Source organism: Mauremys reevesii, unplaced genomic scaffold (genome assembly GCF_016161935.1).
Source record: "Mauremys reevesii isolate NIE-2019 unplaced genomic scaffold, ASM1616193v1 Contig16, whole genome shotgun sequence".
In the NCBI taxonomy this organism is placed as follows: Eukaryota; Metazoa; Chordata; order Testudines; family Geoemydidae; genus Mauremys; species Mauremys reevesii.
The window spans coordinates 632,072-704,160 of record NW_024100782.1 but is presented as its reverse complement, the minus strand read 5'-3'; the positions used below and the strand labels follow the sequence as shown (position 1 = coordinate 704,160).

The 72,089-nt window shown below is 48.0% G+C and overlaps 1 protein-coding gene across 1 annotated transcript; it reads right to left on the bottom strand.

The window, feature by feature from the left end:
- Positions 1-23,905: 23,905 nt before the first annotated feature.
- On the bottom strand, positions 23,906-59,991 carry LOC120393183 (very long-chain acyl-CoA synthetase-like). The gene is made up of 10 exons (XM_039517757.1): positions 59,514-59,991; positions 50,801-51,010; positions 48,061-48,219; positions 44,495-44,619; positions 41,681-41,875; positions 36,030-36,120; positions 29,137-29,335; positions 27,761-27,858; positions 25,588-25,718; positions 23,906-24,776 (listed from the first exon to the last, which is right to left on the bottom strand). Exons 1-10 carry the CDS (start codon positions 59,989-59,991, stop codon positions 24,600-24,602), a joined length of 1,863 nt encoding a protein of 620 aa, XP_039373691.1. The 3' UTR covers positions 23,906-24,599.
- Between the last annotated feature and the right edge of the window lie 12,098 nt (positions 59,992-72,089).

Sequence of the window (72,089 nt, the reverse complement as noted above, 5' to 3'; positions counted from 1 at the left end):
ACAGAACTGGTCAGACTCATGTGTAGGGGATGGGTGAGGGGTATAGCATAAATTCAAAGAATACTGGTTGTTTTATATACAAATGTGACCCTGTGCATGAGTCTTCCAATCTATGACATTTCATGCACTTTAGGAGTGCTCAGGTTATTTTAGACCCGGTTCCTGTTTGTACCATGCTCTGTTGATGTGCCACAAGTACAGAACATATTTGGTTAGTTCCCTCCTTGTATTTTGTTAGTTTCCTCCCTGTCTTCTAAGTCTCCTTCCACACGATCTTAGCCATAGCTGCTGAACCAATTATTGCTTGAACTTGTTTTTACACAGCTTATCTCTTGCCTTGTCCTTTACTGCTGGGCCCACTCAGAGCAAGTGAGGCCTACATGGGCCAGGTCTAAAAGACACACAGACACACAGCTCTCAGATACACTAACACACAACCATGCACAAAAGCAGAAAAGCAAATATGCATGCTTACACATTAAACACCATGAACCACACAGTGACCCAGAAACATGCACTTGCCGAGTGGCTAAATGCAAAAACAAGCTCCGTTTGGATTCTGTTCCTAGAGCTGTGTAATTGGGGTGCTACCACAAGGCTGAAAATAAGACCAGGTATTAGAACTCCTGGTTCTATCCCAGCTCTGGGAGGGAAGTGGGATCTAGTGGTTAGAATGACAGGGCCTGAGGGCCATGACTTCTGGGTTATATACCTATTTCTAGATGGGATGTGGGGTCTTGTGTGTTAGCAGAGAGGGGTTTGGGAGCCAGGGATTGCATTGTATCAGTGGTTGTGGGAGGGCAGTAGGCTCTACTTTTTAGATGGAGGGGGGTTAGGAGCCAGGGCTCCTGAGTTTTATTCTTGGCTCTGGGTGAGGAGTGGTGTTTAATGGGTTAGAGTAAAAGGGCTGTGAGTTAGGAATCCTCGGCTCTGTTTCAGGTTCTGGGAGGAGTGTGTGGTATAGAGAATTCTACTTGAATCATGACTCCAAGGTTATAATTCAAGTTATGCCACTGATTCTTTGGGTGACCTTGGGCAAGTTACTTTCCTTCTCTGGGCGACAGTTTTCCATCTGGAAAATAGAGGGCTAATAATGTGCACAGAGCAACCTCATAAATAATTAATAGGTTAGATTTCAGCAAAGTTTTATAATTGGTAATATTTCTGTGGGGTTAGTGGGGTGAGATGTTCAGAGGAATATTTTAAAATATTGTTAGTATTTTTAACACATACGAACATGCTCACCACCACCACCACCCCACACACAGTTTTATTGCTGAACTTGTATTTAAAATCCACAAGGATTTGCAATTTATGTTTATATCATAAATAAACAACCTCTTATAAATATGGGATCTGTCATGTGGGATGTTGTCTGTATATCTTTTAAAGTAAAAATACTGTCATTTATCATTTTTTAGAAAAAGAAGTCAGTGAAACTGCTGGTTATTTGGCATTTGGATAGCACCTTCATGCATACATATTCAAAAGTATTTCTACATGAAACCTCCCATACATAGGAAAGACTTTGGCTCATAATTTTGCTGTTCGGGTGGGTTGGTCCCTGTGGCATCACATTTTGGAATCTTAACATCTTTTACCCAGCCCAGTCTCTAAATTGCATCCAATTCTAACATGAATTTGAGTCCATCCCCCAGTGACTGAAGGAGCTAGCTGAGAGGGAGTTAACACCCCATTGAAGTGGATTATTCATCAGTTCAGTTTCACACTCCTTTGATCTGGCTGGAGAGAGATTGTTCCCCTGCAGGCACTGAAGAGGATTTGGCAACTGCCTCTGGTGATTAAAGACCCCAGGGGAGCTGACACAGAGAAGGATAGACTACTCACAGATTTTATACCAGTACAGACATTAAGCTGATGTCAGGCTGCCATCCTCACCCCAAAGGTCCCCAGAAACTATATCTAAACAACCACACACAACTGTGCACTCATACATAAATATGCAGTCACACACAGAATCATGCACTCCTACATGTAGAAACACAGAGTAACACAAACACGCTTATATCATCAATCAAAGAAACACATAGCCCACAAACACAGGCTCACACAGTTAATGTCCAAAGAGTACAAAGGCTCTCATATACAAACACACAATACACAGAGAGGCAATGACACACTCAATATCCAAAACAGCATCCAAACACTCAGATACAAACACACAAACATGTACTGTTGAGTGGCTGAATAAGAAAAGTCTGCCCTGTTTGCATACTGTTCCTGGAGCAAATTTCACCCTGTGAAACTAGAATTATAGAACTATAGGATTGGAGGGGACTTCAAGATATCATCTAGTCCAGTTCCCTCCACTCAAGGGGGGACTAAGGCTATGGCTACACTTGCACTTCAAAGTGCTGCCGCGGCAGCGCTTTGAAGCGCTAAGTGTAGTCAAAGCGCCAGCGTTGGGAGAGAGCTCTCCCAGTGCTGTCCATACTCCACCTCCCTGTGGGGAATAACGTACAGCGCTGGAAGCCGCGCTCCCAGCGCTGGGGCTTTGACCACACTGGCGCTTTGCAGCGCTGCAATTTGCAGCGCTGGAGAGGGTGTGTTTTCACACCCTGCTGCAGCGCTGCAAATTTGCAAGTGTAGCCATAGCCTCAGTATTATCTAGACCAGTGGGTCTCAAACTTTTGTACAGTGTGACCCCTTTCACACAACAAGCCTCTGTGTGTGACACCCCCTTTTTATATTTAACACTTATAAATGCTGGAGGTGATGCAGGGTTTGGGGTTGAGGCTGACAGCTCATGACCTCATGTAATAACCTCATGAACCCCCTGAGGGGTCACGATTCCTAATTTGAGAAACCCTGATCTAGACCATCCCTGACAAGCGTTTGTTTAACCTGAGTTTAAAAATCTCCAATGACGGAGATTCCACAACCTCCCTAGGCAATTTATTCCAGTGCTTCAAAACCCTGACAGTTAGGAAGTTTTTCCTAATGTCCAATCTAAACCTAAACAGAGCACATATGGTTAGTTCCCTCCTTGTAATTTGTTAGTTTTCTCCCTGTCTTCTAAGTCTTGTTCCACATGATCTTTGCCATAGCTGCTGAACCAATTATTTCTTCAACTTGTTTTTACATAGCTTCTCTCTTGCCTTGTCCTTTACTGCTGGGCCCACTCAGTTCAAGTGAGGCCTACATGGGATAGGTCTAAAAGACACACACACAGCACTCAGATAAACTAACACAAACCATGCATAAAAGCAGAAAAGCAAATAAACGTGCTCACACACTAAACACCATGAACCACACACCGACCCAGAAACCGGCACTCACTGTGGCTAAAGAAGAAAACACAGCTTGGTTTGGATTCTGTTCCTAGATCTGTGTATTTGGGGTGATACCAGGAGACTGAAAATAGGAGCTGGCATTATGACTCCTAGGTTCTATCCCAGCTTTGGAAGGGAAGTGGGGTCTAGTGGTTAGATTGAGGTATCCGGGAACCAAGACTTCTCGGTTCTATGCCTATCTCTGGGTGGGGTCCTGTGGGTTAGAGCAGAGAAGTCTGGGCACCTGGACTTGCATTGTATCACTGGCTTTGGGAGGGGGTTAGGCTCTACTAGTTAGATGGAAGAGGGCTGAGAATGAGGGCTCCAAAGTTCTATCACCAGCTTTGCGGTGGAGTGATGTTTAATGGGTTAGACTGAAATGGCTGGGAGTTAAGAATCCTGTGTTCTATTCCTGGTTCTGGGAGGAACATGCAGTGTAATGGATAGGACTTTGGATCACAACTCCATGGTTATAATTCAAGCTATGCCACTGGCTCTTTGTGTGAGCTTGGGCTCACACAAAGGAGGGTTTCTACCTGAAACCTTCCCTAGACAGGAAAGTATTTGGCTTCAGAATTCTGTTATACAGGTGTATTTGCATTTGTGGAATCACATTTTGAAGTCTAACCCCTCATCTGCATACCAGTCTCTAAATTGCATCTAGTTCTAACATGGATTTGATTCCATCCCCCAGTGATTGAAGAAGCTGACTGAGTGGGAGTTAACACCCCATTGAAGTGGATTAATCAGCAGTTCAGTTTCATAGTCCTTTCATGAGGCTGGATAAGGAGAGAGCTATTGTTCCCCTGCAAGCAAAAAAGAGCATTTGGCAACTCCCTCAGGTGATTAAAGACCCAAGGGAGCTGGAACACAGACACTCATTAGGCCTGGTTTGCTCACAGATTTTGTGCCAGTACAGGTAGGAAGCTGATGTTCAGCTGCCATCCTCACCCCAGAGATCCCCAGGAACTGTATACAAACAACAACACACAGTCATGCATTCATACACAAATACACAGTGAAACAAACATAGAATCATGCAGTCCCACTTGTAGAAACACATAGAAACACACAATACACAGAGATGCACTCACACACACTATATCCAACCAACAGCATCCAAGCACTCAGATACAAACACACAATCATGCATTCTTGAGTGTCTAAATAAGAAAGTATCAGAGGGGTAGCCGTGTTAGTCTGGATCTGTAAAAGCAACAAAGAATCCTGTGGCACCTTATAGACTAACAGACGTTTTGCAGCATGAGCTTTCGTGGGTGAATACCCACTTCTTCGGATGCAAGAGTGCATCCGAAGAAGTGGGTATTCACCCACGAAAGCTCATGCTGCAAAACGTCTGCTAGTCTATAAGGTGCCACAGGATTCTTTGTTGCTTAAATAAGAAAGGGCTGCCCTGTTTTGATATTGTTCCTTGAGCAAAATTCACCCCATGAAACTAGAATCACAGGACTGGAAGGGATATCACAAGGTCATCTAGTTCAGTCCCCTACACTCATGGCATGATTAAGTATTATCTAGACCATCCATGACAGGTGCTTGTTCTTAAAAATCTTCAATGATGGAGATTCCACAACCTCCATAAGCAATTTATTCCAGTTCTTAATGACCCTGAAAGTTAGGAAGTTTTTCCTAATGTCCAATCTAAATCTAAACAGAGAATATTTGATTAGTTCCCTCCTGTATTTTGTAAGTTTCCTCCCTGTCTGCTAAATCTCCTTCCACATGATCTTAGCCATAGCTTGTGACCCAATTATTGCTTGAACTTGTTTTTACACCGGTTATCTCTTCCCTTGTTCTTGGCTGCTGGGCCCATTCAGACCAAGTGAGGCCTACATGGGCCAAGTCTAAATGATACACACAGAGAATTCACATACACTAACACAGAACCATGCAGAAAAGCAGAAAAGCAAATAAACTTGCTCACACACTACACACCATGAACCACACACTGACACAGAAACAGGCACTCGCTGAGTGGCTAACCAAGAAAACAAAGCTCGGTTTGGATTCTGTTTCTGGAGATGTTTAACTGGGATGGTACCAGGAGACTGGAAATAAGAGCAGGTATTAGGACTCCTGGGTTCTATCCAAGCTCTGGGAAGGAAGTGGGGTCTAGTGCTCAGATTGAGGTGTCTGGGAGTTAGGACTCTTGGGCTCTATTCTGTATCTGTTGGTGGAGTGTGGGTTGTAGGAGAGGGGACTCTATGGCATGGGCTTAGGTTCTATCACTGGTTCTGGGAGGGAAATAGGCCCTACTGGTTAGATAGAGGCAGCTGGGAGCTAGAGCTTCTGGGTTTAGAGTGGTTTTTAGTTGGTTAGAAGGGGAGTTAGGAATCCTGTGTTCTATTCTGGTTCCAGTAGAAATTTGGGGTGTACAGGATAGGAATTGGGTCACAGCTCCAAGTTATAACTCAAGCTATATCACTGGCTTTTTGTGAGACTTTGGGCAAGTTACTTTTCTTCTCTGAGGCACAGTTTTCTACATGGAAAATAGGGAGTTAATATGTACAGAGCAACCTGATCTGAGAATTAATTGGTCATATTTCTGCAAGGTTTAATAATACATTGATATTTCTATAGGGATAGTAGTGAGATGTTAAGAGGAAGCTTTTCAAACTTTGATGTTACTTTTGAAACTCACACACCTATATTTTGATTGTTTCATTTTTTAACTTGTATCTTAAATCATAACGATTTTGAAGTTACCTTTATATCATAAATAATCAAACTGTCTATAAATACAAGATCTGTCATATAGCATGTTGAGTTTGTTTCTTTTTAAGTAAAAAATAGTGTCAGTTATTTTTTAGTAAAGTAAGTCAGTGAAAACAGTTGGGTTTTTTGGAAGTTGGCTTTCATCTTGAGAAACAAATATAAAGGAGCGTTTCTACCTGAAAGTTTCAATAGACAACAAAGTCTTTGCTTAAAAATTGTGTTATTAAGATGGGTTTGTATTTGTGGCATCACATTTTGGAGTCTTAACCCCTCTTCCCCATTCCAGTCTCTAAATTGCATCAAATTTTAACAAGGATTTGAGTCCAACCCCCAGTGATTGAAGAAGCTGAAGGAGAGGGAGTTAACACCCATTGAGGTGGATTAATCAGCAGTTCAGTTTCACACTCCTTTGACACGTCTGGATAGAGCTATTATTACTGTCCATGCTAAGAGCATTTGGCAACTGCCTGTGGTGATTAGAGACCCCTGGGGCATTAGAAAAGACACACTCTTTAGGCTTGGTATACTCACACACAACCATATGATCCAAATAACTACAACCAACCATATGCTCCTACACAAATACACAGTCAAACACACTCAGAGACGTATGTACTCCCACATGTAGAAACACAGGCCTGCTTCCTAAGTAAGGAAATTGACTGGCAGAACATAAAATGTTGTTATAAGGAGGAGGGAGAAAAATTGTTCTTAACCTCTTAGGATAGTACAAGAAGCAATGGGCTTAAATTGCAGCAAGGATAGTTTAGGTTGGACATTAGGAAACACTTCCTAACAATCAGGGTTGTAAAGCAAAGGAATACATTGCCTAGGGTAGTTGTGGAATCTGCATCACTGGAGATTTTTAATTGCAGGTTGGACAAACACCTGTCAGGGATGCTCTAGATAATACTTAGTGCTGCCATGAGGCAGGGGACTGGACTAGATGACCTCTCAAGGTCCCTTCCAGTCCTATGATTCTATAACTATAGTGGTAATATAACATGGTTATGGCTCAATGGGACCAGGTCCAGAATTACTCACTATATAGCTATGATGTCATAACAGCCCAAGTGGACCCTCTATTCTGGAACAAAAGTGAAGCAGAGTAATTATTTCAGAATGAAGTCCTCTTATACAGGAATAGTGTGTCCATGTGAGGAGTTACACTAGCATAATAATTATTCTGCTTTAGTTCTGCTGGTCAATTTTCCTTTTTAGACAGGCCCTTAGACTCCTTAGGCCTGGTCTACACTGCAGAATTAGGTCAATACAAGGCAGCTTATGTTGACCTAACTATGGAAGTGTCTACACTTAAATTTTGCTCCTGCTGATGTAACTGCATGGCTACACCAACTTAATAACCCTTCCTCCACAAGAGGTGTAGAGTCATGCTTGATCCAGTTAGGTTGACTCAGTGTCAGTGCAGACACTGAATTACTTATGTTGACTGTTACTGGCTTTCAGGAGCCTTCCCACAATGTCCCACACTGACAGTACAATTGATGCAAGAGTTTTGGTCCCCCCACTAGAGAAGGGATATGGACAAATTGGAGAGAGTCCAGTGGAGGGAAGCAAAAATTATTAGGGGGCTCGGGCACATGACTTACGAGGAGAGGCTGAGGGAACTGGGGTTATTTAGTCTGCAGAAGAGAAGAGTGAGGGGGGATTTGATAGCATCCTTCAACTACCTGAAGGGGGGTTACAAAGAGGATGGAGCTCGGCTGTTCTCAGTGGTGGCAGATGACAGAACAAGGAGTAATGGTATCAAGTTGCAGTGGGGGAGGTCTATGTTAGATATTAGGAAAAACTATTTCACTAGGAGGGTGGTGAAGCACTGGAATGGGTTACCTAGAAGGTGGTGGAATCTCCATCCTTCGAGGTTTTTAAGGCCCAGCTTGACAAAGCCCTGGCTGGAATGATTTAGTTGGTGTTGGTCCTCCTTCAAGCAGGGGGTAGGACTAGATGACCTCCTGAGGTCTCTTCCAACCCTAATATTCTATGATTCTAAGAGCCTCTGGTGAGGACGCACATCGCTGACATAAGAAGCAAAGTGTGGACCTACACAAATGATGTAATTACTGTGGCGAATGTATGCTGATGTAAGTTAGGTCAACTTAATTTTGTGGTGTAGACATGGCCTCGGTCCCTTTGGAGTGTTTGAAAAGAGCTCTTCTCCCAACCAGGTGTTTATCCCTTTGATGTATTTACAGAGAAGAATCAGATCCCCTCTTAGCTTTCTGCAAAGATTATAAAACATTATTATTTTAACACACTTATACATGCATGATTTCATTGCTCAACTCTAATTTGAAATCCACCATTTAGATAATATTAAAGTTATGTTTCTGTCATGAATAAACATGTCTATAAATACAGGATCTGTCATTTTTCTATTTGTCTGTATTTCTTTTTAAGTAACATCTTTTATTATAAATTTTGTAGAAAACTAGGTCAATGAAAACTGCAAGTTTCTTTGGCATTTGTCTTCACACATCAATATAAAATCTACATATACAGGAAAGACTGGCTCTACAGTGTGCTATTGAGATGGGCTTTTCCTTATGCCATCACATTTTGGACTCTTCCCCATCTCAGGATCTAAATTGAATTTGCATCTAGTTCTAACATGGATTGGAGTCTAATCTCCAGTGATTGAATGAGTTGTCTGAGGGGGGGGGGGGGGAGCTTGAGGGAGTTAGCACCTCATTGAAGTTTAAGCAGAAGTTGAGTTTCATGCCTCTTTGACCTGGCTGGCTATGCCAGTCAATGAAGTGCATGTGGCTACTTCCTTTGCTGAATAAAGACCTAAAGGGAGAGATACTGACCAGGACTGGTCAGCACACAAATTTTGTACAGTTGCAGATCAGAAGATATCAGTCTGCTGTTGCAAACCCAGAGATTCCTAGGAACTATACACAAACACACACAAGCAAATTTATATAATCATTCACACAAACTCCACAAACACACACTCACAGACCCTAACAAGCCCTGTCTGACTAATACAGGTGTGACTCTCTGTACTTCAGAGTAACACCCTGGCATTCCCATATTCACCACTATGATATGATGATGATGTTTTACACAATGCAAGCCTTGTGAGGTATTATTTGAAGCCTTGATCTGTTGAACAATAATAACCTGATGGATTGTATGTGCTAACACTGTATGTAAAGTTATGAAGTATTACTATACATGTTACTGAAATATGTGGTGAGGTTGGGAACGCCCACAGCCAGTTTCAGTTACAACAAATCAGTAGCCATCAATATCCAGACAGGCATTAATGGCTCATCAACACACACACACAATCCACTATCCCAGATACATCTTGGTGGAGGCACATAAGCCATGGGGACAGACTAACCCATGTCACAGGAAGGATCTTTCCAGTGATCTGGAAGAAAGTACAAAACAGAGACAGTGGCATCATCACTTGGCCTCTTGTCTCCTTCCTTCCCCCTCATCTCAACACCTGGAAGAACATCTGAAGGAAAAAGACTTTGAGCCAGGGAAGGGTGGTCCCAGCCTGGAAGGCAGGCCCAGCCTATGTATTGAGGAACTGTAATCTGCTTGACCCATCTGCCAAGGCAAAATATTGGGGAAGGATAGCTCAGTGGTTTGAGTAACCTGCTAAAGCCAGGGTTGTGAGTTCAATCCTCGAGAGGGCCACTTAGAGATCTAGGCCCAAATCTGTACTTGGTCCTGCTAGTGAAGGCAGGGGGCTGGACTTCATAACCCTTCAGGGTCCCTTCCAGTTCTACATGATAGGTAGATCTCCATATATTACTGGTATTACTTCCTTAGACTAAAAGTTTAGGCTTTAAAATGCATGTTTAGTTTTCATTTTCTTAAGGTGACTATCTCTGACCATTCTGCCTCCCACTTATATCATTTAAAATCTTTCTGGAGTTAATCAATCTGTTTTCTATTTTACCTAAAACAGTGTGTTTTGGTTGACGTGCCCGGGAAATCTCAGCTCAGGTTAACAAGGGCTGTTGCAGGTCCACTACCCTTTTGTCGGAGTGGCCACTAGGTAATGAGCTTATACATGTGGAAGTCTGTGGAAGTGCAGTGCCTGTCAGAGGCTTGTAGCTTGACATCAACATCACAGTGGCAACCCAGGTTGGGACCCCTGTGAGGGGGGATGTGAATTAGTCACTTCAGTAACTGGTCTAAACTGGGCCAGCTGAATAACTGTGATGCCAGTACAAGCTGTGTCAACATTAGGAGTATTTGCCTGTTTAGCTGTACCAGCAAAATTTCCTAGTGCAGACAAGTCCTCGATCTGCATCCTTTTCGAGTGTGGGGTTCAGTCGAAACCAGCAGTGATGGAATGGGGGAGCTGGTGGGGACTTGACACCCTAGTGAAATATTTGGGGTGTTAGAGGGGTCAGTGCTTTTATTGCTGCTGTTTTGTGGAGGAGAATGTTATTGCAGATGCAGAGCAGAGCGGCCCTGTGTTGAAGGCTGGTGGATCTGTAAACATACAGCAATCTATACACAGAGCGCAGAACAGGACCCCAAATTCCTAACCACATGGCTTCTCTCTCTGCTGACTTTGCAGCCAAGCTGCTAGCCCTGTATCAGCAATATCCCAGCGGATGAGGCTAATGTCATATAGGCTTAAATCAAATGTAACTCAGTTGCTCTTGCACCATCATAAATTGGTGCAACATGGCCTATAGATGCACAGAATGTGACACGCTCACACACAGACATGAACACATTCGCACATAAACACACATGCCCAAACAGACAAACAGAGGGAACCAGAAAACTACCCCAGTCCAGCAGGCAGATAGAGTCACCAAAAAATGTGCTCAGGTACGCATGATGCTCTAGTGCAAAAATATATACACTCACACATGGAATCAAAGACACACTTGCACGAATAGACACTAAAATACCACACAGCGATGTGTACGGCCTTACACCATCAAATTTTTGGACTCTCAACCCCCTTCCCCAGTTCAGCAGCTAACCTATAATAAGTTCTAGCATTGATATGAGTCTACAACCTCATGGTCACGCTGGAGGAGTGGGAGGCTAAAAACCCAATGAGCTGGAATAGCCCTGTTGGGGTCTGTTTATGTCATAAAGTCCAGAAGTGTGTGCCAGAACTGGACCCCCAAATTCCTATCCACGTGCCTTCTCTTTCTGCTGCCTCTGGAAACCATTTGCCAGCCCCATCCCATAAGGTTCCCTGTGGTGAGGCTTGTGTCCATGCAAAGTGAGGGTTTTCTTGGACGTTTGCAACATCAGCTGATTTAATCACCAGCTCAGCCTGATGCTCCTTTGATGTGCCTGGCTATTGTTCCCTGCAAGTCCATGAATACCACATGGCCACTCCTTCTGATGATTAAAGGGCGGGGAGGGACTTGGGAGGGAGACACTGGCCCCAGCATATAAAAGAGGCTGGAAAGGCTGCAGGGCCAGGACACCACAAGCCCTGGGAGAGACCGTGCTGCCTCTGAGGCCCAGCTGTGCCAGAGCCCCTGACAAAATGATGCTTTGCATGGAGACATCTCAGCCAGCCTGGACCTGGGGAGAATGAGACTCACACACTGATGGGTAAGTTCTGCTCTGCTTTGCAGACCTGACACTTGATTATTTGAACCTTAGCAGCATAGTTTGGGTAAAAACACTGATGCTTCTCCTGGGAAAAGGAGATATCTAGTTATCTGATGTTGGCCACTGTAAGCAGGAAATTAGACTAGAGGGATCATAGATTTGTTTGTGTCTGGTAATTTCTATTTGTTTGTTCCCCATCTTTTTTCTCAGCATCTCTCTCCTTACATCTCACTCATCTTTCTTTGACTTTTGCTTTCTCTCCATTCAGCCTTCTGCCTGTCCACCTTTCCCTCTTTCTCTATTTGTGTCTCTGATTGTTTTGCTCCATGTGTTTAGCAATAGTTTTTAAATGGAAGGTGCTGCTTAGTTTGGATCTCGTTGACAGAGACAAACTTCAAAGCACATTACTTGGTTTTCCTGGTAAGATTTAGTGGCTTCTACTGAAAATTATTCTGGCAAATAGCTTTTCTACATTTGATAGAAAAGCCAGTACAGGAGGACATCTTTTCCCAAAGAAGTATGTTTAAGCCAGACTGAAAGTACATTAGTTCTATACTTGTGTCTGTGGGTAGAATATTTTCTTGTGTTTCATTTGAAAATCAGACATTTTCATTCTCTCTCCCTCACTCTTCCTCCTTCTCCAGGCCCCAGGAAGTGCTCTGGTTTCAGAGAACTTTTCCTTCTCCTGAGAAGTCAAATACAAAGCATCAAAATGGTTCATCACTGACCTGCCACCTCAACAGGAACACTTGCTGGAATATTGAGAAAGGTAAGTGCTCCTCTGTTGAGGCATCGGTCAGGTGAAAAACTACAGCCACCATTTCCCCCCAAAATTCCCAAGAACAATCTCCAAACAGAGCTGGCACTCTCTGAAGAACTGAATAAGAAAGTGCTGCTCTGTCTGGGCATTGTTTCTTCAGTGGAGTCCACAAAGGATCCTCTCTGTCGGATGCTTCAAACCTCCAAGAGATTTCTGAAAACATTTCCCAATGATAAGACGCAGAACCCACAGAATCACAATGGAGCCTCACTGACTTTGCACCCCAGTGGGAGCACTTGCTGGAATATTATTGACAAGGGTAAGTGCTCTCTTATTGAGGCGTAGGTTAAGTGAAAAAAAATACAGCATTTTCTCTGCACAGCATAAAACAGAAACTCTCATGTTTCCTCTCTTGAATGTTTTTTCTCTCACTGTTCCCTTTTCCATTGACTGTATGTTTACATTCAGTGACCATTGCGAATGGCAGGTAGTCTTAAACAAAGAAAAGTTGAAGAACTGTACCTGAACTCTAGCTTAGAATGATCAGCAACGTGCACTGGGGAAATTCCCACCAATAATATCTAAACCACTGCACTCTCTAGTTTTTCTGTAGGATAGTGCTGCCTGGTTTAGATCTGGTTTCTTGAGAGAACAAGCACATTGCTGGGTTTCAGGGCAGAACTCCTATTTGTTGGTTTCTGGTTTTATACACAGACTAATGCTCTTTTTCTCCAGAGGATAATTTCCCAGGCAGAGGCTGGCTGGCTGCCAGCATTTCCCCAGACATTCCCTGAACCAATAGCCAAACACAGCTGGATTTTCCTGAATAATCAAATAAGAAAGTGCCAGTGTGTTTGGATGTTGTTTCTGGAGTTGATTCCTTCAGGACTCCACCACTCACTTCCTCCAACCTCCAGGAGAGTCTCTGGTCTCTGAGACCTTTTCCTGTTGTTGAGAAGTTAAATCCAAACCATCCAAATGGACCATCACTGACCTACCGCCCCAAAGGGAGCGCTTGCTGGAATATTGGGAAAGGTAAGTGCTCCCCTTTGGAGGGATCGGTCACATGAAAAACTGCTGCATTGTCTCCACATCACAAACCCACAAGTCTTATTCATATATTTTCAGGTTCTGTCTCACTCTCGGTTTCATCTTCTCTAACCACTGATCGTTCCAATACAGGCTGCCGGGTTTGGATCTGGTTTCTTTTGAAACACAAGCACATTCCTGGGTGTCCCTGGATAACTCCTTTTGTTTTGCAAAGGCTAATACTTTTCCGAACAGATACACATTTCTCCCCAAAATTCCCAGGAACAATTTCCAAACACAGCTGACACTCTCTGATGCTCATTCATATGTTTCCTTTCTCTAGTGTTTTCTCTCTATTTTCCCTTTTCAATCCACTGTTTAAATTCAGTGATCATTGTGAACTGCAGGTAGTCTTAGTCAAAAACAGGATAAAGAACTGCACCTGTACTCCAGCGTAGAACATATCTAAACCTCTTCAATTGCTGGTTGTTCTGTAGCATAGTGCCACCTGGTTACAATCTGGATTCTTGAAAGAAGTAAATTTCTGGGTGTCCATGGTGAACCTCACCTTTGGTTTGTATTGGTTAATGCTTACTTTATCTACAAGAACATTGACTTGTAGCCTGGCTTTCTCGAAGCCACCATTTCTGCCCAAAATTCCCAGGACCAATCTCCAAACAGAGCTGGCACTCTCTGAAGAACTGAATAAGAAAATGCTGCTCTGTCTGGGCATTGTTTCTTCAGTGGAGTCCACAAAGGATCCTCTCTGTCGGATGCTTCAAACTTCCAAGAGAGTCCCTGATTTCTGAAAACATTTTCCAATGATCAGAAGCAGAACCCACAGAATCACAATGGAGCTTCGCTGACTTTGCACCCCAATGGGAGCACTTGCTGGAATATTATTGACAAGGGTAAGTGCTCTCCTATTGAGGCGTAGGTTAAGTGAAAAAAATACAGCATTTTCTCTGCACAGCATAAAACAGAAACTCTCATGTTTCCTCTCTTGAATGTTTTTTCTCTCACTGTTCCCTTTTCCATTGACTGTATGTTTAAATTCAGTGACCATTGTGAATTGCAGTTAGTCTTATCCAAAGACAAGTTGAAGAACTGCACCTGAACTAGAATGATCAGCAACCTGCACTGGGGAAATTCCCACCAATCATATCTAAACCACTGCACTCTCTGGTTTTTCCTGTAGGATAGCGCTGCCTGGTTTGGGTCTGGTTTCTTGAGAACAAGCACATTGCAGAACTCTGATTTATTGGTTTCTGTTTTTATGCACAGACTAATGCTTTTTTTCTCCAGAGAAAGATTCCCAGGCAGAGGCTGGCTGGCTGTCACCATTTCCCCAGACATTCCCTGGACCAATAGCCAAACAGCTGGATTTTCCTGAATAACTAAATAAGAAAGTGCCAGTGTGTTTGGATGTTGTTTCTGGAGTTGACTCCTTCAAGACTCCACCACTCACTTCCTCCAACCTCCAGGAGAATCTCTGGTCCCTGAGAACTTTTCCTGTTGGTGAGAAGTTAAATCCAAACCATTCAAATGGACCATCACTGACCTATCACTCCAAAGGGAGCACTTGCTGGAATATTGGGAAAGGTAAGTGCTCCCCTTTGGAGGGATCGGTCACATGAAAAACTGCAGCATTGTCTCCACAGCACAAACCTACAAGTCTTATTCATATGTTTTCAGCTCTGTCTCGCTCTCAGTTTCATCTTCTCTAATCACTGATCGTTCAAATACAGGCTGCCTGGTTTGGATCTGGTTTCTTTTGAAACACAAGCACATTGCTGAGTGTCCCTGGATAACTCCTTTCGTTTTGCAAAGGCTAATACTTTTCCAAACAAACAGATACACATTTCTCCCCAAAATTCCCAGGAACAATTTCCAAACACAGCTGACACTCTCTGATGCTCATTCATATGTTTCCTTTCTCTAGTGTTTTCTCTCTATTTTCCATTTTCAATCCAATCAGTGATCAATGTGAACTGCAGGTAGTCTTAGTCAAAAACAGAATAAAGAACTGCACCTGTACTCCAGCGTAGAATGATTAGCAACCTCCACTGGGGAAATTCCAATCAATCATATCTAAACCTCTTCAATTGCTGGTTGTTCCGTAGGATAGTGCTGCCTGGTTTCAGTCTGGATCCTTGAAAGAAGTAAATTTCTGGGGGTCCATGGTGAACCTCACCTTTGGTTTGTATTGGTTAATGCTTACTTTATCTTCAAGAACATTGACTTGTAGTCTGGCTTCCTGGAAGCCACCATTTCTGCCCAAAATTCCCAGGACCAATCTCCAAACACAGCTGGCACTCTCTGAAGAGGTAAAGCAGAAAGTGCTGCTCTGTCTGGGCATTGTTTCTTCAGTGGAGTCCACAAAGGATCGTCTCTGTCGGATGCTTCAAACTTCCAAGAGTCCCTGATTTCTGAAAACATTTCCTAATGATCAGAAGCAGAACCCACAGAATCATAATGCAGCTTCACTGACTTTGCTCCCCAACAGTACCACTTGCAGAAGTATTGACAAGGGTAAGTGCTTCCCTGTTGAGGCATAGGTTAAGTGTAAAAAAATACAGTGTTTTTTCCAGACAGCACAAAACAGTGACTCTTTCTCTGAAGTGTTTTCTCGCTGTTTTCCCTTTTCCATTGATTCTATTGTGACATTCAGTGATCATTGTGAACTGCAGGTAGTCTTACCCTAAGACAGGATAAAGAAGAGCACCTGTATTCCAGTGCTGAAGGATTAGCAAACGCCACTGTTGAAATTCCAACCAATTATATCTAAACCATTGCACTCTCTGGTCCTTCTGCAGGACAGTGCAGCCTGGTTTGGGTCTGATTTCTTGAGAAAACAAGCACATTGCTGGGTTTCAGTGCAGCACTCCAATTTGTTGTTTATTGGGGGTCTTTTTGCACAGACTAATGCTATTTTTCCCTAGAGGAATTTTTCCCAGGCAAAGGCTGGCTGGCTGCCACTATTTCCCGAGACATTCCCAGGAACAGTATCCAATTCCAAAGATAGCTGGCCTTCTCTAAGAAAGTGCTGCTCTGTTTGGGCATCTCTCAGATGCTTCAAACATCCAAGAGAATCTCTGATTTCTGAGAACATTTCCCCATGATCAGCAGAGCAACTCACAGACTCACAATGGAGATTCGCTGACCTTGCACCCCAACAGGAGCACTTGCTGAAATACTGACAAAGGTAAGTGCTCCCCTGTTGAGGCATAGGTGAAGTGAAAAAATTACTGAGTTTTCTTTGCACAGCACAGAACAGTGACTCTTGTTCATATGTTTCCTCAGTGTTTTCTCTCTGTTTTCCCTGTCCATTGACTGTTTACATTAAATGGTCATTGTGAACTGCAAGTAGTCTTAACCTAAGACAGGGTAAAGAACTGCACCTGTACTCCAGCGTTGAATGATTAGCAACCTCCACTGGGGAATTTCCAACCGATCGCATCTAAAACACTGCACTCTGTGGTTTTTCCTGTAGGATAGTACAGCCTGGTCTGGATCTGGTCTCTTGAGATAACAAGCACATTGCTGGGTTTCAAGGCACCACTTTAGTTCCTCAAACCAGAGCTGATGCCTAACTGGGGGAGGGGAGGGGAGGGGAGGGGAGGGGGCACATTTCGCCACACTTCTGAAGCCAGCTGCCATCACTCAGCACCGCACTATAGGCAGGCCTGGGTTGTCTATGTCAAACCTGCTGAACTTTGAGAACTTTTCCTATTGGTGAAAAGGCAAATCCAAGCCACCGAAATTGACCGTCACTGACCTACCGCCCCAACAGGAGCACTTGCAGGAAAATTGAGAAAGGTAAGTGCTCCCCTGTTGAGGCATTGGTCTAGTGAAAAAAATCCATCACTGTCTACACACAACCCAAATCTACAACAATTATTTGTATGTTTTCAAGCTCTGTCTTATTAAGAGTTCCTGATTACTGAGAGCATTTCCCAGTGGTCAGAAGAGGAATCCACAGAATCACAATAAGAGCTTCAATGACTTTGCATCCCAAGAGAAGCACATACTGGTATATTGAGAATGGTAAGTCCTCTTCAGGTACTGGCCAAGTGAAAAAATACAGCATTTTCTCCAGATAGCACAAAATGTCATATGTTTCCTCTCTCGCTAGTAATCTCGCTGTTTTCCCTTTTCCATCGACTGTTTTAAATTCAATGATTGTTGTGAACTGCAGGTAGTTTTACCCTAAGACAAGATAAAGAACTGCATCTTTCCTCCAGTGTCGAATGATTAGCAACTTCCACTGGGAAAATTCCAACTGACCATATCCAAACCACTGCACTCTCCGGTCATTCTGTAGGATAGTGCTGCCTGGTTTGGATCTGGTTTCTTGAGAGAAGAAGCACATTGCTGGGTTTCAATTGAGAACTCTGGTTTGTTGTTTGTTGTTTTTTTCACAGACTAATGCTCTTTTTCCCTTGAGAAAGATTTCTCAGGCAGGGGCTGGCTGGCTGGCTGCCACCATTTCCCAAGGCATTCCCAGGAACAATAGCCAAACACAGCTGGAGCTCTCTGAATACCTAAATAAGAAAGTGGTAATGTGTTTGAACAATCTTTCTGGAGTTGGCTCCTTATGGGATTCCACCTCTCGAGTTCCTCCACGCACCTGGAGAATATTTGGTCTCTGAGAACTCTTTCTATATGTAAGAAGTCAAATTCAAACCATCCAAATGGACCATCTGTTATAAACATACAGTTAAGGGTTAATTCCTCTTTTACCTGTAAAGGGTTAAGAAGTTCACCTAGCCTAGCTGACACCTGACCAGAGGAACCAATGGGGGGACAAAATGTTTTCAAAGAGGGAGGAGGGAAATCAGTCTTTGTCTGTTCAGAAAAATATGTGCCGGAGTGAAGGATCCAGGAATCAGCCATCTAATATTTCTTAAAAGTAGTAAGTGTTTAGAGAAGGAATGTATTAGATTATGTTTATTTTCTTTTGTGACTTCATTTTGCATACGAGGGAGAATCAAGTTGGGAGTCTTTGTGTAACTAAGGTTTTTGCCCAGAGGGACATCCTCTGCGTTTTAAATCTGTTGTCTGTGAGAGTAGCTTGCATGCTAATCTCACAGAGGTATTCCTTTCACCCTTTTCCTTTAATTTAAAGAACCTGATTAATTTTTCCTTGTTTTAAGTTCCAAGGGTTTTTTGGATCTGGGCTGACCAGGAATTGGTGGGAGCCTCAATCCTGCCAGAAAAGGGGGGATAAAAACTGGGGAAATATTGGGGGAGAAGACAAATTTTCCAAATTTTCCCATAAACATTTGTTTAAACTATTTGATGGTGGCAGCTACTAAATCTAAGCTGGTAAATAAGCTTAAGGGTTATCTCATGCAGGTCCCCACATCTGTACCCTAAAGTTCAGATTGGGGGTGACACCTTAACACCATCACTGACCTATCGCCCCAATGGGAGCACTTACTGCTCCTTGTGTGTTGTCCACTTCACAGTGGCGGGCTGTTTGCGTAGTGAGCCTGATGCTAGTCAAAAGACTGTGACACTTACAAGAGGGAGAAACCACAGGCATAGGCATTGACTCCGTGGGTGCTCCAGCACTGGAGCACCCATAGAAAAAAAAAGTGGGTGCTCAGCTCCTCCCCCTCCTTCCCAGCATCTCCCATCCACTACGATCAGCTGTTCAGCCGCTCCAGGGGGATGCTCGGAGGACTCGAGTGTCAGAATGTGCTGATTGCCAACCTGTAGAGAGACAACGGGTCCTGTGTAGGCTGAGGGGAGGATGAGGAAGTTCCTCATCCTGGTGGCTGCAGAAACCATGACCCGAGTGAGCACCTCAAACTCAGAAACCAGGAAGGTGAAGAAAATTTTATTTATTTTTAAATCTCATGATGATTTTAGCCAGTCTTGTGAAATTTTTTGCCCATCTCACATGTTATTTTTGACCATTCAGAGTTGGCGGTACTGGATGTATAGGGAGAGGGGAGGCAGTGCAACCTAGTGGCTAGAACAGCATCCTGGGACACAGCTCTGCCTCTGAGTGCAAGTCAAGGTGCTGCTCTGTGCCTCAGTTTACCCGTCTGTAAAATGCAGCTAATAGGAATTAACATGCTTTCATTTTTCAAACACACACGACTACCAGAGCAGATGCTGGGGAACCATCAGTACTGACGGAAAGAAACCTGAGGTTTACGTTGCAGAGACTCTCTCTAGGTTGGAGAGGTTAGTGCAGAGTGCATTGGAATTTTTGCTGGCATTTTTGACTAAATGAAAAATTTTGTTTTGTTGAAAAAAAAAAGTTTTTGGCCACCACGCCCCTCCAAAAAATGTGATTGTTTGATGAAAAATTAAATTTTCCATGAGGAAAAGTATAACCATCTTCTGAGCCAATCGAGTGCAGAGAACCAGGTCATTCTGTACATGTTTCAATTCAGTATTGTAACTCTCTTCCCAGAGTTATAGATTTTTACGGCCAGAAGAGGCCTTTAGACCATCCAGTCTGACCTCTTGTACAGCACAGACTAGTGAATGTCACCCAGTTACCCTGTGTCATACAGTTACCCTGTATCGAGCCTAGTAACTTGTGTTTAAACTGAAATATGTCTTCCCAAAAGGCAACCAGTACTGATCTGAAGACATCAAGCAATGGCAAATCCACTTCCCTCAGGAGATGGTTCCAACGGTTAATCACCCTCAGTGTTAAAAACGTGTGCCTAATTTCTCATCTGGATTTGTCAGCTTCCGTTAGTGTGACCAGATGTCCCGATTTTATAGGGACAGTCCCAATTTTGGGGTCTTTTTCTTCTATAGGCTCCTATTACCATGTCCCAATTTTTCACATTTGCTGTCTGGTCCATTGGTTCTTTCTCTGCCTTTCTGCAATAGATTATACAGCTCTTGATTACCCATCTGGGTATGGAAATTGTATGGCGGACCATGAATGCTCACAAAATTGGATTGGGGTGTGGTGGGGGGTGCAGGCTCCGGCTGGGGGTATGGGCTCTGGGGTGGGGCAAGAAATGAGGAGCTCAGGGTGCAGGAGAGGGCTCTGGAATGGGGCTGGGATGTGCGGGGTGAGGACTCCAGCTGGGGGGTGGGGCTGGAAATGAGGGGCTTGGGATGCAGGAGGGTGCTCTGGGCTGGGACTGAGGGGTTCGGAGGGCAGGAGGGGATCAGGGCTGGGGCAGGGGGGTTGGGGCACAGGAGGAGGTCAGAGCTGCAGGAGGGTGCTCTGGGCTGGGACTGAGGGGTTCAGAGGGCAGGCGGGGATCAGGGCGGGGGCAGGGGTTGGGGCACAGGCGGAGGTCAGCTGCAGGAGGATGCTCTGGGCTGGGACTGAGGGGTTCGGAGGGCAGGAGGATCAGGGCTGGGGCGGGGGTTGGGGCATGGGAGGAGGTCAGTGGTGCTGGTGGGTGCTGTGGGGTGGGAGTGTGGGGTTCGGAGGGCAGGAGGGGATCAGGGCTGGGGCAGGGGGTTGGGGCACGGGAGGAGGTCAGAGCTGCAGGAGGATGCTCTGGGCTGGGACTGACGGGGTCGGAGGGCAGGAGGGGATCAGGGCTGGGGCAGGGGGGTTGGGGCATGGAAGGGGGTCAAGGGTGCAGGCTCTGAGCGGCACTTACCTCAAGCAGCTCCCAGAAGCAGTGGCATATCCCCCCTCTGCCTCCTATGCGGAGGCACAGTCAGGCAGCTCTGGCTGTTCCTACGTGTAGGAGCTGGTGGGCGGGGGGACATGCCGCTGCTTCTGGGAGCTGCACAGAGTGGGGCAAGCCCCAGACCCCACTCCCTGACAGAAACTCAAGGGCCAGATTAAAACAACTGAAGGGCCAGATGCAACCCCTGGGCCGTAGTTTGCCCACCTCTGCCTTAACTCAATACTCAGAGGGGTAGCCGTGTTAGTCTGGTTCTGTAGAAGCAGCAAAGAATCCTGTGGCACCTTATAGACTAACAGATGTTTTTCAGCATGAGCTTTCGTGGGTGAATACCCACTTCTTCGGATGCACTGCTTGCATCCGAAGAAGTGGGTATTCACCCACGAAAGCTCATGCTGCAAAACATCTGTTAGTCTATAAGGTGCCACAGGATTCTTTGCTGCTTAACTCAATACTGTGGTCCTTCTCTGCACCCTCTCCAGTTTCCACTAGGGGTCCATGCTGGCATGGCCATACCAGACAAGACTCTGGAGTGTAGACAAGCCCAAAATCCACTTTGGAATGAGTGCCCACCCAGAGGATTACTGTGCTTTAATTTATGCACGTCAACTTCCTCTGTACTTAATTCATCTTAACAAGCCCTAAGAAGGGACTCACGCTCAGAGAAATGGCCCCAAGAGCTGGCTCTTCGAAATGAAGTCCTCCATTTACTTACCCAAGGCAGAAAAGGAAACTCTTAAGACCTTTTCCCCTTAACCACACTTGGGAACCCTTTTAAAAAAGCAAAAGCTTTGCACAGAAGGGGCCCTGCGGCTGGGCTTAAGAGCTGGTCCGCTGAGCCCCTCAGCCTATCTGGCAGTCGAGTCCGTAGGCCTGGCCTGAGGTGACAAACTAGGTAAGGGTGAGGCCACATTTCGCAGAAAGCATGACTGGGGAGGTAAATGGCTCAGCAGGCTGGAGACAGGACGTGTGTATCAGCTAAGAGAAGGGGGACAGTTTACAATGGACAAGATCGCAATGGACTGTATACACCCAGAACGTAAGATGAGGTAAAGCGTAAGGCGTGTGTAGACTGAGCACGCTGTACGGGGACTGGTCCAGCAAAGGAATGACCTGTGATGTAACACAGTAGTTCCAAGTCTCTGAGCCGGGGCTGAAGCTGAAGCCTGAGCAATGTAGCTTCATGGGGGCCCCTGGGACATGGGGCCCCCAGGCAGTCACCCTGCTTGCTAGGCCCTAATGCCGGGCCTGGCTTTTAGATGCAGAAAAACCAGTTATTGTGGCACCGGTGGGCTGCAGAGTTTTTAAACATATTGGGGGGGGCACTCAGAAATAAAAAGGTTGGGAACCTCTGATGTGACGTACCCAATGCAATGTATGAGCAAAAGCATATAAAGGAAGAGGGCTTCTGCATCACTTTGGACCTGCATCCGCCCACTGAGCGTGAGTCTGATCAACTCAGAACTGCTTTGCTGTATGTCGCATAAAGGTACGTGAGTAACGATGTAAGCGTGCGCAGACTCACCCGGCGGCACCCCCTGCTGGTTGTCCTCAGGAATTAGCATCCAGCCTCCGGAGCGCCCTCTTCAGGCCGGTGTCTCGCCGCCACTGCTGGCCCCCATGTCCCTCCCAGGACCCTGGTTAACTCCTTTTAACTGCTGGCCCCTGGCAGTACCTCCACAGTTCTGGGTCTCCCCATCCCAGGGGAACCCACACCCACTATCCCCATTTTGCCTCAGTCTTGGCTACTGCCCAGTCTCCATCTAGCCCCCGTTCACTGGGGCAGACTGCAGTATAAGCCACTCACCATAGGCAAAGGGGTTCAGACCTGCTGCCTCTGCCTACCCATGGGCTGTCCCCTTGCAACCCTGCACCTATTTGGCCTATGGTCAGGCCTGCAGCCTGGGGCTTTCCAGGCCGGAGCTCCCAGCTCCTCTGGCCCTTCCCCAGCCCTGCTCCCAATCTAGGTGTCTTACTGAGGTCCCTGCAGCCAGGCCCTTCTCCCTCTACAAACAGAGGGAGACTGAGTGGGCCCTGGCTCCCAGCCTCTTATAGGGGCCAGCTGGGCCTGGTTGGGGCATGGCCACAGCTGAGCCTACTTTCCTCCAATCAGTCCAGGCTTCTTCCCACAGCCCCAGCCCTCTCCTGGGCTGTTCCAAGCCCCGCAGAGCAGGAGCGGGTAACCATCCCACTACAAACGAAATCTGGGGTTGAACTGAATTCTTGGGAAGCTGAGGGCAAAGGGCTTAGAGGGAAGCCCAGCGGGGTCAATCAGGTGGCTAAATTGGCAGCCAGATGCATCATTACTGTGAGGTGGTTAAGCTAGCAGGTAACCAGCCTAGCTGTGGGCTCTCACTCCTGACATGTCCAAACTGGAAAATTAAAAATAAACAAAACAAAACTGGGTTTGGTTCAAACCGAAACTGATGTTTTTTGGCTCATCGAAATGAACCTCCAAAAACTCCATTCAGGTCAAACAGAACATTTCCAGTGAATTCAAAATGACATTAACTATCGATTCCAAATGAAGAGACCAGATGGGTGAGGTCATCTTCTGCTGGTGAGAGAGACGCGCTTCCGAGCCACACGGAGCATTTCTTCAGGTCTGGGAAAGGTCCTCCGAGCGGCACAGCTCAAAATGAACCGTTCTGACCATTCAGAAATTTTGGTTTTCGGGGAATTTTTTTGGCCAAAACTATTCACTGAATTGGTGGACAAATCGGAGGGAGCCCCAAGGAGAGGAACAAAAATGATTAAAGGTTTAGAACTCCTGACCTAGGAGGAAAGGTTGAAAAATCTGGGAATGTGCAGTCTTGAGAAAAGAAGACTGAAGGGGGGAATCTGATAACAGTCTTCAAATATGCTAAGGACTGTTATAAAGAGGATGGTGATCGGTTGTTCTGCCTGTCCACTGAAGGTAGGACAAGAACTAATGGGCTTAATCTGCAGCAAGGGAGGTTTAGGTTAGTTATTAGGAAAAACTTTCTAACTGTAAGGGTAGTTAAGTTGTGGAACAGGTTGTAGAATTCCTGTCACTGGAGGTTTTTCAGAACAGGTTGGACAAACAACTGTCAGGGATGATCTAGGGTTACTTGGTCCTACCTCAGGGTGGAGGGCTGGATTTGATGACCTCTTGAGGTTCCTTCCTGCCCTATCTTTCAATGAGCTTGACCAGAATTTGCAAATAGTTTCAGTGCCCCAAAAAATGCATGGGGTGGGGGGGATTTACTATCAGCCAAAAAAAAAAAATTCTCACTTCCATAATCACAAATCTTTTCCACATCACAGAGTTCAATATGAGCTACAACAGAGGGTGAGATGTTTCAAGGGTGGAATTCACATTTAAAGAACCATCCCCTGCCCCCCACCAAAAAAACCCTATATTTTCTGCAAGATTCTTGGAAAGCAGAATATGCACAAAGCCATCGTTACAAAATCACGAGATTATCACCAGATTAGAACAGAACAGGAGGCAATTACCCCTCCTTGGATGGATCCTGAGAAACCCAAATTGGGGGCATCCTGGCTTCATTGCTAGGACTGTTAGCACATTAGTTACACAAGGCAGCAACGGGACCCTTAGAGTTTCAGTTTCATATCCAGGATGGAGCTGTAAATCTGAGGGCTCATGGGCACAAAACGCTTCTCTGATTCGTCCAGGAAGAACAGGGGGTCCTTGATGAGAGCTGGATTGAACCCCTCCTTCACCAGCTGCCCTTTGCACTGCTTGAACGTCCCCGTGACCTCTAGAGCGTCCTGTGTAACAAAACACACAAAGTGCTGCAGGAGCTGGCTCACACTATGGCACATAAGAGGATAAGAGTCTACTGCAGCTGCCTGCTAATGGAGTCGCTCCTTTAGCTCAAAGAGGCAGAAGCTGATGCTTTTAGCTCTAGAATATTAGCTTTGTCCCTGGTCATCCCCCACTGGAGGAGGGGAACAGCATTACTCAGAGCACTGGCTGGTTTAGCTATGCCAGCAGAGCTCCCAAGTGGAGATGCAACAGAGGAAGTTCTGCCAGTGTTGGACCAGGTTACCTAGGTAGAGAGCTGATTGGTTAAATCTAGTCTCAGATGACATACACAGCAGTACATTTTACTTGTTAACAGATAGGGTATACAAAAACGGCTTTACGGGGGTAACTCAGGAACACAATTTCTGTGTAAGGTGAATGTAAGAAGGGATGGATCACTTGATAAATTGCCCTGTTCTGTTCATTCCCTCTGAAGCACCTGGCACTGGCCACTGTCAGAAGTACCAGATACTGGGTTTGATGCACCATTGGTCTGACCCAGTGTGGCCGTTCTTATGTTCAGGTTCTAACAATGCTGCATGAGATGGTTTTCCGGAGACTGGTATCACATCAAACCTTTTCCTTGTACTGTGGTACTGTTGGCTTAGAGCAATAAACCTGACTGACATTGGTTATTTGGCCTCTTGAGTATATTCCATAACGAACCACTGTGTGATTAAGTCTTTGGCACTACAATTTACCAACCAAGTCAGGGTCCTCCAGCCTCCCCACCCTCGCCCCAGGCTTAAAGGGCCAGCCAAAAGGATCTCTTACCTGCAGGCGGACAAAGCGAGGAATGGCATAGTTTGGCAAGAAATCCTTGGCGTGTGTGTAGAGTTTTTCACCATCAAAAACCATCCCCTCCTTCAGTCGTATTGCTGCCATTCCAGTCTTGCCTTCGTGTCCTGAAACACACACACAAAGCGTCGGGCTTTGTCTACACTAGGTGTTTTAAGGTGTTATGTGAAGCAGGCATTAGCTGGCACAGGTTAACTTTGGCTCTGTCTACACTGCCCAGTTATCCTGGGTCTGAGCAGCTGGGTTAGCCTAGCCTGGGTGAGAGTCTCTCCACTGCAAAGCCCTACCTGAGTTACGGTCTCTGCACTCGCTCATGTCTGTGTCTGGGGGCACAGCCCACGGTTCTTTGTGCTCAGACACGCTACGCTTCTTTCCCAGTCGATTGCATCAGTGGCAGGAAAGCTTGTCTGTCCTTTGGGGGGAACTCTGGGAAGGGCATTGGAGGACTATCCATATTCAAGTGATTTAGCCACATTGGAAAGCAGGCAGGTTCCAGCCTGAGTTAAAGCAGAGCCTGGGTTCTAACCCGACCCTGCAGCTGGGTCGGTGAGCTCAGACTGAAAGCACTTCCGGACTCAGGCCAGAGATTTTTTTCTGTGTGAACTGGAGACACTTTTGAGCAAAAACCAGAGTGGGAGCCCAGGTTGGCTGGGCAGTGTAGACATACCCTATGAGGTGCTAACACAATGCCTAGGTGAGGCTGGGTGATAGATTTTAAACTCAAAATGAGCATTATAACACTATCTAGCACTTGCATCTGAAGAAGTGGGTATTCACCCACGAAAGCTCATGCTGCAGAACATCTGTTAGTCTATAAGGTGCCACAGGATTCTTTGTTACTATCTAGTCTGACCTCCTGAGAAACATGGGCCAGAGAATTTTACCCACCATAGAATACCAGGGATCTCAGGAGTGATTTAGTTCAACCCTCTACTCAAAATAGGACCAATCCCCAGACAGATTTTTACCTGTCCCTAAAAGGCCCCCTCAAGGATGGAACTCATAATCTTGTGTTTAGCAGGCCAATGCTCAAACCACTGAGCTAGCCCTCCCCTCCCAAAGGCTTGTTTCCCTGACTAGGAATCAAACCCAGGTCACAGCAGTGAGCACACCAAATCCTAACCACTAGATCACAACTTCTGTTCAACCTAAAGTTGATCCTTTAGAAAGAGACACTTAGACTTCAAGGGATGGCGAATCGACCATGCCCCTAGACCGGTTGCTCCACTGGCAAATTCCCTTCACTCTTAAACATTTGCTTCTTATTGCTAGCCTGGGTTTGTCTAGCGTCCAGCCATCAGAGGAGCCTTTTGGTGCTAGATGAAAGAGCCATATCACGTAGGAAGTTGTAAGCTGTGCTCATGGTACCTCATCTCTTGGATAAACTCAGCAGACGGAGTTGTTTTAGTCTCTCTCTATAAGGCTGGTTATCCAGACCTCAGATCATTGGGTTCGACCAGAAACAATTTTTTATTCTATTTTTCAGAACTGCCTGTGAACTAAAATCTCCACTATTTGCACAGCTCTAATGACCATATGCTGAGGCCTGGGCATAGACCAGGGGTTGGTAACCTTTCAGAAGTGGGGTGCCGAGTTTTCATTTATTCATTCTAATTTAAGGTTCTGCGTGCCAGTAATACATTTTAACCTTTTTAGAAGGTCTCTTTCTATAAGTCTATAATATACAACTAAACTATTGTTGTATGTAAAGTAAATAAGGTTTTTTAAATGTTTAAGAAGCTTCATTTAAAATTAAATTAAAATGCAGAGCCCCTGGACTGGTGGTCAGGACCTAGGCAGTGTGAGTGCCACTGAAAATCAGCTTGTGTGCCGCCTTCGGCACCCGTGCCATAGGTTGCCTACCCCTGGCATAGACTGTTCATGGAAGGATCTGTAGATTTTTCAGGCCACTCTGAGCATCAAGCCTCATTTCCTGAATAACGCAGGGATTTCTGCAGTGGAGAGAACTATTCGTCCATGCTTTGCACAGCTTTCTTCAATTCCAGGGTCCCTCCCCATGCAAAGGAAGACTCAGATCCCGACACAGACACGCTACGCAACGGCTTTTAAAAGCTGCCTCAGGAAGGATGCTCCTGGGGTGAGCCACAGTGTCAAGATGACATGAGATGTCCTGCTGCTGCATACGCACCTGGGACCGGCACCCCATAGACGTTGACTTCCTGAATGAACTGCACTGCCGCCAGCGTCGTCTCCACCTCCGTCGTGGCAACGTTCTCTCCTTTCCAGCTGAAGAGAGAGAACAGAGGAATCTATTTTTCCATCCATCCACATTGATTACTAGATTTCAAGGCCAGAAGGGATCATCTAGACTAGCCTCCTCTAGGCTTGTTGATTTAAGGATCTTTACTTTATAGATTTTTGCATGTGATGTTGATCATTTGTTTTTTAGTGGTTTATAAAGCTTTGAACTTTTCGAACCTCAATATCTACGGACGCTAAATAATTGTCCGACCCTCCCCCTTGCAGGATTTTGTGCAGCTGTGAAAATTTAAATGGATAAACATCTAAAAAAAAGGCTTTAAAAGAAACATCGCTATCATCCGTTGAAATAATAATAAAAAAATAATCGAATTCTGCCAGGCCTTACTACAGTTTAATGCTATCTGTTGGCATACACTGTGTCTCCACCAGGGGGCCCTGCTGTCCTAGCTACACCAGTAAAGCATGTGTAGTGTAGTGTAGAAAAGCCCTAGGTTGCTTTTCCAAACAACACTTACGGTACGTCTACACAAGCACAAAGAGACCAACAGCAGCAAGTTTCAAAGACCAGGTCAACTGATTCGGTTTCATGGGGCTAAACTTAGCCGTGTAGATATTTGTGCTTGGCTGGGATGGGGTGAGAGGCGAGGGTCTCGGAGCCTGGGATCCAGCCTGAGCCCGAATGTCTACACTGCTACTTGGCAGCATTAGCCCTGCAAGCCCAAACCAGTTGATCTTATGTCAGGGGTGCAGACATAAGTCCCTCCTGAGTTACTTTAGTGCTTTTGACAGTTTTTCCCATGGGCTTTATTTTATCTTCTATGGCTGATGCATTCACCCCTGCTTGTACTTGCCTGTGGGGGTTAGGCACACAAGAGCAATCTGAGTTAGGCTCCTTGGAAAACCCAGCCAGACCCAGACAGTAAATTCTTTGACTCCTGGACCATCTTTTTGTAGCAGAAGGGAGGCAGTGTGGCCTAGCGGATGCAGCACACGACTGGATCTGAGAAGAGCTGGGTTTTGTTCCCAGGTCTCTTGCTGGGTGACCTTGGGCCTGTCACGTCCCCTCTCTGTGCCTCAGTTTCCCCATTTATAAAATGGAGGCAACAAGCCCTATCGCCATTGTAAATTGCTCTGTGAGAACTAGTTACTGTTATACCTGTGTGTACAGCACCTCACACAATAGGGACCCAGCCTCTCGTAGGGTTTTATAGGTGCTACCAGCATCAGGCTCCCCAGTTCATCCCACCTGGGAGGGGACAGCAGCTGGGTCAAATGAGGGTAATGGCTTGCCATGGAACCTACCGGAACGTGTCTCCCACCCGGTCCTGGAAATATATGAAGCCCTCGTGGTCTAGCATGAGGAGGTCTCCGCTGTTGAAGTAGCAGTCTCCCTTCTTCACCACGTCCCTCAGGATCTTCTTCTCTGACTTTTGGCGGTTGCCCGCATAGCCGTTGAATGGGGAGCTTCTTGTGATCTTCGCCACCAGCAGCCCCACCTCGCCTGGAAGGGAGAATGAGAATCCCGATGGATATCCCCCTACGTAGCCCAGCTCATCCCAGCTAGTTTTCAGGATCCTCCAATTGGCGTAGGCAATCCACCTCCATGAGAGGAGGTATCTAGCTTGATGGAAGGGTCTCCGCAGCTGTCTACACCAGCTTAGCTATGTCACTCAGGAGGAGTGGCTTTTTCACACCCCTGACCAATGTAGCTGGGTCAACCTAACTTTTTAGTGTAGGCCCGGCCTAAGAAAGGAGGGAGTTTCACCGACTCTGAATAAACGTGAGTCATCATGCCAGGAAAAATAAACAAAAAGGGGGGAAAAGCTTGTGCCTGAGGTTTTTTTTTATCCAGAAACTGGGGGGCAGCCTAAGCGGGAAACTGTCCGTGAAACACTGGATCCCCTCAATGATGACGGGGGTACGCTGGGAACCCGTTCAGAGGCAATAGGTAACGTCTGCTAGAAAAGAGAATTTAGCTAATTTAGAGGCATAAAGCCTGAAGGTGCATCCTGATGTTTATTTTTTGTGTAACTGTTACCCAGGGTCTCCCAGGAGTAACTTAACTGTCTCACTCCAGGAGGTGTCAGGCACAAATCAGTGGGGACACAGCAATTTCTGTCTGATAAATGATTGATACAAGGAACTGTGCTCTTATCTAAAACTACTATTATTAGCTATTAAGCACACACACACATATGTAATAGGTTTAGGACATCCCAGATATAGTTACCCACAGTCTGAGATGCTTTTGAGTAACCACCAGCCGGGCTTCCAAGGGGCCCTCTTTCCCTCCAGCTGATGGGGAGTTTAAATGTCAGTTCCTTGCCTGGAGAAAAGCTCCCTCAGACTGATCTGAGGTATTTATTTTTACCAAATCGTTTATAGCTAACTCTAACAAAGCACGTAACCTACAGTAGCAAAGAAATTATCTCTAGCCTGCTTCTTGCTTGCTTATATATACCTGCCCCTGGAAATTTCCACTACATGCATCTGACGAAGTGGGTATTCACCCACAAAAGCTCATGCTCCAAAACGTCTGTTAGTCTATAAGGTGCCACAAGACTCTTTGCTGCTTTTACAGATCCAGACTAACACAGCGACCTGATACATAACAGACTCCTAGTGGGTCAGCAGAATAACCTCTGCTGAGTCAGCAATTCTCCTAATTTCTCCTCCTCGTCTCCAAACAGTTCCAGCATTTCTAGCCATAACAACAAGATGTCAGGGGCACCTAAAACCACTCATTCTCTTCCAGAACTTTCCCTCCCACCCTCCCATTCTGCTTAGCAAACTGCAAGTCTGCAGCTGTCCGACCTTGTCTCACAAAGGTCTAAGATTTTCCCTAGCTATTGGTCTGGTTTTCAGCCGGCAGTGGCTGCACATATAGAATGGACAACTGCAGCACAGTCAAGTTCTGGGGTACGTGCAGGCAGAGGCGGCTCTAGGCATTTTGCCGCCCCAAGCACGGCAGGTAGGCTGCCTTCGGCGGCTTGCCTGCAGGAGGTCCCCGGGCCTGCAAATTCGGCGGCAGCCTGTGGGAGGTCTGCTGAAGCCACGGGACCAGCGGACCCTCCACAGGCATGCCGCCGAAGGCAGCCTGCCTACTGCCCTTGCAGCGACCGGCAGAGCGCCCCCCGCGGCTTGCCGCCCCAAGCACGCACTTGGCAGGCTGGTGCCTGGAGCCGCCCCTGCATGCAGGAAGGTCAAATTCTGGGGTAAAATAATGTGTGTGTGTGTGTGTGTGTGTTGGTGTTGGTGTTGGTGTCCCCTTTGCTGTTTCTTCTCGGAATCTGGGATTTTTTCTATCAAATAAACCTTTTCCTAGAATCATAGAATATCAGGGTTGGAAGGGACCTCAGGAGGTATCTAGTCCAACCCCCTGCTCAAAGCAGGACCAATCCCCAACTAAATCATTCCAGCCAGGGCTTTGTCAAGCCTCACCTTAAAAACCTCTAAGGAAGGAAATTCCACCACCTCTCTAGGTAACCCATTCCAGTGCTTCACCACCCTCCTAGTGAAAAAGTTTTTCCTAATCTCCAACCTAAACCTCCCCCACTGCAACTTGAGACCATTACTCCTTGTTCTGTCATCAGGTACCACTGAGAACAGTCTAAATCCATCCTCTTTGGAACCCCCTTTCAGGTAGTTGAAAGCAGCTATCAAATCCCCCCTCATTCTTCTCTTCTGCAGACTAAACAATCCCATTTCCCTCAGTCTCTCCTTATTTCCACCCTGAGCATGGCTCTGGTGTGCACCGTGGCATGTGTGCCAAAGTCAACTGGTAGCTGGGGGCTGGTTTCACTCCTCTGGGGGTGGCGCACGGAGCAGCTGGAAGTTAAGGACTTGGGCTGGAAGGATTTGGGGAGATGCAGGCCGAGAAGGGCTGTTGCTGTCACTTTGAAAGGAGTATTTTGGCTGGTGGAAGCCAGGGTGAGACCTTTTGCTTGTGGGACGGCACCTGGTGTCCGCAGCATGGCACTAAGGCTCCCAAAGTTACATGGCAGGTGGAGACAGAACCCCTCACCGGTCTGGGTGACCTCGGAAAGGTCACAAGTGGTGGGTTTGAAAATGGGTTAAGTTCCGCAGGAACATGCCACTCTCACGCCGAAATCAGTGTCCCCACGTGGCGCTATTCAGGAATATCCATTGCACTTTAAATGCACGCCCTATCTTAATCCACATTAATTTCCCAGTGTAAACAGGCCACCATAAGAACATAAGAATGGCCATACTGGATCAGACCAAAGGTCCATCAAGCCCAGTATCCTGTCTTCCCACAGTGGCCAATGGCAGGTGCCCCAGAGGGAATGAACAGAACAGGGAATCATCAAGTGATCCATCCCTGTCACACAATCCCAGCTTCTGGCAAACAGAGGCTAGGGACATCACCCCTGCCCATCCTGGCTAATAGCCATTGATGGACCTGTCCTCCATGAATCTATCTAGCTCCCTTTTGAACCCCGTTATAGTATTGGCCCCATTGAATTTCAATGAGAATTAGGCTCCAAAGTTCCTAGGTCGCTATTGAGAATGGGATTTAGACTCCTAAATTGTACACTTGCTCTCTGTATCTTAATCCCCCATCTCTGCAATGGGGATAATACTTAGGGTGACCATACATCCCATTTGGCCGGGACAGTCTCTTTTTTAAGCCGGGTCCCGACCGTCCTGACTTTTTGGGCAAAAATGGGGTGTGGAGGAATGCGTGAGGGAGCGAGCGGCTTGAGCCAGCCCCACTCTCTCCAGCCTTTGGAGAGGGGCTTGGGTCAGCCCTGTGGGGGAGAGCTCGGACGAGTGGCTCGGACCAGCCCCACACCAGGGAGCGGGAGGGCTCAGGCTAGCCCCACACGGTGTCCTGTTTTCCCTTGGGAAAATATGGTCACCCTAATAAGACTTCCCTACCTCACAGTGGTGTGTTTGGATAAATGCATTAAAAGCCCAAGAGGTGGTCAGATACTACAAGTAATGGGGACCAAAGGACCTTTGCTAGATTTTCTATCCTGCTCATTAGCTGGGAAATTTGACTGATCAGACACAGGCAGAATGAAATCCAATGTCTGGCAACTGAACCCAGACAAATTCAGGCTGGAACCAAGCATAAAGTCTGAAGCAGGAGTAATTAGCCACTGGCAGCGTAGCGAATATAGGGCAGAGCCCTCTAGGGGCACTCGTGATAAAGTGGCAATTTTCAGTCATGTTTTTGTGACGCCCATGTGTGCCTCAGTTTCCCCTCTGTTTTGCACTGCTCTCTGGAGGGGCAAAAGGGCGCTTTTGGGGCAACGCAGGAGATGTAAGGTGTGTGTGACCTCTTCACTGCCCAGGATGCAATGAACGGGACCGTTAAGGAAACCAATCGCCCAGAGGGAGGTGGGTTCCCACCCCCGCACACCTCAGCAGGGAAGCTGAGCAGAAGCCCCAGCTCGAGAACAAAGGAACAGTGGCAGGCTGGGGAGGAGGAGTTGGCTTTTGGGAGAGGCTGAGCGGTGAGCGCAGAGCCTGGAATGGAGCCCATAGAAGCTTGGCCGGTGATTTCCACTGGCTTGGCCAGAGGGACAATGTCTTAACCGTTATCTCCCTGTGCTGACCCAAGGACTTCCCGAGGCTGAGTTCCTGTTCGCCAGCAAACCCAACTGTTTTGGAAACGCTGCCTGGCGTCACTGCAAATACTTGCTGAGGTGCGTAGACTCCATCTGAGAGACTTTTCCCCTCTTCCCCACTCCTGATGGAAGGGGCTACCCTGGAGAAAAGAGGGGTTCCACCACGGGACTGTTTAAAAGCTGGGACGTAGCCTTGGTCCTGTGGGTCCAGGACAGCACTCGCTGTGTTCTGTAGCAGTGTGGGAGTAGCTAGGCTGAGCGCGGTTGTGTACAGCTTGACAACAACATAGTGTGGGAACTCAACTGTGCCAAGATCCCGTCTTCCTATTGCGCTGTTGTGTAAAGAACGACGGACACAAGAGGAGCAACTTGCCATGGGATGTAAAGCGGATTCTGCATCACTGGATCAAAGCTAGCCAGGGTGTGTCTACACATACTGCGAATACCCCTGCCACCTGGTTCTACCTTTGGAGTCTCTTAATCAAGATTGTGGGTATGTCTACATGGCAACTAGACACCCATAGCCAGCCTGTTACAGCTGACTCGGGCTGCAGGCTGTTTCGTTGGTTTGTAGACTTCTGGACTCGGCCTGGAACCTGGGCTCTGGGCCCCTCCTTCCTCACAGAAATGAAACCTCCCCGTAGCCCGAGCCCCACAAGCCAGAGTCAGCTGCCACGGGCCAGCAGCAGGTGACTAGTTGCTGTGCAGACATACCCTGGATGATCATCTATAATGTCACCCCGTAACTCAATCAGAAGTTCTGGGCTTAATGAAGGAACGACTTCATTAATGAATGATCTCTGGCCTGGGATATGCACGAGGTCAGACTAGACTAAACTCTAGGGTGGCCAGGTGCCCAGTTTTAGTTGGGAAAGTCTGGTCAAAAAGGGGACCTGACAGTGTCCAGTCAGATCTATAGACCGGACACCCAAAGCCCGGTTACTGCAAGTCGGGGAAGCGGGGAGGCACTGGGTCATCATCCGTGCCAGCCCCTACTCAGCCAGAGCCGCCTCCTATCTTCATCAGACGGCTGCAGCTCCCAGCCTCGGCTCCACAGGCAAATCCCTCCTGACCCAGGCGGCGGTAGGGAGTGGGAGGGGAAAAGCAATGAGCGACAGGGGGGAGGAAGGAAGAGGAGTGGACGGGGTGGGGCCTCAGGGGAAGAGATGGGGCAGGGGTGGGGCTTTGGGGGGAATAGGTAGGACAGGGTGGGACCTCAGGCGGGGAAGAGGCAGGGCAGGGGAGGTTCCAGCACTCCTGCTGGAGTGTCCGGTTTTTAAATATTACCAACTCTAATGCCAAAGACTGTTTTGTCTTAGACTCATGGATGTCTGTAATTTAAAGTAGGACAGTATTTAACCATCTCATCTGCTTTTCCCCTGACCTTGCTGACCTAGTCCACATGCCTGCTACTTTCAATGTGTGTTGTAGTGGACAAGATGGTGTAATTGATGAAGGATGGTTATAAATGACATCATGGAATTGATAAAACGCACAGGGCCCATTTGGCACTGCAGCCGTGTGCTATAATCAATGTCACAGCATTGAGTAACCTAATGACTGATGTCTGAGTCATTAAGAGCTAATTATGTCTACAGATGGTCTCAGTACAGATACAACAGTTAAAGCTGTCATTGGCTTATTGATTAGGTAAATTGATAATTTTCAAAATCAGACAGATTAGGGGGAGGGATAGCTCAGTGGTTTGAGCATTGGCCTGCTAAATCCAGCGCTGTGAGTTCAATCCTTGAGGGGGCCATTTAGGGAACTGAGGTAAAAATCTGTCTGGGGATTGGTCCTGCTTTGAGCAGGGAGTGGGATTAAATGACCTTCTGAGGTCCTTTCTAACCCTAATCTTCCAGGATTTTCTTTCTCCAAAACCAGTATATAAGGCATGACTTGGGGGAGTTAGAAGCAAAGTGAAATGAAACATGATGTCTAATTTCTCCAGTCTCAGATTGGTATGTACATTTCCTTTCTGTATTCTGTATAGTGCAGTATCAAGTATTTGATTGACTCTCTTAAATGACACTTCAACCAAATTAGCTATTTGACGTCACGTTGTATTAAATCTGAACGCACCAGGAAATCTGTGAAAACCTTGTGTGTTCAATGTGTGTGTGCAATAAGTTAAAACAACAGAGGACATGGTTGGTGACGTTAGACTAATTTTGCCATCCACTCTCTGAAAACAATGGGGCATGAGTTTTGCAGATTCTCCAGCTCTGTGGCTTTCATTCATCCCTGCTATCAACTATTCCACTGTCTAGTTAGGGGACTTATATGGCTGCTGTGAGTACGGGAGTGTCTCACAGTCTTCTAATGCTCTGATTCTGACAATTCCCCTGGCAAGGTAGGGCTGGGCTATCAGCTGCATTTCACAGAAGAGCAACCAAGGCACAGTTCCTCAATGGGATTTAAGCACCAAGCTTCCCTTATGCTCAGTGGATCTGGGCCTAGGCAACTCGCCTGAGGCTGGGAATTGAATTCATGTCTCTGAAGTTCCAGGCTAAGACTGCAATTGCTGTACTATGCCTCCTCCCCAAGGGGCCCGCTCCCCCCATCAGCGCCGCCCCATGGCCAGCCTGTTATTCTTACCGGGGGGGACTCGGATGCAGCACCCTCTCTCATCTCGCACGGGTTCATCCCGCTCCACGTTGTACCGGATGAACTCGAAGGACATGAGCATCTGAAAAGCAACGGAGTGACAAAGACGGAAATCAGCTGGAAAAATGACGCCAGCATCCCTCGTGTGCCCACTATCAGGATCTGCCACCTTCCCTCTCCCCCACCACCCCCGCCAGTGATTCCGTCTAGTCCTCGAGTGATTTTCACCTCCATGCAGCCCCGCAGCTGTGTGGCTGCAGCTATGAACTCCTCCGTGGGGCAGAAGGGTCGCTGCTTTTGAGCTTCTGTCGCCAGCGTATCGGCGTGTTGCGGTTTTCGGTGGGGTGCGCGCCGGGGATTTGGAGCATGGTCCATTAAAATAAGGTGCAACCGTCATCTGAGTGCAAGGGGACAAGTAACTGCAATGGCTGCAGTTCAGGAAAGTTGATGTGGGAATACAGCATGGAAGACTGCTTGAGTCATGGAAAGTAACGGACAATCACAATGCCTTGCTGTCTCCGATTTACCAGTACAACTATTGTTGTCGATCTTGGGATTCTAATGTGAGAAAAACCTTTTCCCCAGGGTTTCCATGAAGAAGTGAGCTATTCTCTTGTTTAATTTCATTTTATTACTTCTGAACCCTATTAGTGGCTAAATCCTTCAAAACTGACCTGATCCTAGAATTTGGAATTATATTTCTGCACGAGGGCCACGGAGGTAGCCCCAAAATTAACCTCTGGCCCACGGCATTGAAAAACAGTTGGACCATGTTGGAAAAACACAATCCGCTTGGTAAGTGGATTGAGATCATTGCGTATTTAGGATGGACAAAGGCACTGGCTCGTCGGCACGAGCTTGAGGGTCCACCCACCACTATCCCACACTGCTGTCCGTTTCGCCAGGATCGGCCTGCCTGCTTATCCATCTGCCTCCCCCCACTCTGCGGTCTCAAAGCCTGGATGTTGCCTGCCCTATTCCAATCCTGGTGTGAAGCCAGGATACTCCTGGAATTATGCATCTCAGCATTGAGCAGCGCTGTTCACTATCATGCAGCGCCTCATGCCAGAGCATGGAGCTATGCCGAAATCCTTGAACTCCTTGGCACTTGGGGAGAAGCAAAGGGGCAGAGGTGGCCCTTTACAGAAATCACCGGCATAAAGATGTGCTTGAAACCCTCTCTAAGCAGATGATCCTTCTCAATTCTTCAGTGCCACAAGGAGATCTTATTGAATGCTCGTTGTCCCAGCAATGACATGTTCATGTCCCAGTGCTGAGCTAGAACATGGTCCCTTCCTTCTCTCGGGCCAGGTTGCAAAGCTCCAAGGCTGAATCACCATCAGGCAGGGCTGCAGATGCAGCCTGCGCTGCATAGTGTTGTTAGAGGAACCAACCAAGGCTGTGCTGGACACCTAGTGAGAGACAATCTCTGCCCCAAAGAGCTCACCGTCCAATCAGACAAGTCAGACAAATGATGAGGTGAAAATAAGGATAATTTGGCATCTTTTTTATCTAAATTTGTACAGCGCCTTGCACAATAGGGCCAGGATCCATGACTGGGGCTCTTAGGCTCTACCATAATACACCTAATAGATAAAGTATAGTGTCTAGCACAAGGAGGCCCTGGTCCATTACTGGGGGTCCTAGTGCTACCATAATATACCTAATAAATAATGTACAGCATTGAGGGTGTGACATTACTGACATAACCTGTGACCGTATAGATCATTGTTGCCACCACTGTTATATATTTGCAGCAAATATTGTACAAAGGTTGGAGTGTGAGGTGTCTATGGAAAGGTTATGATTTGCTGATTATAATTATGCTGTCTGTATGGGTGTGTCATTTTTGTATTGCAGTTATGAATATTGTCTATGTACGTGTATCTCAATGTGTTTTGAATCTAAATAGCCTAAGCGAAGCATTTGGTCAGCTTCTTGAGAAGGGACTATTCTCAGTAAGTGCCCAGTCAAGAAACACTTAGCTGACAATGGACTTTGGAGACGCCAGTCCACATCTGAGCTTTTCTGGGAACATTCAAACTAACATGCGGACAATGGCATCGGCCTGTAAAGAACTGAGTCATGCATGGACATGTGACTTGCCCATGTGACTCCGAACTCCATCTTGCTGTGATCTTGCAGAGGAGAACCAAGGGGTTTCCACACACAAGAGAAAGAATATAAAAGGCAGCTGCATCTCCTCCATCTTGTCTTCAACCCTGTTTCTGGAGGGACTTTGCTATAACAAATGGAAGCTCTGAACAAAGGACTGAATGACCCATCCCAGGTGGGGATGTGCTCCAAAGGCTTGATTTGAACCTGCAGTTTATTCTATCACTGCTACAAGCCTGAACCAAGAACTTTGCCATGACTGTATGTGATTGATTCTGAAGGGTTAAAATCCATGTGCATTTTATATAACAACCTGGTATATGGCTTGTGCCAGCCCTTTCTCAGACCCAAAGTCCAGAGTTTGCTCTGGAGACCAGAGGCCTAGCAAATAGTAATTAGCTAAAAGAAAGCTGGGGTAAACAGATAATCTTGTTTTTGCTAAAATAGGCCTGGTCAGCAAATTGCCAGATGTTAAAGCTAAGAACTAAATAATTGTGTCTTATTCAGAGTTGCAAATTGAACAAAGGATCCCTGTTCCTATTGTGTCAGTCTCTTCTGTAGGGAACGTTCTTCCCACAGATCCATTCTTAAGTTTATGAAAAGTTGGCACATGTCAGTATAAGATTTGGCATCCTTCCACCTCCCTTCCCAGGGACCAATGCCCTGCCTTAAAACATAAAGGGGACAATCTTTATTGCCATATACTTTCACTGTTTCTTTGCTTTAACCCCTAGGAATGTACCTGGTGGACAATCAAAGGAGTTGCTCCATTCCTATGGACCCCAAATCAGAATTCAACAGAAATATTTTATACTAATAGCATTTTATCAAAGTATTAATTAAATGTTAACTTGCTAACTTGAGACCATGGGCGGAGACATTATGTAACCTGATGTGCTATCTTGTCTTGCTGCAAAACCTATCCTGGGGTGTGGAACTGCCTACCCCGTCACTTTCCCCCGCCCATGGAAAATCTATATATTCTATTGTAATCAACTGATTGACAGTGTCTCTGAGCCTAATAAGCCAGGTGACACTCCACCAGCGCTGTGTGTAATAAACTCCTGTGCTTGGCCTCTACACGGTGTGGATTTATGTCCTTCAGATTCAGTTTAACCAATTCTAGCTCTCATCTCTATCTTTTTCCTTTTATGAATAAACCTTTAGATTTTAGATTCTAAAGGATCGGCAACAGCGTGATTTGTGGGTAAGATCTGACTTGTATATTGACCTGGGTCTGGGGCTTCGTCCTTTGGGATTGAGAGAACCTTTTTCTTTTACTGGGGTGTTGGTTTTCAAAACCATTCATCCCCATAATGAGTGGCACTGGTGGTGATGCTGGAAACTGGAGCGTCTAAGGAATTGTTTATATGACTTCTGGTTAGCCAGTGGGGTAAAACCGAAGTCTTCTCTGTTTGGCTGGTTTGATTTGCCGTGGTGTGCAAAGGAACCCCAGCCTTGGGCTGTAACTGCCCTGATCTCAGCCATTTGTGCTGAATTGGTACTCTCAGTGGTGTCCCACCAAAGGCAGCATCGTTACAACAGCACAATGGAGTTTGGGGGCTCCTCAGCCGTAACACAAATAATACGGTGACGTGGCCAAGCTCAGCCAGGAATCCTATAACTGCCTTTACATCTGCTGAGTCCAGTGGCCTTGGCCACAAAATCAACCTTTTCCTCCTTTACAGCAGACAGTCTGCCAAGGCAAGATGCAGCTGTCTGAGCCTTTAGCAACATTTCACACACGGAGCTCATTTGATCAGTGCTCCAGCTTCTGAGCCGGCGTCATTCACTGCAAAAGGCGTGGGGCCTCGCTAGGTCAGAGTCCGTTTCTCTCCTTGCTGTACTTGGAGATCCTCTAAGGTAGGGTGACCAGCTAGCAACTGTGAAAAAACGGGACAGGGGATGGGGGGTATTTGGCATCTATATAAGAAAAAGTCCCAAAAAATGAGACTGTCCCTTTAAAAAAACATCTGGTCACCCTACTCTAAGGTAAGGAAATCCTGCGCTGACATTTCCCAGATGTGTCTGCCCGGGGCGTGGCTGGCTGCCCTGCACTTTGGAATCTGCTCCCCTCCTCAGCTGAAACAGTCACAGAACTTGCTGAACTTCTGGGCACACTGACACTGCAATGCCCTTGATTCATTCTCTCCTGGCTTTTTCTGATGAGCTGGGAGGAGCTCGCCCCTATTCCTCAGGGGGGCAGAGACGGACATCTCTCTGGTGTAATATTTTTGGCATGACGTGTTGATTTATACATATTGCATGTTTTCTGCATGACGCCCTGAAGCCAGAGTCTCCCTGGGAAAGTTTTCTGCAAGTTCATAGCTTCATAGATTTGCATACCCACAAGAGGCCACTAGATCATCTAGGACTGGACTACGCCAGAAAATTAGGTCAATCCAGCTATGTTGCTCAGGGGCGTGAAGAATCCACGCCCCTGAGTGATGTAGTTAAGCCGACCGAAGTCCCCATCTAGACGTCCGTCAAGCTAGCACCCGCCTCTCGCAGAGAGGTGGATTAACTACGCATGCAGGAGAACCCCTCCGCTGGTGCAGGTAGTGTCCACTCTGAAGCACCAGTGTTTCAAATGTAGCCAAGCCTGGAATTCGCCCTACTGTATAACAAAGGCCAGAGAATTTCTCCTGATTGTCCCTGTCCTGAACAATACAACTCATGTTTGGCTAACAGCTCTTCCAGCTCTTCCAGTCTTGCCTTTTTCCGCTAGGTTAAAGAGTCTGGTGTCTCCTATCCATGAAGATACTTCATCACCACTCAGTCTTCTTTCTGATAAGCTAAATAGATTGGGGTCCTTAAGGCCTTTCACTTTCAATCCCCAAGCCTCCCCGGGCCTAACCTAACTGGACTCTTTCTGATGCACAACACTTTTCACAGCCTGTGGGCAGGGCCGCCCAGAGGGGGGGGCAAGTGGAGCAATTTGCCCCAGGCCCCGGGCCCCACAGGGGCCCCCACGAGAGTTTTTTGAGCCAGGAGCCCTGGAGCTTCTTCCGCTCCGGGTCGTCATTGGCAGTAATTCGGCGGCAGTGGGGGTCCTTCCGCTCCGGGACCCGCCGCCGAAGTGCCCCAAAGACCCATGGCGGGGGTCCTTCCGCCCCAGGACCCGCCACTGAAGAGCTGGGTCTTCGGCGGTAATTCGGCGGTGGGGACCCCCTGCCGCGGGTCTTTGGGGCACTTCGGCGGCGGGTCCCAGAGCGGAAGGACCCCCCACCACCGAATTACCGCCGAAGTGGGGGACCCCCACCGCCGAGGACCCCAGGCCCCCTGAATCCTCTGGGCCGTCCTGCCTGTGGGGGAGAAATATCAACATAATGGATATGGAAATGGATGCAGGAATCTGTTTCATCTCAGTGTTGTTGATGAACCACAGTAAGAGAGGCCAAATGGCTAAAGAGACCTTCATCATCTGTGCTCAGCCTCCACACGTGTCCCAGCTGGGGAAGAAACTGGTAATGAGCACTAGGGAAATGACCACCATGGTAGGGAAGAGGCAGAGTAGCATTCCTCACCTTCTGGATGAAGCTGACCCTTCCCACGGCTCCAATCTTCCCCGTGTAGTTAACGAACCCAGTGTTCCCCTCTGTGGCCCCGTAGAACTCGCAGATGCGGATGGGCCCGAAGCGCTGGAGGAATTCCTTCCAGACCTCCACCCTCAAGCCGTTACCCACAGCCAGCCGCACTTGATGCTCTCGTTCATTCTCCCTCTGCAAGGCAAACAGGGCGGAGCTCCAGGAGCACAGAAAGGAGGCCAGGTCTCACCCTGGGTCTCACGCTAGTTCAGGGATCTACCAAGGTGCCCATGCACCCTACATGCCCCCATGTTGTACTGTAAGGGGTCAGTGGCAGCCATCCAGGGAGTGGGCACTGAGCATTTGCTTTCAAAATCAAAAGAAGGAGCAACCCAGCCCCTTTGTGTGGGAATAACAACTGTCGGGCAACCACCCAAGGCAGCAGGCCACGTGGCAGGGCAGAGCTAGGATGTGGGGCCATGAGGGGGAGGTTGCCTGGTTGCAAACGTGGGGGGTGGGCTGTGGGAGCAAAAAGCCAGGAGGAAGAGAGCGAGTGTGACTCTGGGATGAAGCAGGGATGGAGCTTCTTGGGCACAGAGTTCGCTGGAGGGGCAGACACGGGGATCTTGCAGCCAGGAAGCTGCCTGCTGCTGTTTGTTCCCATAAGACTCAGGGAAACAGGACTTGGTATGTTTGTTTGGGGGCTGGAGGTTGGTGAATAAACAAGACCACACTGAGAATATTCCTGACTCGCCTCATTGATTTATCATCCTCGCAGAAACACCCCTGTAAGAGCCCAGACTGTGGCTAAAGAAACAACGGTGCCACAGAAACCCTACTTTGAGGCTAACGCAAGCCAGAGTTCCAGGATGCTGCATAGGACAAGGGACCTTGGATAGGAACATAGGACAGGAAAACTCCCCGTGCACATGTGACAGCTACATGCGACACACCAGAGACTAAACCAGCCACCTCGGCACTGAAACCAGGAGCTGCTACAGCTTAAGACTGTAACAGACTCATAGCCATTGTAGGTTGGCATGGGGAAGCGGGACTTGTAACACACACTCACCAGTGGGTGATATAGAGAACTGCCACCATAAGGCATAGATACCCCTTAAGCCACTATTTTGATCATTCAGATGGGATCATTCATTTTGATCATACATGGGGCATTAATCGGTCAGTGTCTGGCACATGTCCGTCTACTCCTGATCTACAGCGGGCCTATTACAGCCTCCAGAGTCTGGCCCCTTTTGCTCAAGCTCTGGGGGATTCTGATTTTTAGCTCTACAAATTCCCAGTGGAGTTGGTTGAAAAATGTTTGTTTGTTTGTTTCCTGTTGGAAAAATGGAAAAAATTTGACAATTGAAAAATTTCAACACAAGCCCAAATACGTCAGTTCTGAAATGCTGCTGTGGTGTTCATAGAACTGGACGTCCGGGTGCCTCTAGTTGGACTACATCTCCCATAATGCACCATGATGATCCCTCTTGGAGAGAAAAGACTGTAGGTGCATCATGGGAGTCCCTGGTTATGATGCATTAAGAGAAACATAGCCAGGTGCCTGATACTCCCATTCTCCTCTACAGGCTGGGCTCCTTGGTTACAGTACATCTCCGATGATGCACCATGATACCCCTCTTGGAGAGGAGAGGCAGTAGGTGCATCATGGGAGTTCTGGTTGTAGTGCATCATGGGAGATGTAGTCCACTGGAGAGCCTGATCTATAGAGGAAAATTGGAACAAGAAGCAACTAAACTATAACTCCCATGTGGCACCATGGCAGCATGTCAGAATCAAAGTCTTTCAGTTTTTGGCTAAAATTTTTCAATTTTTGGGTGATTTTTTTGACAAAAAATCCCAATTTTCCACAGAAAGTAGACACTTCCTGTGAAAAAAATGTTCTTAATCAAAAAAACATTTTTTTTCATCAAAAACCAGTTTAGAGAGAACTTTTTGAACCAGGCCTAATGATGGTTCATTCTCTATAGAAGGTCAAGATGGTGGCCAACATAGGCCTTGAACTCATCTCTAAATTTCAACCTCGGGTGAAGGGTTGGATTAGGTATATAAAAGGTTAAATTAGCTTGGCTAATGACTATATCATGCTTGCCAATTTGTATCAAGAAGTTCTGGGAAGATCTGGAGAGATCGTGTTGGAAATACTGAGCTTAAAAAGCCCCAGTTACCAGGGATGGTTCTAACCTGTTTGAGCAAAGCACAGAATTCAAGGAGCAGTGACAATAGTCATGTAGGTTCCAGTCAGGAGCGGTGGAAGCTCCCTACAAGTGGGGGACCCACTGGCGCCCGAACCATGGCTCCGGCTCCACACCGCCTCTTCCCCCCAAGACCCCACACCCTGCTCCCTCCTCTCCGCCCCCCACATCGCTTATCCTTGTGACCAGTGGGAGGGATGGGGCCATGGGCACCCCAGGTTCCAGTAGATAAGGCATAAAAGGATGAACTCTTAAAATATTTGTTGCTGGTATCTGTCTGACCAGTTGGCACCAGTAAGCTAATTCTGTTATAAGTTGCGGATCAAAACTTATCACTGCACATTATTGTATGGAGGTGATGACTGCCTAGGCATTTAAGGCTGATTTGGAGCAGTTGTGTAAGTACCACTTGGCCTTCTGGATTTAATAAAGGACTCTGTGATTAAATTGGTGCTGTATCCTGTATTAATAATAATAATAACAACACAACATAGCAGACTCCATACTGCTTCACTCCACCTCCCCCACTGGGATTAGCAACCAAGGACAATCTAGCAGCCCCCCCACCCCCACCCCGGGAAAGACGTTGGGTTACCTTGGGTGCGTTGCACAGATAGCGCATCACCTCCCCTACGTATTGGATCACAGAGACGTTGTATCGCCGGCAGTCATCCCAGAATTGGGAGACGGAGAACTTGGGACGCAAGACGCAGGTGGCTCCTAGGGGAGAGAGAAGGATAAATGATGGGGGGCATGTGAGCCCCACTGAATACAGCCTTTCCAGTCTACCCTAACCCAATCATGGCACTGAAGAGGCAACTGGTACATTGCTTATCCCACTGATTTTATTAGTCCGCCATTGCCTTATGTTCTGCCCGACTATTTGTTAAATCCACTTGTCGTATCTCATCTTATACTCCTCAGGGCTGGGACCATCTCTTTGTTCTGTGTTTGTACAGCACCTAACACAACAGAGCTACAACACTTAGTTGCCATAATAAAACAAACAATAATAATAATATGGCAGGAGTCACCAGGTGGCACTGTTGTGTATAGACTTTTTTCTTGGTGTGCAAGCAAATGGTCTGTCTTTGGAGACATGTTTGAATTATGGTTAGTTTTGTGAAGCAGTTTGTTTTTAGGGGGAGCTGTGAGTTTCTTTCTGACTAGAGCTGATTTCTGAGGCATAGTTAGTTGCTCCCAGTGCACCGATCATTGGTGGCAGGCTGAGATTTCTGAAAGAAAGGATTTCCACTGCATGCTGACCACTGTTGTAATAATTGGGACTATATATTTGCCCTATTTGTAAATGGTAAAAAAAGTATGTAGAAGTTTATAAAATGTCACAATAACCTACAATAACAAATGTCAGTGGGAAAAGGAAAACTGAGGTAGTCTAAACAAAAAGGCCCATGGAGATAACTCAAGGACTGTCTTAAAGTCATGCCTGGTAAAACCAGAAGACATGGAACTGGCAATTAATGAACCAAAATTGTGTGTCAGAAACTAAGCCTAATTGGTGGTCAAAATAATGAGGGGAAGGGCAGTTCCACTCATGACTCCCTTTGTGGGTCCTTAAAGAAAGAGATGGGGTGGGGGAGGAATAGAAAAAGAACAGATGGAGGCTATGTAGAAAACGTCATCATCACGGCTGCCACCTCCACCATCTCCTGGGATATCTGGCCTCTGCCCTAATCCTCATAGATGTCCGAGCCAGAGAGAGGAACCCAGACGATATCACCACCCGTACTGGCTCATGCTGAACCCCAAACACCACCTGAGATAAAACAGGATCAGATTCAAACACCAGCGGCAACAACCACAGCTCCAGCCCACCTCAGCTAACGTCATCTCTTTTCCCCAGAAGGATTGTTATCATCTTTGGTACCGTTGGCGCGACTGTCAAACAAGAGGTGTTTTCCTTTAAAACTCTCCAGATAAAGGGAAAGGGGACAGGACGTGTTCACGTGAAAGCCCTACTCAATACTTCACATTTCAAAGACATTAGCTGCTTTTCCTTCCTTTCTGTATCTTTAATAGAAGGTTAAAAAAAAATGACAGTGTGTTTGCCGTGGCACTAAGCAGGCTGAGCTCTCTGGAGGCCAAGCCCTGAATCTTGTTTAGCACTATTTAATGTTGAAGAGCAACGGGGTTGTGTTAACACCTTTGGCCGCCATAGTCCATCTAAATTAATACAACACCATCTCTGTGCAAGGCCTGGCACATATAATATAAAAATAAACACCATGACTTAAGAATGTATCTCCTCCAGTGGAAAGCCAAGCTGTGAGGCTTTGGGTATCCTCTGCAGCTTAAGAAACGTAAGGAACATAAGAACGGCCATCCTAGGTCAAACTATTGGTCCATCAAGCCCAGTATCCTGTCTTCCAACAGTGGCCAGTGCCAGGTGCTTTAGAGGGAATAAACAGAACGGGGCGACTATTGACTGATCCATCCCTTGTTGTTAGGGTGACCAGATAGCAAATCGGGACGGAGTGGGGGGTAATAGGAGCCTATATAAGAAAAAGCCCCCAAAATCAGGACTGTCCCTATAAAATCAGGACATCTGGTCACCCTACTTGTTGTCCAGTCCCAGCATCTGGCTGTGACAGTCTTAGCCATCCTGGCTAATAGTCATTGATGGACCTCTCCTCTGTGAACTTATCTAATTCTTTTCTGAATCCATTTATACCTTTGGCCATCCCTCGGCAGTGAGTTCCACAGGTTGACAGTTGCGTTGTGTGAAGGAGTACTTGGCAAAGGGGTGACAATAACCTGAACAAAAGGTTTTCACAGGAGCTAAATTCCACGTGGTTTAAACATCACGCTCAGAGAAGAGTTTTAGAGCCCAGCTTGGAAGAATTAGCAATAACTTAGGAGGGAAGGGAAGGGCCCATCTCTTTGTTCTGTGCCTGTACAGTGTCTAGCCCAGTGGGGTTCTGGGCCACGGACGGGGCTCCGGGTCATAGAGTTTCAGGCTAGAAAGGACCATCCGATCACCTTTCTGAGCTCCTGTATGTCACAGGGCCACCCAGGGGCGGCTCTAGACATTTTGCTGCCCCAAGCACGGAGGGTCCGCTGGTCCCGTGGCTTCAGCGGACCTCCCACAGGCGTGCCTGAGAAGGTCCACTGAAGCCGCGGGATCAGAGATCCTCCACCGGGAGGTCCACCGAAGCCGCGGGACCAGTGGACCCTCTGCAGGCAAGCCGCCGAAGGAAACCTGCCTGCTGCCCTAGCAGCAACCAGCAGAGCGCCCCCTGTGGCTTGCCGCCCCAGGCACGCGCTTGGAGTGCTGGTGCCTGGAGCCACCCCTGGGGCCACCCACTCCACCAAGCACCTGCCTGCTAAACCCAACAACTGAAATGGGACCAGTATATTACTGCCCATAGGAGACATGGTGTGTGCCACAGGCAGAGAATAGAAGGTACCCTATGCGAGGCCCCCGCCATGGCAGTGAAATGGTTAAGTGAGATACACCCAGATAATCCTGGCACATGACCCACATGCTGCAGAGGAAGGCAAAAAACTCCTAAGGTCCCTAACAATCTGAGCTGGGGGAAAACTCCTTCCCCACCCCACCTAATGCGATCAGTTTAACCCTGAGCATGTGAGCAAGAACCATCCAGCCAAGCACCTGAGAGAGAGAATATTCAGTGCCACCTCACAGTCTTGCCCTGTGTCCCTTCTCCAGCCACAGCCATCCCTGCTGCTTCAGAGGAAGGAGATAAAAACGAAACAACAGCAACAAAAAATAGAATACACTGCGTGCGGGGCGGGGGGATTCCTTCCTGACCCCTGCCGCTGGTTGGCTGAAACCCTGAAGCATGACCTTTCAGGAGCATAAAACAGAAACCAACAGTGAGCCACAACTCCCTCTGGGCAGCTGTCCCAGAACCTCACCCCTCTGATGGTTAGAAACCATCTTCTAATTTCCAGCCCAAAATTAAGGCCAGTTTATAATCCATATCTAGATAATAATAAGAATTAAGAATGATGTTTGCTTAAAGATGACCTGGCATGGGAAAAATGCACTTTTTTGCATTTCTATCTATCTATCTGTCTACCTCCATACCCAACTACCTCTCTATCCATCCACCCCTTCCAGTGACGCACCCCTGCACCCTCTGTGTCTTTAGACCCATGCCGACACTCTGTACATACCAACCTCCAAGCATCCTCCAAGTCCGATGAGCAGTGCAGCCGAATGGTACAGAGGCAGAGGGGTGTAGATCACGTCCTCGGCTTTGACGCCACTTATGTATAACATGTTCACTATGCCGCACAGCTTCAAGTGGGTGATGATGGCAGCTTTCGGGAGTCCTTGTAGGCCAAAGGGATTGTGTTTAGTGATGCCTCATGGGTTTTGTAGTGCAGTTACCTCTTGACCCCCTTCTCCTTTATGACCCGGGCTCCTTGATTGAACTACATCTCCCATGATGCACCATAGTCAGGCACTCCCATGGTGCACTACTTCCCCTGTCCAAGAGGACATAGGTGCTGACTTTTATTTTTCCCTGTGGGAGCTCCACCCCGACTCCACCCCTTCCCCTGAGGCCCTACCCTCACTCCACCTCTTCCTTCCCATGCTCCGCCCCCTCCCCTAAGGCTCCCCACCCATTTGCTGATCTCCACCATTCCCCATGCGCCTCCTGCTAGCCGCAAAACAGCTGATTGGTGGTGCCACCAGACCTGTGGGTGCTTTAGCCCCGGCGAACCCATGGAGTCAGCACCTATGCAAGAGGGGACCTGAACTACAACTCCCATGAGGCAGCATGCTGGTATTTCAGAATAAAAATATTTGGTGCTTTGGCCAAAATATTTTGGTATTTGAATTTTCATTGGTCAAAATCAAAATTTGACTTTTTTTGCCCAAAATCATGAACAATTTAGACAAAAACAATTTTTTTTTGTTTTCTTCCAAAAAAAATTCCATTTTCCAATCCTCTCTAGTGCTAATCAATACTTTGAAACTGGAAATGGCTGCCATTTTCCAAGATGACAGTGCTTATTCCTATAAAAGTTTTGGGAATCCCATCTCCTGATCCCTTAAGTTGGATGTGAAGTTTACAGATGCGGAAGACTCCTGTTTAGGGCTGAGGGGAAACACGTTTTTTCCTCACATGCAAACTGTCAGCAATTTGAAAAGTATTCATGGCCCAAACTTTCAAAATATCAAAAAAAAAATTATGAACCAAATATTTTAAAAAATTGGTTCAAATCAAATCAAAATTCATAGAGGACTACAACATTCACACTCTGATTTGGTAAGTAATCTTCCTCTTTGACCAGCTCTGCTTTAACAAGAGTGATGTTAGAAGCCACAATTTGCCCTAAACTGTTGACTTTTACACTCTCTGTGAATTTTTCATTACCACTCCCATACATAGCATTGGCACAAGTTATGGAGCCACCTTCTACTGAACTCACAGTAACAGCATTTACATAAAAGGTGGCAGTGTTGGGGTACGTTAACCCTTTTTTGTGTAAAGTAAGGAATGTGTACTGAAAAAAAGCTGTTTCTGTGGCATATTGAAAATTGTGTTAAAATTGCAAACTATCCCTTTAAGTGTTACGGGGTTTCCTGCTTGCAGTGTAGGGGGGCTCTGTAGGGAAGCGTGCAATTTGGATCTTGTGCAATCAGCCTGCAAAAAGCCAGCCTAGGGCCAGGTGAGGTGAGCTGGGCCTCTCGTCCTCCGTCTCTCTCTGCTTTTGGGTCTTGCGTGTTATCGGTCTGCATTCTAAGAAATAACGTTGTGTGATGCTGCACATTTCCCAACCATCTCTAGTGCCGATCAATATTTTACATCCAGAGACGGCCACCCTCTTCCAAGATGGCAAAATCTGTTTTTTTTTAATAATGTTGACAGATGTTTATTTTTAAGCATTTTTTTTAAATTAATTGATTTAAATTTTCACAGTTGTGCAAAAATTGTAGGCTTTAAGCATCTTCATTTGATTTTTATTGATTTAAATTTTCACAGTTGTAGGAAATTAGGGGCGGTCGCACAGGCGCTGACTTTTGGGTTTGCCTGTGGGTGCTCCTCTCTTCCCCCTTCCCCCTGTGTGAGCAGCGGGCAGGGCCTCGGGGAGAGGAGGCCGAGCAGAGCTAGGACCTTGGGGCTGAGCACAGGAGGAGCGGGGGACATGGCCACACTCCGGGCACCAGGGCCCACAAAAGATTAGTCCCGTCCTGGGGGGACTATTTTTTTTAGATGGGTGCTTGAGCCCAGGAGGACCCACAGAGTCAGCACCTATGGGCGGTCAGACAAAAGGCGGGTCCGACCACAATTATTTATTGGCAACAGATGCTAAGATTCAGAAACTTTAAAGCTTTATAACCATTAAAAGACAAACTGTCAGCATGACATGTCAACATGCACAAAGGAAATATCCTTAAATCACACTCGACTGCGTTTTCAAGCAGCCTTTTTCATACTTTATCAATCTGATGATGAACAGTGGAAATATTGCTTTGTCGGTTTGGGCCTGTATGATGAAACAACGTTTGTCGAGATTTACCAATAAACATCTAATCGTACAAATGTGTGACTAGAAGGGACCTCAGTAGTCCAGTCCCCTGCACTGAGGCAGGACTAAGTATTATCTAGACCATCCCTGGGAGGTGTTTGTCCAACCGGTTTTTAAAAACTTCCAACAATGGCTATTCCGATTCCAAAACCTCCCTAGGTCATTTATTCCAGTGTGTAACTACCTTGACAGTTTGGAAGATTTTCCTAACGTCCAACCTAAACCTCCTTTGCTGCAATTTAAGCCCATACTTCTGGTCCTGTCCTCAGAGGAACAAATGTTTCACACTCCTCTTTATGACAATCATCTTTCCAAGCCTACTTAACAGCCAGGTGCAGCTGCTCAGCACTCCCATCACACGTCCCCTCCTCACCTGTGGTGCCCGAGGTATAAATGTAGAGTGCAGTGGTTTTGCTGGTGATGTTGGCTCGGAACGCGACGGGGATCGGCTCCTCGGAGGCGGCGTCTATCTGGCCCTGGAGAGGCTCCACGCCACTGGTGGGGGACTCGGTGCTCAGGTAGAAAACCCGGATCCCTTTCTGTTGCAGGCTGGGCAGAACGTCCTCAATAGCGGCTTTGAGGTCTGAAGAGGGGGTGAGAAAGGCATTTTTCCCTATTGAGGAACGTGGATCGCTGCATCACACGCACACAGAGGCGTATGGAGACACAGACACTGATGTGCCCACCGACGCAGGCGCACACAGGTACACAGACAAAGGTGGGAGCAGGCAGACAGCGCAGACGCACGCAGAGGCGCCCTGTGACACACTGTCCCCCCACGTCCCCCCCTGTACCCACGTGTTCACCACTGCAAGATGGCATGGGGATGGTTTGTACAGAGCATGCCTTGTGAGGTATCATGGGAAAAGGCCGAATTGGATGAACCTCGTTATCCTGTTGAAATGCGTGTGTGTCATCGCTGGGCATGAAGCTGTGAGAAACGCCCACACACCCGCCCCTCGGTGAGGACAGAGAAACGGCAAACACAGAGGCCATACATGCCAAAGCTCACGTCGATCAGGAGTGGAGGAAGCTCCCTAAAAATGGGGGGCCACCAGTGCCCGAACACTGGCTCCACCCTCATGCCACCCCTTCTCTCTGAGCTCCGCCCCCCATGCCACCCCTCCCCGCAAGATCCCGCCCCATGCCACCCCTCCCCCCAAGATCCTGCCCCACACCACCCCTCCTCTGCCAAAGCCTGCTTCTGCACTGCCCCTTCCCCCTGAGCCCTGCCCCCATACCACCCCTCTCCCTGAGGCCCCACTCCATGGCACCCCTTCTCCCCAAACCTCCACCCCACACCATCCCTCCCCAAGGCCCCACCCCACAGCACCCCTTCTCCCGAGCCCCCACCCTCATGCCACCCCTCCCCTGAGGCCCGCGCCACAGCACCCCTTCTCCCCAAGCCCCACACTACCCATTTCTCCCTGAGGCCCCACCCTCATGCCATCCCTGAGCCCCTGCCTTTGCCCCGCCCCTTCCCTTGAGGCCCCGCCCCCTGCCGCCTCTTCCTCCCAAGACCCCGCCCCTGTTCGCTCCTCTCCAACCCTCCCCACCCCGTCACTCGCCCTCACGGCCTGTAAAAAGTGTTGGGGCTCCTCCCCCCCCCGGCACCCTTCACGTAGACAAAAGGTGCAAGCAAAAAACTGCAAATTCATAATGAAGAAAATGTTCAGCAGCCCATGTCCACCATGAGGGTTGCCCAACCCCATGACACTGCATGGATTTTTCCAGCGCCTGAAGAAAAGTATAAATGAGAGACAGCGACATCACCATGGCCTGCCTCTCCCCCCGCATCTCTACACAGGGAAGCAAGATCGCCTGGAAAAAAAAGAGCTCCCCATTGAGACTTTGGTAGGGGCCGGGCGTACCTGGGAGGTATTGCACTTAGCATGGACTGCTGTGAAGTTCTGGAGGAGAGAAATCCTCCTGCTTTCAGAATGAAGCCTGGTAAAGTTTAGGCTTTAGATTGCGGTTTTGCTATTTTATTTCCGTTTGCAACCCGTTCTAATTTTCTCTGCCACTGCCTCTTAAACACTTAAAATCCCTCTTTCTCTAGTTAATTCACTTCTTTTGACGTTGGGTCTGAATCAGTGAGTTTTTCTAGGAGGGGGTTGCTCAGATACTACCCTTTGAAGGCATGGTGAGCAAATTAATGAGTTTGCATTGATCAGAGAGGTCTTGAGCAGTGTCAGACACACATTTCTGGGGGGCAAGGCTGGGGGGAATTTGCTCCCTGTAGTGCAGTTCATGAGTGGCTGGAAACGGCTTCATGTCACTTTGCTGGGTGTGTGTATGCATGCTGATCTCTGAGTGAACAGAGCCTGGTGGGATTTGTCATTCAGTGGCATAGAAGGGTAGGAGACACCCTGGCCAGGAGAGTTAAAGTGGGTACAGGGGCTCCACCATCCAGGGGCATGTCACACACACGCAGGTACAAAGTTCAACACACATCCATACTTAATATAGGCACAGACACATACACAAGGGTACCAGAAAAATACACCGAATCAAGCATGTTGACTCCAAGGGAGCAGGGCCAATTCACGCCAATGGAGTGACACTGATTTACACCAGCCAGGGATCTGGCTCATTTTATTGATGGGGAAACTGAGGCACAGAACAGGGACATGAGTCATCCCAAACCACACAGCAAGTCAGGGTTAGAACTGTGATAGAATCCAGGGCTGCTAGGCCCTGGCCCTGTGTAGGCATCTATAGATGGGCATAAAGGACTAAATTGAGACCTTTGGGGTTGAAAATTATGGCTCTAAATTACTGAGCCAATGGTTACAGGCGCTGCATCCAGGTTCAGTTTGTGATCGGGGGAAGAAGGGCTCCATTTGCATCCATCCCAGGGTGCATCTGTTTTTTGGTTCTTGTGCGTTATCATTCTGTCTTCTAAGAAATAAAAATTGTGTTACATTGCAACCTTCCCGCAAAAGAATGTTATACTTCTATCTAACTTCTCAATGTGTGTGTGCTGTGAACCTAACAATGTTCCCTCTCCGGGCCTCATCTTCCCCTCCCACCTCTTGTCTATTTAGAGGGTCAGCTTTGTTTGGGGCAGGGACTGTCCCTGTGGCTTCTCCATCTCTGACCATTTTTAAATGGAGATGGGATGTTTTTTCTGAAACATCTGCTCTAGGGGTTACTGTGGGGCCGTTCTCTGGCCCGTGCTAGACAGGGGGTTGGACTAGAGGCTCTCAATGGTCCTGACTGGCCTTGCAATCCATGAATGCAGGTTTGATCCCATCTGGAGTCTCTCTGGGGGCTCCTGAGATAACAACCATGGGAGGAAGAAAAAGCAGCTTTTTCCCTATTGCACGTGGCCAATTCCCAGATCAAAGCCAGCATTAGATTTGCCCTCTGCCTTTTACTGTCGATTCTAACTACACCAGGAAGATTCTGGCAGGGGAGTGTCCTAAGCCCGTTAGCTAGGGAAGGGGGCATCCGCTTATCACTTTATGATCCTTCCTTTATAGCTGCCCCATTATCCTGATCCTTATCAGCACCACCTCTCATCTGAGCCTGAGGATGATTAACTCCAGGTGGTTTCTCCCTGCTGATCTTGCAAACACACAGAGAAACCTTTCACAGAGCTTGTCCTTAGGCTTGTATATGGTGCTAATTCACTAGGGGTCTATTATAGGCCTCCCACTGACTCCAGATCGGGCAGAGATAGCTGCCGGTGACCTACAGCTCACGGCAAGATTTGAACCCTCATTCCTGGTGCCAGAGATCCAAGGATTAAAAAAAGCACGGGACCAGACTTGCAGCCTGCTTGGGGGTATGATTAATTGTATTCCACCAAGGTTAGGAAAGCCTGGGCGGGGGGTTGTTTGGCAAGGGCGGGCTGGAGGTAAACTTGGATTGTTCTCTGGCCCCGGGTTGTGTAAGAGGTCAGGGTCGATCTAATGGCTCCTTCTGGGCAAGGGGATTGTAAACCAGGCTGGAGGTTCAGCAGCAGTTTCACTGCAATGAGGCTTTCACCGAATTCAGTAGGAATGTAAAGCTATCAGGCCAGTAGCCCTGGAGTGTGACAGCAACCCCCTTTTGTGCTGCGTTGGCCATGTGCTGGAATTCTGGCGAACGTCAGGCACCCAGTGGCCACCTCCCTAGTTCTGTGAGCAGGATCCCAGCATGCTGGGTGGAGAGTGCGTCTGTTTAGCTGTGGAGCCCACCCATAAGGCATTGCTGTTTTGCAGCAGGGAAACTGAGGCACACTGCAAGATCAAGACCAGGATTTCCAAAACAGCTCCGCTCCTATCTATGAACAGCGCACTACACCGGGTGGGGGGAGGGGTCAGGACACCTGGGTTCTATCCCCCAACTTTGCCCTGGACCTGCTGCATGCGGCTGGACAAAGGTGGATGAGCTATTTCCCCTTCTACCCTTTGTCGCTCTAGACTCAGAACTTTTTGAGACAGGAGCTGCCTCTAATTATGTACCTGTGCAGTGCCCAGCATAATAAAATATACTATCTAGGTCTGTTCATCAAGAAATCTCAAAGCACTTCACAAAGATATCTTTATCCCCATTCCAAATTTGGGGAAACTGAGGCACGGGGTGTGGAAGCCCAGGATCAACCAGCAAGCCAGTGTAGACCCCAGATCAGAGTTCAGTCCACTAGGTCAGATAACCCAACAGTACCCTGATCTTGACGGGACCCTCCACCTGCTACCATAACAATTGTAATTTAGGCCTCAAAAATAAGAGGCCAGATTTTCAACTGTGGGACTAGCGTGAAAATCTGCTCATGAGTCTCACAACTGGGAGCCCTGCTGGATGCATATGAGAAAAAACACCCTTGCTGAGATGCCAAAGCTCATATCCTCAAAGGTATTTCAGACGCCTAACTCCTGTCGGTTTCAGCCTTTGAGGCTCTGGGTCCTTTGTGAAATTTTGCCCCTCTCCAGAATCTGAGCAAGAGCTAGAAACCAGTCAGGAATTTTCCAGGTCCCAGCCCAATACCTTAACTAGAGCTGGGCGAACACCCGATTTTTCGGTTCATTGGCAATTTTGAAAAGTCGAAGGGAGAAAGAAAATCATTTGGGATCAGACCAAAGACAAACGTTTTCCAAGTTTTAGATGACACGAAAGCAGAGGCAAAAATCGTTTCATGTGGGATGAAAAGTTTAGTCTCAATCCGAAGCGTTTTTAGGCTTTCAAAAAACAAAGTGAAAACGAAAGATAATTTGGAAGCAAAAAGTCCTTCCAACCAAACGCTCAAAACATTTCGTTTGAACCTTTTCCAAACAAAACATTGCAGTTTGTTGGGTTGGAAATGGCTTTTTCAACTCAAACCTTCCTTTCCTTTTCATTTTATAACGTCTTTATAAAGACGAAACAAAAACAGATTCCCATAGTCACAGAGTCATAGACATGTAGGACTGGAAGGGACCTCAGCGGGTCATCTGGTCCAGTCCCCTGCACTCAGGGCACGATTAATAACTAGACCATCCCTGACAGGTGTTTGTCTAACCTGCTCTTAAAAATCCCCAATGATGGAGCTTCCACAACCTCCCGAGGCAAGTTATTCCAGTGCTTAACCATCTTGACAGTTAGGAAGTTTTTCCTAATGTCCAACCTAAACCTCCCTTAAGCCCAGTGCTTCCTTTCCTATCCTCAGAGATTAACGAGAACAATTTCTCACCCTCTTCCCTTTAACTGTCTTTTATGTAATTGAAAACTGTTATCACGTCCCCTCTCAGTCATCTCTTCTCCAGATTCAACAAACCCAATTTTTTTCAATCTTCCCTCATAGGTCATGTTTTCTAGACCTTTAATCACTGTTTTTGTTGCTTTTCTCTGGACTTTCTCCTATTTGTCCACATCTTTCCTGAAATGGTGCCCAGAACAGGACACAATACTCCAGTTGAGGCCTAATCAGCACGGAGTACAACCAGAAATGTTTGGGAAAAGTTGAAACTAGACAAAATCAGACTGGAAATCAGGCTTCTGCATCTTCACCAGTGAGGGTGATTAAGCACTGGAGCAACTTACCGAGGGGGTGGGGGGTGGGAAATGCTCCTCACTGGCAGTTTTTAAATCAGGATTGGATGTTTTTTTAAAGATATGCTCTAGTTCACGCAGGGATTAGATCAGGGGAGCACTAGGCCTGTGTTCTTGAACCTGTGTTATACAGAGCTAAGACCAGATAATTACAATGGTCCCTTCTGGCTGGAACCAGTGAATTTATAAAACATCCATCACACGTGAGGGCCCCACGTTGCCGTAGAGTATGATTAAAAGTGTTCAAGGCTACAGGACCCAATTAGGATAAGCAACCGGAGCCAGCAGAGGCAGGGTTTAATGGCTGTGCAGCCTTGGGCAGGTCACTGACCCACTTTGTGCCTCAGTTTCCCCTGTCAATGCCCTCTCGGTAGCCTGGGATTAGTCTTAACAGCTGTGGAGTTTTATTGCCGCTATTAGGTGCCAAAGCTGGGCATGTATGTGTACGCTGGGGTGTGGCTGTCATCATAACCTCCGTCCTCGAACTCTGAGAGAGGCATTACACCCCAGGGGACTTTAGCATGAGCCAGATAGTCCCGCCAAACCCATGCACACACAGACACACACACAGGTATATACATAGGTGCACACAAATACACACACACGAGACACACACAAATACAGACACACAAACTAATGCATACACATACACGCACAAAACACACACGTAGACAGAGACACACAACCATAGACACACACAGGCATACACAAAAATACATACCATGCAGGTGCACTTGCAGAGACCCACAAAAAACATTCAGGTGCACACACCCCTGAACAAATGCGCACACACCAATGCCTACACACACACAGAAGAACACACACATGCACCCACAAACTCACACTTACTTTCTCACACATACACAAAACACATAGATGCATCCATACACATGCACAGAATAATAATAGGAATCCCTGGTGAATCCCTTTTCGTCTGTAGATCCAGAGACGGGATGGGACTAGCCAAATATCACCCAGCAGGCACACACAGGCATTAAAAAAGAACACACACACAAATGCATGCACATACGCACATACAGAAATACACTAACACGCATCTCTAGACCAGCACACATGCATATAAATCCCAAAAAACGCACACACAAATGCACGCACGCGCACATACACAAACACACACTAAACACACACACCTAGACCAGCACACACGCACATAAACAACCACACACACACAAATGCATGCACACACACATGCAAACACACACTAACACGCACCTCTAGACCAGCACACATGCACACAAATACCCACAAACACACATACACATGCACACACACACTACCATGCACACCTAGACCAGCACACACACAAAGACACACATCCATGCGTCCATGCACATACTCCTAGACAAATGTGCACACACCCCTGCCCAAACACAGATGCAGGGAACAGCCACACACACAAACCACATAACAGACCCCTGCCTGCACACACATGTGCAAACAGCCACACGCACACACGTGCACAACCCCCCGCCTGCACACACACGTGCAAACAGCCACATGCAAACACGTGCACACACACAATGAAAAGCGCCGCGGCAAGTGGTTTGAACTGCCAAACCTTTTCCTTGTCCTCTTAATCCTGATTGCCTGAGCCTTGGCCTTGACTCCGTCTGTACGTAATTTCTCTGCACTATACCCTAGAAACTGAGTAAACACATGGCTTAACTCCTTCGCTGGCAAGCGGAGACAGGGGATTCGGGTACCCCGAGAATGGTCACAGGCCTGGGGAAATTACCGTATGGAGAGAGACTGCAACTGGGGACCTGGCATTGACCTAGAGCAGGTGGGGCTGGGAGCCAGGACTCCTGGGTTCTAGCCCCAGCTCTGGGAGGGGAGTAGGGTCTGCTGGTTAGAGCCGGGGGGCTGGGAGCCAGGACTCCTGCGTTCTTTCCCCGGCTCTGGGAAGGGAGTGGGGTCTGGTGGTTAGATTGAGGGGGGGCTTGGAACCAGGACTCCTGGATTCTCTCCCTGGCTCTGGGTGGGCAGTGGGGGCTAGTGGTTAGACCAGGGGGACTGGGAACCAGGACTCCTGAGTTCTCTTCCTGGCTCTGGGGGTCTAGCAGTTTAGAGCAGGAGGCAGAGGAGGGCTGCCCCCAAATCCATGCCAGGTTTCCCACAGTGCCTGCTCTGGCTTTGGTTGGCTCCAAAGTGCTGGTACCCGCGCCATGCAGCTGTGATCCAGGCACACCTGCAGCTGGGTGCCTTCAACCGGCAGGGCTTTGATGTAAGGAGCAGGACAAGAGCCCTGTGTGCAGCCTGGGCCTCACTCACCGTGCAGACATTGACCCCTGTGCGAACAATCCAGGAGTCCTGGCTCCCAGCCCCCCTGCTGTAATCACTACACCCCGGCCCCAGAGGTGAAAGTAAGCCGGGATGGTATGATGGCCCGGTAAGACCTGGTACACAGCTGACCATACTGGCAGGGCCACTGATGCGGGGGCGCCAAAAGGGGCAGCTTCCCCAGGGCTCCCAGAGCCCTGGGCCCTTTAAATCACTACTGGACCATGCTGAAGGGCAGGCTGGCTGGGGGAGTCTGCTCCTATCCTGCCCCATTGAGCCACCCCCCACACTCCTTGTTCAAGACCCCAGCTGCCCTGCGTACTGGTAAGTCCCTTAAATTACTTTCAGCGCTGCTCCCCCTCCCAGAGCCAGGGAGAGAACTGAGGAGTCCTGGCTCCCAGCCCTCCTGCTCTAACCACTAGCACCCACACCTCACCCAGAGCCAGGATAGAACCCAGATGTCGTGGTTCCCAGCCCCCTGGCTCTAACCACTACACCAAACTGAGATGAGAGGCCAGACCCCGCCCCTTCCTCACCCCTCCCCAAGGCAGTGAAGTTGTGAATTGCTCCTCAGCCAGTGGCGGTCCCATGCCCCTGCCCCTGGGGTGGATCAGAGACCCAACCAGCATGGGCAGTCCCCTGCCCCCTTGCTGCAGGAACACCTGGCACTGCGATGGAGCAGGGTCCCCCTCACTGTGGGGCCCCGGGATGCAGCTGGTCCCTGCTCTCCAGGAGACATGACCCTCGGTGGCAGCAGCCTCCCCGCTCACCTGGGGTGGTCAGCAGCACCGTGGCCCCGCAGGCGTCGAGCGAATGCAGCAGGGACTTGGCGCGAATGTTGCTGTTCAGACACGCCATGGTGCAGCCGATCTTCGCCAGCCCCATCCAAACCCAGAGGTAGGCGGGGACGTTCAGCAGGAAGACGGCCACCGAGTCCCCTTCCCGCAGCCCCACGCCGTCCCGCAGGACCCGAGCCGCCTGGCTGCTGCGCCGGTCTATGTCCCGGTAGGTGTAGACCTGATCCCCGAAAAGCAGCAGGGCTTTCTCCGGGTGGCTCTGCACCTTCTCCAGGAAGGTATCGAGCAGGGTGAGGGGAGGGCGGCGCTGGAGCCGACGCAGACATCTGTATCCCCTGTGGATGACAGACAGTGATATGACCAGGTCCTGCCACCAGTAGGGGAAAAGCAGGTTCCCCAGCAGGGGCAGCAGGAGCAGAAGCCCGGCTAGGGCTGTGCACAGAGCAAGCATGACTCAGCTGGGGCTCCACCGCAACCTCCCAGCAGCTCCGCTGTGCATGTGCATAAAACCGGGGAGGTGCTGGGAGTTACTAGCTTTCCCCTCCCCGCTGTCCTGTGAGGCTGATTCGAGGATGGCCTGGCTGGGAGTCAAGACCTTGGGTTATTCACATCGAGGGGGTGGGAGAGCTGCCAAAGTCCCTCCAGCTGACTGCTCCTTGCACCCAGGTCAGGCCGTGGGCGGGGCGGGCCGTTCCAGAGCTGGTGTCAGGCCATGGGTCGCACTCCAGCCAGCAAGGGATATCTGGCTCTCTCGGTGGGCTGCCCCAAGCAGTCAGAAGTGACTCTGACCCAGGCAGGAAGGAGAGAGTTTTTTCCGGGCCGTCTAGTGAATGAGGAAGCACGGTCCTCACCAATTCATATAGGAATTGGTAGCTTGGAAAGTCTCAAGCTCAATTTCACCCCTTCTCTCTCCCCGCCCCCAAATATACAACCTCCTGCAACTGTGTGTGTCTCACACAACCTCCTGCAAATTCTCCTTTTCACACACACACAACCTCCCACAAATTCTCCTTTGCGCACACACACACAACCTCCTGCAAATTCTCCTTTGCACAGACACACACACAACCCCCTGCAAATTCTCCTTTGCACAGACACACACACACAACCTCCCGGAAATTCTCCTTTGCGCGCACACACACACATATCCTGTACATTCTCTCTTGCAGTGACTCACACACACACAAAATGTCCTGCACATTCTCTCTCTCACACACACACACAATCGCCTGCAAGTTCTCTTTTGCACAGACACTCACACACGATCTTGCGAACTCTCTCTCTCGCACTCCACATTATCTCTCTGCTTTTCTCTCTCTGTCCCTCTCTGTCTCACACACAGTTTCCTGCAGATTCTCTCTCTCACATGCAACACACTCCCTCTGCTTTGACACACACATTCTGGGGAAGACTTTTGCCTTTTCTGCACTGGCGGGGCATGGTGCAGTGATCCAGCTACTACACCACCAAAAAGGGAGGTTGGGGGTGACGTGGACTCCCTGGGAGGGAATTCTGGCTGAATCTTCCTGAACTCCCCCAGAGCAAGGCTAACGTGCTCCTCCTAGTGTCCAGCTAGCTCTCCTGTGTCAAAGGGCAGGTCTACACTATGGGGGAAAATCGATATAAGTCGAAGTATCTGATATCGAATTACTTACCGTCCTCATGGCGCGGGATCGACGTCCGCGGCTCCCCATGTCGACTCTGCTACCGCCGTTCGCGTTGGTGGAGTTACGGAGTCGACATGAGCGCGTTCAGGGATCGATATATCGCGTCTAGATGAGACGCGATATATCGATCCCCGAGAAATCGATTGCTACCCGCCGATACGGCGGGTAGTGAAGACGTACCCTAAGGGGTAGTCAGTGGCTCTCAATCTTTCCCCACTACAGTACCCCTTTCAGGAGGCTGATATGTCTTGCATATCCCCAAGTTCCACCTCCCTTAAAAACTATTTGCTTCCAAAATCAGACATAAAAATACAGAAGTGTCACAGCCACACTAGCACTGACAAGTGGCCGACTTTCTCATTTCTACCATATCATTAGCAATAAATCAATTGGAATATAAATATTGTACATACATTTCAGTGGATAGTATATAGAGCAGCATAAACACGTCATTGTCCGTATGAAATTTTAGCTTGTACTGACTTTGCTGGTGCTTTTTATGTGGCCTGTTGTAAAACTAGGCAAATATCTAGATGAGTTGATGTACCCTCTGGAAGATCTCTGAGTACCCCCGGAGGTACATGTACCTCTGGTTGAGAACCACTGTTTAGATAGTCTGTGAGCCCTCTGGTGCTTATGGTGTTCTGTGCTGAAGACGCTGCCGGAAACCAGGCAGAGGAGCAGCGTGTGTGTAGCTAGCTAGGGTGGTGACGTTTAGTAGATACAATGAATACGCAACCTTCTTTCTGTCCATCCATCCATCCCTCCACCCAACCCCTCTGTCCATCCTTCCATCCATCCATCCAACCCCTCCATACATCCATCCCTCCACCCAACCCCTCTATCCATCCATCCATCCCTCAACCCAGCTCCACTAACGATCCATCCATCCAACCAAAAACAAAAGCCATTATCCATCCCTCCATCCAAATACACAAGCCATTATCCATCCACCCATCCATCCCTCCACCCAACCCCTATCCATCCTTCCATCCATCCATGCAACCCCTCCATCCATCCATCCCTCCACCCAACCCCTCTATCCATCCATCCCTTTATTCATCCATCCATCCAAATATGCATCCCTTTATCCATCCCTCCATCCCTCCACTCAACCCCCTGTCCACCCTTCCATCCATCCATCCAACCCCTCCATCCCTCCTCCCAACCCCTCTATCCATCCATCCATCTAAATACACATCCCTCTCTATCCATCCATCCATCCATCCCCCAAAACACCTATACATTTGTCTATTTCCATACACACCCCTTTATCCATCCATCTGTCCCCGTACACCCCTTTATCTATCTATCTATCTATCTATCTATCTATCTATCCCCAGATACCCATCCATCTAGCTAGCTAGCTAGGATTTCTATACTGCCCATCACTGTGGTTTCTCTGTACATCCCCATAGGTTAGGTCAGCCTGGGAAGGTGTCTACTGTAGATCACTTCCTTGGTCTAAGAAGGCCACTTGGAAAGCGTCCAGTGGCTGCATCCTGGCATGGTTGTTAAGATGGGGGTGTTGTTGACGTACACCTCACCACTAGCACCCCAGAGCTGGGCTTCCTGAGTTCCTCCCCATGGGGCCACTGGAACTGATTGTTCTCGGTGAACCCAACTTGCCTGTCCCTGGCCCTGGGGTAATTTTGAAGGCGTGTGTGTGTTGTTGTGGGAGGGAGAGAAGTAGGTTATTGTCGTTTTAATAAGGGGGGGCAGTTTGTGGCTGCTCCACCATTTGGAAGGTTGGAATATGGGCCAGGGGGCAAGATTGGGGTGCGGAGGGTGGGTAAAATAGACCTTGGGGCCTGATGAATTCATGAGGCGTGGGCATTGTCAAAGCCACCCATGGTGTGTCTCTACACAGAGCCAGTTGTGTTCTCCCACAGCAGAATATTCATGTCTTCATGCCATCGAGGCTGGCACAGATGGGAGGGCTCTTCTCTGTTGATTTCATGTCTTCCTGTTGGTTCCGTATGCAGATGGGGCTTCTATTGTATTGACCCACAGTGCTTCATTTACGCTGGGGACAGGGCTAGATGAATAGAAAAGCTTTGTCTGGCGGAAAACCAGCTTGTCACCTCTGTGTTGTTACAATATATTTTTCAGTGAATGCACATAACTCCTTGTAGAGGGTCAGTACATGCCTTGCACAAGGATGTGAATGACCCGGGTGTCACTGGCTTTCATCTGACACCTCACACGACACCTTTCATGGATAAAGACCGTGAAAGTGGGGTGTTAGGTGCAGTGAGTTTGTCAGGCCTGTGAGAAGCTGCTAATCTACAACCAGGACCCGAGTCAGCTTTGAGGGGTTCTCAGGGTCATGTTAACATCTTGCTTCACAAAAGCTTATGCCCAAATAAATCTGTTAGTCTTTAAGGTGCCACTGTTCTCCTCATTGTTTTTTTTTTTTGCTTTGCATAGGGGCATTGAGGTCATGCCGGGGCATCTAGAATGCCAAGCTCTTATCTGGAGATTTTCATCCGTAGATCTCAAAGTGCTTCACACCAGAGGTCGGTGTCATTATTCCCATTTTACAGATAGGAAAGCTGCAGCACAGGGGGGGAGGGATGAGTGACCAACATCACTCACAGGGCAGACCTGGGAATAGAAACTGGATCTTCTGGCGCAGTTCTCCGGCCACTAGGCTCCCTCACTCATAGTCAGCCAGATCCTAGCTCAGGTTTTATGCTGAGCTATTTGGCACATGGCCCAGCGTGTGGCTATTCGCTTGTACGACGTCTCCCCTGGGTGCTACCATGTTTTTGGTAGTAATTATAATAGTTAGATTACGGATCACTTCTGAGCTCAGGGAGTAATAACAGAGCCAAGCCCTGTTATTATATTGCCACCCCACAGGCCCGAGCAGAGAGCCAATATTTGGGCCTTGCCAGGGTCTTGCCATTCGGAGGAGAAAGTGACAATCAAGATGTAGATGTGCCAAGGGGAGGACAGCAGGTTTAGCCCCACCAAAGAGCAGTTTAACTGGTTGCCTACTGTGTTGTACTATAAAACTATATGGGGTGTGTTGTATCCTTGGGAGCAGCAGGTTTAGGAAGAAATCACTGGAGACCAGAAAGCTGTAAGCCTTAAAAAGTAACCATTTATTGCCACACACTGAACTAACCAAACCAGCCAAAACTGGCTGGGCTATCCCCTAATAATCTAACTCAGTTGCCATAGCAACAACAAGGTGCTATTACCACGACAACCAAATACACAACATATTCCTCCCCCCTTAATAAGAACATCCCCTAAATAAAACAAACACTAAACTAGAGAAGGAAGGTAGACTGCCTCCATTCCCGCCTAAACCCCGGGGATTATTTTGCCTCATAACCGTGGGTTCGTCCTAGCTAAAGATCCAGCCATTGAGGATATCTTCTGTCTCTAGGTGGATTACAGCGAACTTCTGATGTTGTGGCACCTGAAAATGTCTTGGGCGAGGGCCTGACAATGGGCTCAGGGTTCGTAGCGTGCACGAGTAAGGAGTATCAGCTAGTCCCGGGCAAGGGGGTATCTCAGCCACCAGCAGTAATGGAGGAGAACAATCAGGAACAGGTAATTCTTCATTCGGTGTCTTGCCAGAAGTGGTGAAGTCAGACAACTCAACTGAAGATGTGTCCTGAGGATTGGCGTGACCTGGCAACAGCTGATCTACATGTCGCCGCCAGGTAAGATTCTCTGCAGTCTGGACGGAATAGAAAACACGTCCTGGTTCAAAAATGATCATGGCAGGGACCCATTTAGCTCCAGAAGTATAATTCTGAGCCAAAACTGGCTGTCCCAAGCTAAAGGTTCGGTCTTTTGCTCTGGGTGCCCGTCTGATGACTTGATATTGCTGCTGACGTTGCACAATTTGTCGGGGTTCAGAAGGTTTCAGCAGATCAAAGCAAGTGTGCAGCTGTCGTCCCATCATTAGAAAGGCCAGGGATGCCTTGGTCGTAGCATGAGGTGTGTTTCTGTAGGAAAGTAAGAAGGTGTCCAGACACTTTTGAATGGAGTGTTGTCCCCTTGCCGATTTCAAAGCTTGTTTCATTGTCTGCACAAATCTTTCAGCTAATCCACTGGTGGATGGATGGATGGTGCTGAAGTGATATGGTGTATCCCATTTGCCTTCATAAAATTTTGAAACTCCTCAGAGACGAACTGCAGTCCGTTGTCGCTTACAAGTTTTTTCTGGCAGACCGAAATGACTAAAGAGTCCTCGTAGTTTTTGGATAGTACTCTCTGCAGTAGTGGACAGCATTATAGAGACTTCTGGCCATTTAGAATGGGAATCTACCACCACCAAGAACATGCTTCCTTCAAGGGGGCCAGTGAAGTCAACATAAATACGTTGCCACGGGTTTTCCGGCCTTTCCCATGGGTGTAGGGGCGCCCACTGCGGTGCATTCCTGACACCCTGACATGACATACAAGCTTTTGCCTTCTCTTCAATAGCACTGTCCAATCCAGGCCACCAAAAATAGCTTTGTGCAATTTCCTTCATGCGCACTACTCCACAGTGACCGGAATGGAGCTGTTCTAACGTCTGTGATCTCAGTGGTGGTGGAATAATGACACGTCTCCCCCACAACAAACAACAAGATTGGATTGATAACTCCATCCTCCTGGACATGTAGGTAACAAGGTCAGTTGAGACTGGAGAGGTTCGTCAAGATTTTCCATGCATCACCAGGTCCATAACTTGGGACAATACTGGGTAAACGCGAGTTGTCTTCTTTATCTGAGTAGCAGTGATGGGTGTATTCTCTACCTGTTCAAAGTAGAAGATTTCCTTTTGGGCACTATCTTGATGTTTGATTGGCAAAGGAAACCTTGCCAGTTGTGTGCTGTGCAGAGTGGATTTCTGATATTTGATTTCATATGTGTGCGCGGAAAGTAACAATGCCCAATGTTGCATACGACTGGCAGCTAATGGGGGAATGCCTGTGTAGGATCCAAAATTGACGTCAGAGGTCGATGGTCTGTGAAAAGAGTAAACTTCCGCCCAAACAGGTACTGATGAATCTTCCGAATTCCAAAAACGATTCCCAATGCCTCACGTTCGATTTGGGCATAGTTAGTTTCTGCTTTGCTTAGAGTGCGTGAAGCAAAAGCAATAGGTCTCTCTTCTCCCAAAGGCATAATGTGTAACATGACTGCTCCCACTCCATAAGGGGAGGCATCGCAGGCCAACTGTAGGGGCAAGGATAGACCAAAGTGCGTTAAAACTTCAGAATTTAGCAATGCATCCTTAGCTTTGTTAAATGCAACATTACAGGCTTCAGTCCACTTCCAGGTCTTGTTCTGCCCAAGAAGTTCATGAAGTGGTTTTAGCAGTGTGGATAACTGTGAGATGAACTTTCCATAATAGTTCAATAGTCCTAGAAAGGCGCGCAGCTGGCTAACATTTCGAGGAGGGGGAGCCTGCACAATAGCCTTAACTTTTGCAGGGGCCTTATGAAGACCCACAGCATCAATGATGTGTCCCAAATATTCAAGAGAGGTCTGGAAGAATTCACACTTGTCTTTGCAGACGTGTAGGCCATACTCTTCCAGTCTTTGTAGGGTAGCCTCTAAATTCTTTAAGTGATCCTCTTCATTTCTTCCAGTGACCAGGATGTCATCCAGATAGCACTGAACTCCTGGCAAGCCACACAAGATCTGGTCCATAGCCCTCTGGAACAGGGCGGGAACGGACGTTATTCCAAAGGGTAGGCGGCAGTATCAATAAAGCCCCTTATGAGTCACAATAGTCAACAGCTCTTGGAACTTTTCATTGACGTGCATCTGTAAATATGCTTAACTCAGATCAATCTTACTGAACTTTTGTCCCCCAGCCAGGCCTGCAAAGAGGTCATCGATGCGGGGAAGCGGGTATTGCTCTGCACACAACACCGGGTTGACAGTGACTTTAAAATCACCACAAATCCGGAGGGAGCCATCTTTCTTCACTATTGGAACGATAGGAGTGGCCCATGGGCTAATGGTAACTGGTATTAGTACTCCATTGGTGATCAGACACTCCAGGTCTGCTTCAACTTTTGGCCTGATGGCATATGGCACAGTTCGGGCTTTCAGATATATTGGTGGCCTGTCAGGTTTAATGTTCAATGTCACAGTGATTCCCTTCATACTTCCCAGATTTTTTCCAAAAACAGCAGCATGTTTCCTTAGTATAGGGGTCAGACTGGTTTCTTCTTTAGTCATCCGGTGCACTTCTGCCCAGTTCAGCTGAATCTTCCCAAGCCAAGACCTACCCATTAAGGCTGGGTAGTCACCTCTCACCACAAACAGTGGCAATTTAGCTGCCTGTCCATTGAGCTCCACCTTAACATCAATAGTGCCCAACATGGGCACAGCTTCTCCCGTATACGTCTTCAGAACAGTTTTTGTTGCCTTAAGCGGAAGATGCTGTAGCTTTTCTTAATACACAGTCTCAGAGACCAGTGAGACGGCTGCACCGGTGTCCAGTTCCATGCGTATAGGTTTGCCATCCAACAACGGGGTTACTCAGTATTCATGTGAGCCACTGACAAAGACAAAACATGCAGTAGCACTTCCTCTTGCGATGAGGTGTCACCTTGGTCATCCCGGGTCTGCTCTAGGGTATACAGGATTCCCCTTTTGGTCAGCCAGACCACAGGCCTCTTTTTCTTTTGTTTACAGGCACACGCAATGTGTCCCTTTTTGCCACAGTGTCGATACACCAGGTCCTTACACCAGCATTCTGATGCCTGGTGACCTGACTTACCACAGCGGTAACATTCCTGACCCTGCACAGTTTTGTGGATAAGTTCTTGTGACACTTTATGCACCCTAGGGAATGCACCAATAGATTGTGCCTCCTTTGTAGCCAGTTCCATGGAGACAGTAATATCAACAGCCTTCTGTAATGTAAGCTGAGCCTGTCAGTAGGCGCTTCCGTATAGCTTCACTGTACAGGTCACACACTAACCTGTCACGCAGGGCATCATTTAACATCTCCTTAAATTCACAGTGTTCTGCAAGTTTTCTCAAAGTTGCTACAAATTGTACAACTGTTTCATCTTCTTTCTGGTCTCTTTTGTGGAACTGATATCTTTCAGCAATTGCCAGTGGTTTGGGAGAAAAATGGGACCCCAGGATTTCCACAATGTCACTGTAAGATTTGGTCTCAGGCTTAACAGGGTGTAGTAAGCTGCGTAGCAGGGAGTAGGTCTTAGCCCCTACAACACTTAAGAATATCGGCACCTTCTTCACTTCTGTAATGTCATTTGCAATAACAAAAAGCTGAAAACGCTCAGTATACACATGCCACCCGCTGCACTATATTCTCCTCAAAAGGTTCCAGTGGCCTGTACGTGTAGCCACGGCTTTAGTTTCAATTTCACAGTCAGTGCCAACAAGCAGCAGCTAAAAGAATTTGGAAGTTTTTTTTTTTTCTTTACCTTCACTTCTACTTCCTTCCGTTGCTGGGGCAGCACAGGGATCCCACCCTCATCGCCACCTTGTTGTATCCTTGGGGGCAGCAGGTTTAACAAGGAATCACTGGAGACCAGAGAGCTGTAAGCCTTAAAAAGCAACCATTTATTTACACCCACTGAACTAACCAAACCAGCCAAAACTGGCTGGGCTATCCCCTAATAATCTAACTCAGTTGCCATAGCAACAAGGTGCTATTACCACAACAACCAAATACACAACAGGGTGAGGTCCTTTGTGAAAGCTTGTCGTGTTCTGTATTTGATGGCCCGTATGAGCTATGCTGGGGTTATGAATGTATGTCTTCGTGTGTATAGAAAACTGGGCTCAGAACCTGTGAGCTTTACTGCTCACTGGGGCAAGCAGACACAGGTACTTCTCAAACCTGTCATTTACGCAAAAATGGTTTCAAGTTTCTTTCCATCACCCAGCCCCAGGGTAAGACAATGGTGGACCATTAGACCAAATGGAAAACGAAGGAAGACAACCTGAAATTGCAAAGTGCACCAAGTCATAGAATCATAGAATCTCAGGGTTGGAAGGGACCTCAGGAGGTCATCTAGTCCAACCCCCTGCTCAAAGCAGGACCAAACCCAACTAAATCATCCCAGCCAGGGCTTTGTCAAGCCTGACCTTAAAAACCTCTAAGGAAGGAGATTCCACCACCTCCCTAGGTAACCCATTCCAGAGCTTCACCACCCTCCTAGTGAAAAAGTTTTTCCTAATATCCAACCTAAACCTCCTCCACTGCAACTTGAGACCATTACTCCTTGTTCTGTCATCAGGTACCACTGAGAACAGTCTAGATCAGGGGTGGGCAAACTTTTTGGCCTGAGGGCCGCATCGGGTTTCGTAAATTGTATGGAGGGCCGGTTAGGGGAGGGGGTCATGGCCCAGCCCCCACCTCCTATCTACCACCCCCCCCCCCGGCCAGGACTCCTGCCCCATCCAACTGCCCCATTCCCTGATGGTCCCTCTGGGACCCCTGCCCCATCCACACACACCTGCTCCCTGTCCCCTGACTGCCCCTGGGCCCCTGCCGCCCCATCCAACCCCTCCTCTCATTCCTGATGGCCCTCCCGGGACCCCTGCCCCATCCACACCCTTCTCCCTGTCCCCGACTGCCCCAGAACCCCTGCCCCTCACTGCCCCTGCCACCCCATCCAACCCCCTCCTTCCTGACTATCCCCGGGACCCCTGCCCCATTCAACCCCTGTTCCCCCAACCCCTATCCACACCCCGCCCCCTGACCACCACCCCGGACTCTCCTGCCCTCTATCCAACCCACCCTGCTCCCTGCCTCCTTACCGTGCTGCCTGGAGCACCAGTGGCTGGCAGTGTTACAGCCGCGCCACCCGGCTGGAGCCGGGACATGCCACCACCGCCACCGCGCAGCTCAGAGCACTGGGTCAGGCCGGGCTCTGCAGCTGCACTGCCCAAGGAGCTCACAGCAGAGCCTTGTGCCGGCTCCGGCAGTGGAGCGAGCGAGCGAGCTGAGGCTGTGGGCGAGGGGGAACAGTGTGGGAGCGAGCGTCTCGGGCTAGAAGCTCGGGGGCTCAGCAGGACGGTCCCGCGGGTCGGATGTGGCCTGCAGGCCATAGTTTGCCCACCCCTGTTCTACACTCACTTGCTATCTTGCGTTTCTTCGGTGCTGCCATTTCTGGTGATTCGTGGTAACTATTTTTCTTTGCTTAATTTTGTTTAGTGGAGAAGCACCTTTTCTGTGACTGGCTCCATCTAGTGTTGAAACTGAGAAGTGCAACAGAGTTGAGCTCAAGCGCCATGTGCGGGCCATATTCAATTATATTTTCAGAATTTGCTGCGGGCCAATAAAAACTGACCCGCGGGCCGCAGTTGGCCCGCGGGCCGTAGTTTGGACACCCCTGGTCTAGATCCATCCTCTTTGGAACCCCCTTTCAGGTAGTTGAAAGCAGCTATCAAATCCCCCCTCATTCTTCTCTTCTGCAGACTAAACAATCCCAGTTCCCTCAGCCTCTCTTCATAAGTCACGTGCTCCAGCCCCCTAATCATTTTTGTTGCCGTCCACTGGACTCTTTCAGTCAGGAGAGAGTTTCCCCATTTTGATTAGCCAGGCATCACCGTGGGCTGAGATAATAAAAAAAAAACCTAAGCCCCTAAACCTTTTAAAAACAGCCTCGGGATGGAGGGTTTGGATCCAGAACTTGGGAGACAGTCTTGAGATGGGAGGACGCCCGTGAATGCTGGATCTTTTCGGGGTAAGCTGAGAAGCTCGTTTCAGGCACTAGGTATCTGTCACGAGAAACGGGATTTCATCTAATAGGAAAGTGTCACGCCTGAGGCTGCGGCTTTCGGTTTATGTTCTATGTCACCTGTATGTCGTTGCTTTCCTGTCTCTGAATCTGGGAGTTCTCTATTAAATAAACATTGTGTTTATTTTCATCCCGAATGGGTCTGTGGGGCGCAAACGGCGCAGCCTGGGTGCACCAAAGTAAGCAGGCGGCTGGGGGGCTCATTTCGCACCTTCAGGAGTGACGAACAGGAGGGGAACAGTCCGAGTGTCTGGTAAGTAAGACCTCAAGGAGGACAGATTTGGGGAACTCAGCAGTAGAGGGGATGTTGTTGTCCCCCTGCAAAGATTACCAGGGCTGGTGAGAGCCAGGGTGAGACCTTGGCTTGTGGGCTGGCTGCCAATGTCGGAGATCCACAGCAGAGCCCCATGGCACAAGGGTCCCAAAGCTTACAGTGTAGGCAATGACAGACCCCCTTACTGGTCTGAGCAGTCCCCAGAATGTCACAACAGGTCAGGTATTTCCTTGTTTGTTTATAGATGGTAGACACAAGGGCCTTGTTTTCCCAAATACGGTAGGAACAAAGAACAGGCAGCTTCCTTGCTCAGAAATCCACATCTGCCTCCCCAGCCAGTCCTGTATGCCAGAAGATCTCTGTCCAGGCTTCTTTTCAGGGCCATGTTCACGATTGCTTCTGCTGGCTGTCTGCTGGCTTTCTGCCTCTCTCACACACAAACACAACCAATTAGTCCCCACGCTCCTGCTTTTGCAATCAGGGAAACCCCTCAGACCAAGTGTCTCACCTCCGTGGTCTAGTGCCTTGGGCGGTAGCCTCCCATTGTTCTAGCTATCACTACACACAGGGGCTTTAATTGCTTCTTCATTTTAGCCTGAAAGAAGGGTGCACAGCTTGGGCTTTAACCAGGTTTGTGGTTGCCTGTAAATCAATGACCCACTTGATGGCAGCCATGAACATCCTCCAGCATAACAGTGTTCCGCAACGATAAATCTCTTTGTTTAAAGTACTGTCATTTTAAGGGAATGTCTACACTGCAATCTGACATGCGACCGCAGCACAACTAGACACAACAAGCATCCTGGAATCTTATTAGAGAGATACAAGGCCTGGCTACATATAGCCTCTGCTGATTGGTTGG

Excerpts from the sequence above, each read along its gene's own strand:
- LOC120393183 (XM_039517757.1), bottom strand. The coding sequence starts at position 59,991 with ATGCTTGCTCTGTGCACAGCCCTAGCCGGGCTTCTGCTCCTGCTGCCC. Across the intron at positions 51,011-59,513 it reads GGTGCTGCTGACCACCCCAG|ACCTCAAAGCCGCTATTGAG; the intron begins GTGAGCGGGGAG and ends CCCCCTCTTCAG. Across the intron at positions 25,719-27,760 it reads CTATGGGGTGCCGGTCCCAG|GACACGAAGGCAAGACTGGA; the intron begins GTGCGTATGCAG and ends TGTGTGTTTCAG.